This window comes from Seriola aureovittata, chromosome 4, assembly GCF_021018895.1.
Source record: "Seriola aureovittata isolate HTS-2021-v1 ecotype China chromosome 4, ASM2101889v1, whole genome shotgun sequence".
Classification (NCBI taxonomy): Eukaryota; Metazoa; Chordata; class Actinopteri; order Carangiformes; family Carangidae; genus Seriola; species Seriola aureovittata.
Genome location: NC_079367.1, coordinates 31,276,616 through 31,348,704, shown reverse-complemented (window position 1 = coordinate 31,348,704; position 72,089 = coordinate 31,276,616). Strand labels below are relative to the sequence as shown.

The 72,089-nt window shown below is 41.3% G+C and overlaps 2 protein-coding genes across 2 annotated transcripts in view; both read right to left on the bottom strand.

The window, feature by feature from the left end:
- dlc (deltaC) overlaps nt 1-9,504 on the bottom strand; it is an 18,228-nt gene extending 8,724 nt beyond the window's left edge. Inside the window, exons 1-7 of the mRNA XM_056375168.1 lie at nt 9,232-9,504; nt 8,507-8,743; nt 8,143-8,203; nt 7,454-7,711; nt 6,018-6,206; nt 2,970-3,139; nt 2,546-2,762 (exon numbers count right to left, since the gene is read on the bottom strand). Of these exons, the coding sequence (XP_056231143.1) occupies nt 2,546-2,762; nt 2,970-3,139; nt 6,018-6,206; nt 7,454-7,711; nt 8,143-8,203; nt 8,507-8,743; nt 9,232-9,282 (1,183 nt within the window). The 5' untranslated portion in view covers nt 9,283-9,504. The remainder of the gene's footprint in view (nt 1-2,545; nt 2,763-2,969; nt 3,140-6,017; nt 6,207-7,453; nt 7,712-8,142; nt 8,204-8,506; nt 8,744-9,231) is intronic.
- Nucleotides 9,505-19,306: 9,802 nt separating this feature from the next.
- timm50 (translocase of inner mitochondrial membrane 50 homolog (S. cerevisiae)) lies at nt 19,307-64,794 on the bottom strand. The gene is made up of 11 exons (XM_056374500.1): nt 64,539-64,794; nt 59,257-59,413; nt 56,980-57,011; nt 49,124-49,145; nt 37,738-37,796; nt 35,809-35,928; nt 31,031-31,135; nt 30,057-30,155; nt 23,262-23,418; nt 20,867-20,973; nt 19,307-20,777 (listed from the first exon to the last, which is right to left on the bottom strand). The coding sequence occupies exons 1-11, from the start codon at nt 64,755-64,757 to the stop codon at nt 20,679-20,681; spliced, it is 1,176 nt and encodes a 391-aa protein (XP_056230475.1). The 5' UTR covers nt 64,758-64,794; the 3' UTR covers nt 19,307-20,678.
- Nucleotides 64,795-72,089: the final 7,295 nt, after the last annotated feature.

Here is a 72,089-nt window from a genome sequence, read left to right as displayed (position 1 = left end):
TTCCTCACACTGATCCAACACATTAGTCATTGTTATTATCCAATCAATGACCTTTAAACTAAGATAATCATTAATATGCTTTATTTATATGACCACATTATTACTTATTGAATGATCTGGTCACAAAATTTCAACAGGGTAGGTGCTTATTAGTTGTAACAATAAGAAAATCACAGAAAGTGTCCTTAACTTTTAAAAAAACAGCTGAATCTGAGTGGGAGAGAAAAACTCTCAAGAAGTCAATTGGAAATGAATCATTTGTAAATTAGGAAGTCTGGGGCTTCTTTAAGTATTTGTGCTTTCATTGTAACTGTTGGATGTTGGTGTGTGATCATCTCATACTTCCTTTCTTCTGCTAATTGGCTATTAATCTTATTTTAGTTTTGAGCTTTTCATTACAACTCTTGTCCAAACTTTACATGTATTGAGCAGCAATACTAATGCAAACAAAGTTTCTGTCTTGTGTCTTGTTCTTTTAGGTCTGGGTTCTGTGTTTGTATAAAAACCTTTGTACTTACAGACAAAGCAGTCTGTGTAACTGCACCTGCAATATTAGGTATGGTGTTCCACAGGGCTCAATTCTTGGGACACTTATATTTTAACTATTTTAACTTAACTAACACGCCTGTACATATGTGTTTTCCCCAATGACACAAGTTCATTGAATCTGATTGTTAGACTGATATTGATTGATGATAAAATACTGCACATGTTGCAAACTTGAAAACCCAGAGATATAAAATTATGTGTGAGTTTGAGCCAATAGTGACAAATATTCACAAAGAAGTTATTGTAGACTCTTTAGATACAGAAATGCAACACATCATTAGTGTTATATTATTTTAGAAGCAGTAAAAAAGTCATACATGTCTATTTAATCCAACAAGTAGTTAAAGTTTTGATAGGAAACAGATTAGATTTCTGTAATGTGGCAGTTCATCTGGTTGTTGCCTTTCAATCATTTAATCATCATACCTGTTTTTTCTACCTGTTTCCTGTGCTGTATAAATAAATGATAAACTGATCAATAATCCAGCCTTCAGGATACACTGCCTGTCACAACATCAAGACACAGGAGGGTGTGGAGAAAGCCAAATATGTTCACTCATGACAAACTGTGAAAAAATGTGATGCTCCTGAATATTTCGAAACGACCTGTGATATATGGATCCAGTCAGCGAGGCTGAAGATCTACTAACACACAGACGTGCTTGTTTCCGACACCTTGTCCAGTTTGTGCCCCTGCAAACTAGAATTCCTTCAAAGGGCTGAACTGAGTGCTGCTCAACACCGACAAGGACGCTTCCTACCTGAGTTTAAACTGCACAACAAGGCTGTCAGTCTAGTTCAACCAAACTCAGAGTGAATTCATGATTAGATAACCCACAGTCTCTTCTGTTTGTCCCAGTAGGACTAATAGTAGCAGGGCATTCGACCTGCTTGGCAAGTTGTTGTATTTGAGCTGCTGAAAAGATAAGTAATGATCTAAGAGGGTCTCTTCATAATCTATAGCTACATTACAAACTATTTCATAACTCCACAAACACACAGCTATAACAGAAAAGAAAAAATTGACCAAAAGAAGAGCTTCAAGTTTCCATCTGATCAGTCAGATGACCTTCACTTTAATCTCCTGCTGTTACACTTTAACCGACTGTTTGTAACTACAGAGACAAGAACCTCAGCTCGGGCAGGAAACATCTACTAAATCAGATATCAGATTCTGGTGTCATTCCACAGAACATGTGAGCGGAACAATCGTCTATCACACAACTGCAAAGCAAAACAGCCAAGATGCTTAAGATCCGTCAACATCTGGAGCTGTGTCACTGGGATGAAGGAGAAATCGATCGAATGCTAGCTTACTGCAAGTCTGAACTCCTGCAAAGTCACACAATAACTCCAACCTGCCAGAGACTCAGACACATGTCATATGCTCCATGTTTTTAGTCTTTTTTTAACCAGTTTGCAGAATCGGATTCACTCAGCAAGCACAGGACCAGTCACACAAACCAGGTCTGAGGCAAACAGGTACATTTTGGCCTCATTGACAGTGACAGGAAATTATTTCACAGTTGCCCTTTAAGAGTAAACCATACACAAGTCTGGCTGGGACTGATTTCTGCTGCAGTTGGTTAATCTTGCATTGGGTTTTTGTGTTAAGTGATTCACCATCAAATCCAATCCTCTAAAAACAAACTCAGGTGTGCAGTCCACACCAGAAACACCTGACTGACTGTTTTCATATTTTGCATAAACCATCAACTGCCTTGTGTTCTCTTCTATAGCTATTCAGGCTTCCTTAAGTGCTCACTTATCTGTACTTTAACAAAATCAAACTTTGTGTTTCACTGTGTAATAAACTCTGAAGCTAACAATGCTGTTAGAGAGTGCTACACAAGTGTTGAATCCACCTACGAGGCTGCAGCAAACAAATAAAAAAGCTTAATCTAACCTCAGAATCTAAGTATGTGAGTGGTGGTGGTAAAATCGTTGCAGTGTGACATATAAAAAGTAAATGAAGCAAGTTACAGATGTTCCATACCATTAGCACAGGGGTTGCTGCTGCACCTGTCGATCCTCTTCTCGCAGTTGGAGCCTGTGTAGCCGGGCGGGCAGCTGCAGCTGTAGCCGCCAGCAACATTCTCTACACAGGTCCCTCCATTAAAACACGGGCCGTCTGCGCACGTCATGGCACTGATCTCACAGTTCTTCCCGTAGAAGCCCTGAGGGCATGCACACGAATAATCATTCACCAGATCCTGAGGGAAAGACAGGAGGAGACAACAGGGCGTCAGTCCAGGCACAGCTCTAATAATGTGTTTCTGTCTTGGTCTAAATGTTAGAAAGCTCTGAGGTTACTGAATGACTAAAACTTAAAGATGAATGCATTCATCAAAACTTTATTGATCTCAATGAAGATGAGCATGACAGATGACAGCTCGATCAGATCTGGAACGTTGACTTACTTTGCAGCTGCCGCTGTTCTTGCAGGGGTTGCTGTCGCACTCGCTGGTCTCGAGCTCACAGTTTTTGCCAGTGAACCCGGGCCGGCAGGTGCAGGTGTAGCTGCCCTGGCCGGTGTTGGTGCATGAGGCACCATTCTGGCACGGCTTGTGGTTGGTGCAGTAGTTCAGGTCTGGAGTGAGGAAGGAAAATAGTAACAGCTCAGGTTAGGTTAATGAAGCAACTCATGGCAGCATCGGCTACAACAGGAAACAAGAGTCACACATGGAGCTGCCTGTGTTTTCATGGTGTCATTAAGATTTTAATTCCTTGTATTGTAAAAACAAAAATCTGACAAATTTATATGGATGAAAATGAGCAAGGTGTTCTGTCTGTTTTAGTGTTAGATTTCACTTCCCTTTCAAAATCTTTTCAAACTTCTAAATGAACATTTGAAAGCTTTTGTTTGATTAAATGCATCATCAAACAAAAAATAGAGCACCATTGGATGGTGCCAAACTGCTCTCTTTCCTTGATATCTGACCCTCCATAGAAAAATGAATCTTGATTTCAAGTGGCCTAAATTTCAGTTACTAAGAAGTGTTTAAGCAGTTTGCATATTTTCACTTTCCTGCACCATTTTATCGAAATGTTTGTAACAACAATTTTTGAGAAAAAAACAGTATCACAGATCTGACGTTTCTTTGTCTGAAGCAGGAACTGTATCTCTAATGAAAGGAGGGAGTTTGGTGGAACTTCTGTACAACAGATGAAATGATGATGAAAACATTTACACATGTCCTGCTTGGATGCCTCATATTTATGTAAAATGTTTAAACCTCCCTTTGCCTCACAGTGAGTGAAGACAGCGTAAGAAGTCAAGTCAAATGAGATTGTGGGAGATTTGTCCAGATTTAAATTGAACTGAAAGTGATTCGCATTCAACATCCAAAACTGCTATGCAGAGCCAGGAAACAGCACATTCTGCAATGTGTTTTCAAACCTTTGTCCGCTCACTAGGCACTCTGATGATATCTGGACATGAAAAGTCACACAGTTCAGAGGGACAAATGGTTTGGTTTGAAACAGTGAGTCAGTTTTCTGGTCTTGGTTCAAGCTAATTTTTAATGTCCTCCTGGCCAAACCATCCACAAACAAAACTAAGACATCCATTGTAACATCAGTACTATGGCACATTTACACCAACTCAAACCTTCATTGTATGATGTATGTAAACTTCATTTATAAAGAGCTTTGTTAAACAAATTTTCTGTACAATAACAAAAAAGATTTATGTTTAAAGCAGGAATTATGATCATTCGTGTCAAAGGTCAGACGCCTCCAAATCATCCAAGCATCAAGGGACAAAGATTCCAAAAGTTAGTTATACGTTTGTAGCAGCATTTTGGACTCAGCATGGTGAACAGATATTTACAACAATCCAGGTCAAAGGCTGGTTTAACTGAAGCTGCTATGAGACTGATTCCATATTTAAACACAGATCTAACCTGGACCTAAACCTAAAGGTTCTGTTTAATCACAGTGTAGATATACAGGTAAATATGTGCATCATCAGCAAAACTCATCAACCAGATGAAGAGGGGAAAAGTACAATGGAAGAGGATCAAGGATAGAGCCCTGTGGCACATCTGGGCAGATGTGTTCATTAAGGGCTGTATTTAGTCTCATATCTGATAAATAAAGCAGTGAAGGGTGACCCAGTTCTTCCCTCCCAGATCTACGGCCTACCGAGGAGTTTTCTGTAACATCAGGTGACTAAAATCTTTTCAAAAACATCATTATTATTATTATTAAGTCTTTTGTCAGTAATTTAGTCAATGGCTTCACATCTGCTTTTATGCTAAAGGAAGTTTCGACTGGTTCTCAGCTCAGGCATTTACAGATATTGTAATTTCACCTGTTTCGATTCACCACCAACCCAAACACTCTGCTGGTGTAGATAGGCTGGACATTGGCATTAATATTTCACATTTTGGGTTAAAAAGTTTTACATTACATGCTTCTTTAGTGAAATAGATGAGATCGTGTTGATAATGAGAATGTTTTTAATTATTTGTTCATGTGCAGATAATAACTGACACAGAACAGTTATAGGAGTTAGAAATCTGTGTTTTATATTTACACCATAATAACACAAGTTTTTAAAATTTACATGTATACATGAGATGTTTTTACCTACGTTTTCAGTCACTTCTGTGGTTCTGTGGTCCTGCTGTGGTTTAATTTTATCCTGTTTATCTTGCACTTACTGTCCTTCATTTCTATATAACTGTTAATTGATTAATTAATTAATGTCATAACAAACTCACAGTCCGTCCCTACAGGTGAATAGAAAAAATTAGTTAGACCAAGTTTAAACAGACTTTTTTGCCCTGTTTTCACATTAACATCCTAAAACAACGGGGATCCCTATTTACAAATATTATTTGAAAGTGTTTCAAAGACACTGGAAGCAGCCTTCACAATCAACTTAGAGAGATTTGAAACTTGCAATAGTCAATCCACCAAAGTTGATATCATGTCCTCTAAGATTTCTGTTAGAGGCTGAATTATCGCTGTTGAAAGCGGGAAAGGTTCAGGGTTTATCTTATGTGCTGGTGCCAAGCTCCATCTCTCAGACTTGAGCGTCAGCTGTTGAATAATTGTACTCACAAGCAAACAAGACAAACATTAAGCAAACATTTTGACAGTGCTTGTGTAAAGTTTGAGTTTTCTTGGATTAAAAATGTCTGACAAAGTTTTGCGGGGCGCATGAATGCACCACAGCACAAGACTTTTCATCTCAGACCATGAGTTCATCAACATGAACATGCAACAATGACATAATACTGATAACGCAAATGATGATTTGTAAAAATCTCTGAACCTGTTAGTCTTGTTGTAGAGAAGCATTTCTGTCTCTTTTAGTCGCTCTCTTTAGTCATAATTAACATTTTAGTTTGCCATAGTCATCTGCCCCTGTTCTTCTGCTGTAGCCTCAGACTCACATTATCTTGAGTCTGATGTGCTTGTGCAAGTGGGAATATACCACTGACTGAGCTTGAACCAACCTTGGTCACAGTACAGGCCGCCCCACCCTTCCTTGCAGGTGCACTGCCAGGGCTGCTCGCAGGTCCCATGGATGCAGCCAGGGTGTCGGGCGCACTCGTCACAGCGCTCGCCCTGCCACCCACGCCGGCACTCACACTTCCCGGGAGACTTGCAGAAACCTTTCTCACTGCACCCTGCGGGACAGATGGCTGATGGGAGGAGGAGATGGAGAACGCACGGAGAGAAGGAGGGAGGTCAAAGAAAGAGAGGGAAAGGTAGAAAGGGGGAGGATGAAGGAGAGTATATTAATATGAGTGCATGTGCGTCTCATGTTCTTCGTTCAAATCACAAAACAGCTCCCCTCCCCTCACAGGGCCTCTCTCTCTCTCTCTCTCTGACACACACACAGATACACACACCTCCCCTACAAGTGCTTGTTAAGTACTGAATGAAGCAGCTGGCCCACACAACAAAAGCAACACATGCTGTCTCCTTTCACGCAAGGCAGCGCACATTAAGCTCCAGCGCGTGTCCCTGTTAAAGCGGGCGGGCCGGGGGCCGACTGGGGGCCGACCAGGGGCCCATTGTTGAGCTCAAAACAAAGGAGCAGACCTCAGAGCCAACACACATACACTGGAAACGACAGAAGCGCTAAGATCTTTTTTGTCCTCCACAGTCACCATGGCCGACGATAGCGTTGACAACTGCTTGACTTAACAATTTCAAGGCCGCTGGACAAAAAATGAAGCGCCAAGGGTCCTATTATTCAGCCCCCTCGCCTCCCCCCTCCCTCCAAATCTGAAGAAACGTTGGGATAAAAATGGAGGGAGAGGAGAGCAGGAGGAGGAGGGGTCATTCAACTGTACAGAAACCATGTTAACTCCTGTTTTACAGCAAGTTCTGGAGCTTTATTGAAGCGCTGCTGAACTCGTTGTGTATCTGATGTGTAAATGATGCAAAAACTTATTTAAAATTTAACATCAGCTTCAAACAATGGGAAACACTTGGGTCACGTCCGCAAGCTTTATACTGTGCCAATATCACAGGCTCCTACAAGGACACTAAACTGACACAAATAAAAAAAACCATGAAAGCATCCAAGTCCTTACATGAAGATTACAAGAATGAGTTAAAGCCAAACTATAGCAGATTTTCAGTATCATATGGTCACATTGAGTTCACTATTAGTTGGCAAATACAAAGATGAAACCCTTAATATAATATTACAACAACATAATGATGCTTTATAGGACCTGTGCGCTGTTTTTTAGTCCATTTACTTAAAGAGTTTATTTAAATGCATGAGATTTGTATTTGTTGAACTACAGTGTGTGGTCAAACATAAAAACAGCTCTGATTTGGATAAAAATGCACAATCACTAGTTCAGCCCTTGAAAGCACGATTGGGCCTTACAGTTTAGTTACAGGGAGCAGTTGAAGTCCAGTTCAGACTCACCTTTAGTGCAGTACTCGCCGCTCCAGCCCTCCAGGCAGTGGCGGCTCCCCTTGTTGTCGCAGCTGTAGTGGCCGAGGCTGTCGTTGCGGGGTTTGCAGTAGGTGGAGCAGGCCTCGCCGTAGTAGTGCTCGTTGCAAACCACGTGGTAGGAGTAGCGGAGCTCGCTCTGGTTGCCAAAGTGCACGTCTTGGGACCATTCCCCTCCAGCGGTCAGCCTGCGTCGGGTCGCCAGCCGGCTGATGAGGTTGTTCTGGTTCTCTGGATGAACAAGGGAACATCATGGTTGTTAGATAACTAGACTTGTTCTCTAATTAATCTGTAGCACTATAATCTTCCTACAGGGACTGTATGGACAGTTTTCCAGTGACACGATCCTATGTGCTTTCTTTGATCTTTAGCTGTATATCTATAATATGTGTATATGACCTAAAAAGTCTGTAAGTTCAGAGTGACATGGTGTCTGTGTCTATTTAACATGACCACAACTTACTGAAGTATAAAAAAAAACATATAACAGCAGTTACAGCCGCTCTTCACAACTGGACCTCCTATTAAAGTTGTGTTATAGTCAAACACGCACTCTCCTCTCTACATGTGTGTTTTCAGGGGGAAACAGCACCGCTGTCGCCGCCTGGTGGTGAAGCAGCGACACTGCAGCAGCAGCAGCAGCAGCAGCAGCAGCAGTTTACCTGTAGATTCCAGACCTGAGGGCTCCGCGTTCCAGGCTTCGATGATCAGAGAGAAAGTCCCCTGAAATGAATGAGAGGGGGTCGATTAATGACCACATCCAGTCATGTGCATTTGACTAGTGGGGGGTGGGGGTGTTAAGTTCTGCACATGACTCTGAATTTTTTTCTCCATTTAGTCAGTGTAATTTATTTACCCTCCACGCGGTAACAGATCCACAACAAGCGGGAAAAGCTGTGCATGAAATAACTGAATAAGAAGTGAAATAAATGAAAGCTGTCACTGAACTGTATGCTTCATCAGAGTCATGTGAATCACAGATTACGGGAGGAGTGAAGGTGGACTCGTGTGATTTTCGTCACTTACCGGCCACTTGAATTGTAAGGGCACCCTGATGGGCTCGCTCTTGGAAATGGAGTTGGAGTCGGCGCCGAGGATCTCGGTGAGCGCGGTGCCGTATGTGCAAGGCGGCTCTGGGTTGATGACGTCCTGTGAGTGCTTGAGGCACACGCGGAAAAACAGCTGGCAGTCCTGGTAGCGACAGAAGCCGCGGGAGCTGGTGAAGGATTCGATCTTCAGCTCGAAGGCCCCATTGGAGAGTGCCTGAGTGTGTGTGTGTGTGTGTGGGGGGGGTGGGGGGGGGGGGGGCAGATAGATAGAGGGGGTCAAATACTGAGCGTGAAATAGAATATCATGTGAAAATAATGTATAGATGCTGGGAGGAAAAAATGCACAAAACACGCGCTAAAAACCACGAACATGCACACCCACGCAGCCCGTACACGGCGGAAAACGTTATACAATGAAAGGGGCGGTATACGTTTCATTTGATTTCTGCAGACATCGATGATAATTGTGACTTCTGACTCTTTGCAGCGCACCATCAACCAGTTAGATATCCATACATATATAAAATCAAACCTAAGCACTTTTACATCCCGCAGAAATAAAGTAAACACAAGAGATAGCTCGGCACGCTGCGCGTAAAAGCGCACGTCTCCAAACTTCCCCAAGAAAAACCCCAAACCGTCGCGGCTCTAAGGTGAAAAAATAAGCAGAATTCTTCTGAGTTTGCTGTCAGTGCTACTCACCGTCTGCGCTGATACAAACAGCAGGAGACACGACAGTAACAAACGCGCCATGGCGTGTCGGCACGGAGCGTCCAGGGCAGAAGGCTCCAAGGTAAGTTAATAAGTGCGTAAAATCCAAACGGGTGAAGAAACAATTCAAGTGAAGAAACAAAAATAAAAAATAAAACACCCCACAACTGAATAGAAACAGGATTAAAGTCAAGGAGCAGTCAGTGTGTGTCAGCGGTCTGGATGGAGCAAAAGAAAATAACAGAGGAAATATCCGCTCGGCCACTGAACTTTGGACTGTGGCTGCCGCAGATACACCTCAGCCTTTTAACAGGCAGCAACAGAGGAGGAGGAGGAGGAGGAGGAGTGTGTGGGAGGAGGGGAAGGAGGAGAGGGGGGCGCTGCAAAAAATATTCACCTGAACAACGAGTCCTTCTCCGCTGCTGAAACACGTGCTGTGATTGAACTTGGGTCATTCAAACCGAAACTTTCCCTCAGTTCCTGAAAAAAAATCAAACGACTGCAACTTATTGTCAAACAAGCCCAGGACCAGGAATCACTACAGCTGAGATTTCACTGCAGACGAGGCGCAGCGGAGTTCCCTTTATACTGCTGACAGCGAGCCAACGTATTGTATTATTGGAGATGGTTGTTTCGGAGCTTTCCGGACAGCCTTTGGTTTCTGTTTGTTTTACGTGCACAGACTTGAACCGTGAGTGTAAGATGAGCCAAGTTTCTTTGGTTATAAATACAATGTGAACGCATCACGTCTTGCAGCTGCTTTAAGACTCTGCTGCTTTTATGTAAAAGTGTGAAACAAATGTGGAGTCAGTGGGTCTAAGTGGTGAGGGGACATTTCTTACAGTGTGGAGTGCCAATGAGTCTTCCATGGGACCATGCATGATGGGAGGAGGTATTGGTGGTGAGGGGGGGCTTTGATTCGCTTTCACCACCGAGGGGGCAATTATAGCAGAGCAATAGAACAAACTGTCAGGCGACAGCAGCAGTCGTCTAAGCGGCCAAACGCCCCCCCCCCCCCCCCCCGTTGACTGACCCGAGAGTGTACACACACCAACACTCATTCATTTTACTGATTGTGGTGTAGATTAACCCTGTCGGTCATTGACAATTTGAATCGAATTATGATTTAACATATCAATAGACTACATACAGGAATATTATAGGAACAGTAAATCTAGTGGAGGGAAGTGGAAAACTGTTCACGTGTGGAGTGCTGTCCCTGGGAGAGGGGTGGGGGCTGGAAGCACGCATACCTTACACACACACACATACACACACACACACAATTAACGCCCTTCAAGGAGAGACAGGCAGGAGGACTTCGATTTGGAGAAGTCAGATAAATTCTAGTGTGTGTTCATCCTGTCTGTGTGTGTGTGTGTGTATTTTTAGTGTGTGTGTGTGTGTGTGTGTATTTTTAGTGTGTGCGTGTGTTGTGGGGTCCCAGCTGTATGATAATGACCCCTACTTCAGCTGTGTAGCTGCTCTGATGTAATTAACATGAAGCACATTTCATTCAGAAACATAATGAGAACTTTTATTTTTATATCAAAGTCAATTTTGCTGAAAATAAATTTTACATTTACTGAAGTAAAACAGTGAATGAAGCTTTTAACTTCCTGTCTTTAAGTCCTGAGTGAAGTACAAGTAAAGGGTTCTGGTTGATGATGTGGTTGTTGATGTGTAAACAGATGTTATCCAGGTGAAGCTGCATCTCCATGACAATGTAACCTGATGAATCACAGCAGAGCATCATGTGTTTAAAGTCACATCTGAACCTCTCACTGCACCGTTCAGATACATGTGGTGAAGAAGGACACTATAATAACAAACAATGTTGAGACAGGACAGGTTTTAATGATAAGATGAGGAAAAGAGGCTGTGAGATGGATGCCATGTTACCTGACTGAGGATGACACTGAGATCCTATGGTGGCCCTGAGAGCTCAAAGCACTGCAACTTAAGAAAACATCCCCAATCACCTGGTAGAGCGAGTACCATGGAGGCGTAATCGTAGCCACAGTGGTGTTTGAGTCCAACCAATGGCCCTTTGTTGCATATCATCTCCTCTCTCTCTCTCTCTCTCTCGCTCTCTCTATCAGGAGTATAGCGAAAAATAACTTAAAAGAAAAGTGATGAACCGGGACACACATCGTTCAATGCCCAATTATGACTTTTGAAGTTAAAAGCATTGAAGTGCATTCCAGCCTATCATTTTTTAGTGTCCCCTGGAAACAATTCTGTTCTGTTGCGAGTCTTTGCAGCTCATGTGTTGTCAAATTAATGAAGATGTTTTCTAAATTTGTTTTGTGTTTTGTGTATTTGCATGTGTTTTCTTAAGATGCAGTGTGTTGAGCTCTCAGGGCCACCGTAAGATCCAGATTTGGGAGTTTGAGAAATCCAATAACAGTATACAGCTGGTTGTAAACACAACCATAACCATAAACACATAAACACACAAACACACAAACACACAACATGAATAAAATATCTTGATACTACTGGTTGAGATATAACTTGAGTTTAAATAAATAACTTCTACAGTTTGATTTCACTCAGGGACACTGGACACATGAGAATCCCTTTGGCTTTATCTGGACTGGGCAAACTGTCACTGTCACAGAGCAGTTTACCAAACACAAACCTACTTCATCTAAAGATAATTAGAACACACTTGTTTGACTAAATGCAGCTGTGACGTCACTCTGTCAGACTGAGTCATGTGACACATTGTTTCAATGCGTGCAGTGTGGACATGCACAGGTGAGATGGGCTGACAGGTGAGACAGGTGTGTGTGTGTTTGGGGGGGGGGGGGGGGGGGCTGCATGCTCACAAACAGTTGCTTTTTTTTTGCCCACCCCGGACCACCTCGCCCTCTATTGTTATTGTAATGAGGGCAGCGCGTGCCTCCGCTGGCCCTGACCCTCATCCAAACCACACACACGGCAAGAGGCACGCTTCATCTGCCCCCGACACACACACATACACGCCCACACACGTCTGGATACAAACACGGTGACAATTGTGCGCGTGTGTGCCCGTTTGTGTGTTTGTTCAGAAGCGTCACATTGACGAATAATATGATGTAAGCCCGCACACGGCCCGTAAATAATCACCTAAGTCACAGGTTCACGCGAGAACAGAGCCAAACTAAAGTAAACTGGAGCAAACTGTTGGTTTCCCGTGAGTCTGAATGAGACCGCGGTGGTTGTATAAAGTGACCTGCTCATACAGGCAAACGGAAATTTCACCACATCAGCTGACACAACAGAAACATCCAGTGGTTTTCTTCATGGTCACTGACCCTGATATTTTTGTCTTCAGCAGAAACAGCTTCAGTGTACCACTTCACAATAAAACTCCCCTTTGGATGTATGAATGGTTTATAACTAGTTTATTCATTATCTTGTTAACACTTTATAAATTATTTATAAGCTGTTATAAGATATTAGATTAAAAAAATAGTGAGCCCCTCTGTACTGTTAAGCCTCATATCTCATCAGTTACTGAGCTTTGTTTTCTCCATCTAAAGCCTTTGTACCTGCTGCTTCATCACGTTTGTTCAGTTACTAGCAATGAACCACCTTCATCGTCTTAATGTTCAGAAAGTTTCATTTGGCTGATCAAATTATGGCAGATCACATGGTCATATCAAATGAGCAGATTCAGCCTCTAAGGCCTGGGCAGTATTGTTGACCTTGACATGCTCTCAGCAGCTGTCCTCATTCTAATCACAGGTGTTGATCAGATTGTTGCTACAGTTGAGATTACATTTTGAGATTATATTATAAAGGTATATAAGGTGTTGTGATATAGAGCTGAACCGTGCTGAACAGCTACATTATTTCTGCTCTGTTCAGTGTAATAGTGAAAGTAACATAAGATGACAGTTTAGCTAGCTTGCTAATATTGCCAAACAAGCTCCCGGTCAATTTTTATTTATTTTTTTTCAATTTTTACCACTTAACAACTGTACAGCTATACATCTAAGTAGCTAATGTTAGTTGACGAAGTACCCACTGTTTGCTTGTGTTTGTCAGCTCAGACTCTGATCTCAAATTACTTAAACTTAATTCAAGTCCAATGCCCTTTACATTCACTCTCAGTACAGTTCATTTTAGCGAAATAAACCTAAACGCAAAGATAAGCCTAAAGTAGCTTAAAGACTTACATTACAAGTAAAATAACTCGTCTTGTTTAATGGTATTCTACTAGATAATCAATACAACTTGATTGGATATATGATGTATTTTTCCTATGCTAACAAGCAAGGCAAAAGGGCACTCACCTATTCATTTGAAGGATGAAGATGGGTGAAAAAAATCAAACTGCATTGTCCAGTCAAACGTGTCTCACTGTCTGTTTTCCCAAAATGCATCACAAAAAATACTGTAAATGACTGTTTTCTTTCCTCCAAGCAATACTGTAAAATGCTGTTTTAATGGTGTTTCACGAGAAAAACTTACAGTAATATACTGTATTTAAAGATAACAGGATTGTACTGTCGAAATTTCCCCGTACATTTAGAGGAATTTGTTACAGTGTACTTACTTACTTTACACCACTGATCATTAATGCGACCCCCCCAGTGTGTGAATGATACCTGCTCAGCACGAGCAGCGTCCGCTCCCTGGAGAGACAGGAGACGCGTGCACACAGCAGCGAGCAGCATCATCACCATCAGACCACAATATGCACATATTCGATCGGCGCCATCTGCTTATCGATCTGCTCTGACCCCCACCCCCCACTACCACCACCTCAAACACACACACACACACACACACACACACACACACACACACACACACACAAACACACACCTCTCTCTCTCACGTCGTCAGGTTCCACAAAAGAAAGGGACGCCACGCGCTCCTCTGGTTTGCCAACAGCGGACTCATCAGATGAAGCATTTTGTAAATATTTCTTTGAAATAAAGTTAATATTTCTGCTCTTTGTTAACCAGAAACAACCAGAGCTGCAGCTCACTTTTATTTTCATCATTGATTAATGATAAAAAAAATTATAGAATCTTCTAATTAATTTCATTAATTAATTGATGATTCGTTTGGTTTGCCTGTTATAATGTGCCACAGCTCAGAGGTCTGGTTTGGTCTGGTTTAGAGATTCGTGAAGGACAAATAAAGCATCAGCTCCTCATTACTCAAACTAATGATGATTCAATTATCAAACTGAGGAGTTCAACTTATGACTAATCACTGAATTGTTCTATAGGCTTATTTTGCATCGGGTCTGTACCTGTGTTTATAAACCTGCCTATTGGCTATGCACCTTGTAGCTTTTCATTAATTATTCCATATTTTTATTTGCACTGTGTATTTTCTGTTCTACTTATCTATCTATCTATCTATCTATCTATCTATCTATCTATCTATCTATCTATCTATCTATCTATCTATCTATCTATCCGTCCGTCCGTCCGTCCGTCCGTCCGTCCGTCCGTCCATCCGTCTATCTATCGCACATTTTGTTCTCCAACACGTGCCCAAATGGTCTGAAAAGAGGCGGCACGAGCTTTTGTTGAGGTGACGGAACACGTGGCTTGTGTCGCGTGCTGGGAGGAGGGTGAGAGGTTTGACAGAGAGAGCGCGAGAGAGAGACTGAGAAAAGGAGAGACAGACAGACAGACAGACAGACAGACAGACAGGCAGAGACCGTGGGAAAGTCTGCTGAGGTGTGAGCGGAGAGATCCAGCTCCGCGAGGCGTCAGGAGTCACACCTGCACAGACATGCGCAACCGCTGCGAAACAAACCACTATAACAAATACACATCAACATCACAATTCATAACAAACATACTTTCCTACTACATACTTTACCTGTCAATCACGGTTTGCCTTAGTCCCGCCCCCTCTCACCTGAAAAGGCAGAAGGCAGAACATAATTGGCTGTCCCACAGCGCAGCTTCATTCACATAAACTATATCCAACTTTTCTGATTTAGTGATACATATCTACTGCTGTAAAACATCTTCAATAACATCACTCAACTTTACTCTGTTCTTAAGAGCCAGGTTAGCATCTGATATATTTTTCTTTAAATAAGCAGAATAAATAATCTGGATTTCAGATAAATACACACTTACAGACATTTACCAAAGTGACAACATTTATCTTCAATTCAACAAGCTTAGTGTATTCAGACAAACAGTGCACATCCTACTCTAGATAAATGTGAAAAAAGTCTTGTTAAACGGGGGGGGGGGGGGGGGGGGGGGGGGTTCATCCTGAAGGTGCTACTTTTCAAGCCCTGCAGTCTGTTAGCTGGGCTAGCCTGCTGTTAGCAGCAGAGAGCTGCTGGAACGCAAATGGTGGGACTCATAAACCCCCAGAATGCTTCAGTCTTCCCAGGTTCACACCTCAAGAGCTCAGTGCTGTGGGAGGCTGACTGAATACATGGGAACACCCAGTCCTGAGCTCCAGTCGGTGATTTAACATTACAAACACATTATACAGCCATGTGTAACTCACTGTTTTTTCAATTCACATCGATGATTGAATATTTCAAATGAATTAAGACGAAGTGACAAATAGAAAAAAATCTGCAAAAACGTTCAGCTATGTCCATTATCTTCATATGAACTAAACTGCAGCCTGTGGACTCAATGTCCCATGATGTAATAAATGTAAATACACACAAACTTGAATTGAGTCTATATTTTTTGGGTGCGAACGCCTGCTCGGATTCAATCGCACTGTTGGATTTTGGTGACATTGTTTTGAATTCTGGTTATCTCCCAAACTGCCGCCGGCACACACACACACACACACACACACACACACACACAACCCGCGGGCATCATTAAGGGGTTTTTGGCACGTGGTCGTCTGTCCGTTGCGGGGGGTGGGGGGTGGGGGCTTTTTCACCTGAGAAACAATTCGCAGGTAGGTGTGAGCCGCGAGCCCCTCCTCTCGCCACTTGTTCTCTCCTTTCACGAGCTCTTGTCAAACCATGTAATTAACATGACTTAAAGCCACGCGCGTGCACTCACAATCACACACCCACACATACACGCACATAATTCATTACCATCTCTGTGTGCGCGCTTCATTAACGTGTCCATATCAGAGAGATAGTTGGAAGCGTCTTGTTGGGAAATAAAACCCGCTGATATTAATAACACACACACACACCCTCCACAGTGACAGCAGAGTGTCTCATAGAAACAACCACACAAGTGTTGAGGTCTGTTGAGCTCATCACCACCACTCACACTCAGCTCTGTGTGTGTTTCTGACACTGGAGATTAAATGATGATTCACTCTTTAATAAAGTTTCTTTCTCTCTGCTGCTTTATGATTATGAATGTTTCTACTTACAACCTATATTCTACACTACACTACATTCATATGGCATATTTTAGTTACTTAACGTATTTTACATTTTAAAAAAACAAGATTCAAGATTCAGATTAAACTACATTAAACTACATTTAATCAACCGTACTGAAGTAAAGGCTACAGTTTTGAGGTACTATTTAATAGTTTTCATTACTTTTTACTTTAAGATGAATATTTTAACATAACAAACTTTTAAAAGACAACACATCACTAAAGATTTAACCAGAGGTTTCCAATGCCTTTGGTTCCTAACGTCTTAAAGAAAGCAGTGTGTGTAGGCAGATCACAGTTCATACAGATCCACAGCTGAACTTAAACAACTGACATAACTCTTGATGCCGAAGCTAAAATACTGCTAAGTCTTCCACTATCAGATTCACTTATTTGGTCCAGAATGAGTTAGCCTGTGGTCTCCTGACTCTAATCTGTGAAAACAGGATTATTAAGACACTGATACAAATACCGGCTGTTAGTTCCTAATCGTTAATTAGATCTGCCTCCATAAAAACCTCTTAAACCCCTCTTATCGTCCTGGGCTGCTTCACTTCACTTCCTGCAGCGTTTTACACACGGTGGATAAATAAGAGCAGCGGTGAATCTCGCCGATCAGTTCATCCCCTTGAGAAGATTTTAATCTGTTTGCTTTAAACAACAGCAGACTCAGCCTTCTCCAGGACACAGCTCTGACTTACTCAAGTACAGGAATGTTACTAGTTGAATACGTTTAAAGAGAGCAGCCTCCTCTTTGCTCTGTTTCCAAAATAAAGTTTATGAGCTTGTAACAAAGTTTTATTGTGTGTAAAATATTTTCAATAAAAGGTTTGGCAGAACTGGTGAGTGTGTTTTCACTTTATTGAAAGTTTGCGGTGGCGAATATTTGGATCTTTTTTTGTTCCGATTGCTGCAGTGTTGTGTTCTTTTCATTTTTCCACAGCGTCCTAATGAGGCTCTTCTATTTATTTCTCTCATACACCAGAGGGACATTTGAGTGGTCTGTTGTCCTCTTTTACAAGTTCAGAGAAGCCACAGACGCCCAGCCCACAGCTGTCTATGGCAGCTAGTTAACCACCTTACCTCTAAACTTTGTGGGAGGAAGTCGGGGTACCCGAAGGAAACGAGGTTAACATGCAAACTCCACACAGAAAGTCCCACAATCCATGAGACATTATGAAACACAAAGTTGGTGTTCAGGTCAAGTCAAAAACCTAAGATACAAGATACAATGTTAAAAAAATCTGACCTTAATGAAAAATGAGACACATGCACATTGTAAAAAAAAGACTAATGTGACAATGAATTATAGTGACTGTAACAAAAGTTCTTTTTACCTACATTCCATGTAAGTAAAAGTTAACTCCAAATTACGACTCAAGTCAAAATTACAAAATTCTAAACAAAAAATCTTACTTAGGTCAACAATGTGACATTCAAAGTTATAAATCTGATTTATTATTTTAATGTAAATGAATCGAAATGATGGGATAGATAGTAGAGAGGAAAGTAAAAAAGAAAGAAAGTAGGAAGGTAAATCTTGACATATCCAATCAAAATTCCAGCTTTAATTAAATATGAATTAATTCAAAAATCAAAGCTGTGACTTAGTTTATTAAATGCGACACTAAGTGAAAATTGATACATAAAAATTGTAAAATACTAAAAGAATGCTGTAAAACAAAAATAAAACCACACAAACAAAAAAACCTGGTCTGGTAAAGATCCAGAGGAGCTGCTGGAGGTGAGGAAAGCCTCCTGCTGTTTGTGTTCGTATGTATTTGTGCCAACAGAAGATTCAGCCTTTCCCATCGTTCCCTCTGGACACTGACTCATTTCCATGCCACTCTCTTGAAGCCACGACGAGACCTGGGAGTTTCAGAGGTGGTAATTGTCCCAACACCTTCACAGGGTTTGAAGACAGGTGGATGTGAAGCAGGAATCCAGCAGAGAGAAGAAAAGAAAAACAGGTTTATAGGTTCAAGGTACCGCAGGGTTTCTGCTTTAAATCTAAGAATGTGGATGATTCCTGAGGTTTGGTTTCAACTTTGTTTTTCTGTAAATTTTACTCAAAAAACATACAGGACTACACGTTCTCTTCAACCCTCATCATTTTATCTGTAGTTTGGAGGAAAAACAAAAAATTAAATCCTTTTTATCTCTGTCTTTTTTCTATTCCATACACAAGTAGTATTACTAATGTAACTCTTAACTTACACTGTAATATATGTGATTTAAAGTGAGACATGAAGTATACAGTTAAAATTCAAACAACATTCAGCTCTCAATTACACAAAAACAGAGTAAATTGGTTAATCAGTAATTAAAAGTTGTGAGGTATTGAACATTATTTGAGGTTTAGACTTTCTTGTTGAAGTTAGTCAGAGGAAAAGAATACTTTAAAAACTGGTTATTTATGAGAAGGAAAATTCAGTATAAGGAAGGACTGAGGAGAAAGTCACTGCTTGTAAACAGTAAGGGAGAAACTCAACAGCAATAAAAACATCAAAATTATTTATATTATTGGAAACACTGGAAAGGAAAACGCCAATTATCCTGTTGAGGAAAAAATTCCATTGTTTTATATTTGGACAGAAGGAATGAACTCATGTCAAAAAAAAATGTTGTATTTATAAGAACGTGAAGAACAGAGAGGAGAAGCTTTGATCAGCAGCAGCTGTGTGTTCAAAACATGAAATAATAAAACATCACATCAACATGATTTGTTTCCTTTATTGAGGATGTCTATGGCGAATTCACATCAATACGGATTTTCAACAAGCACATGACAGAACAGCAGCTGAGCCTCGAACACCGTCGTCATGGTGTCTCAAAACTTCCTCACTTAATTTGGATGGTGGTGAGAAAAGAATGAGAGTTCAGAGAGTTACACCTGATTTAAGGTTTCACAGTAAGAATAGAAAACATAGGCCTCCTCATTAAATCCTGCATCAATGCAGTTAACATGTATGAGTAACAGTAAGGCATATTTATAGAGAACGTAGGTGTTGTAGTTTATCTGACATGGATCCAATTATCATCAACATATAGTTCATGTTGACCAAAGCCACACACACACACACACACACACACACACACACACACAAACACACATCGTTCTGCTGCCCCAAACATGCAATAGAGAGGAAATGACTGAGACTTTTCTTTTTTAAATTAAATCATAAACTTTACTTGTGAGGACTTTTTAAAATAGTCTTCAGTAAGAACCAGCAGCTCTGAGCTAAGCCACAGACAGACGAAGAGAGTCAGGAAGTGAGGGGGCAAACTGACACCCTTTTTTTTTTTTTTCTTTCAAGAAAAATAATAAGAAAATTTAGAGCGACACTTTTAACTGATGTGAAGAGAAATTATAAGTGAACCTTTACTTCAGTTCTTCTCTTCCACCACTGGCTCAGCTGCCGTTCCAGTCTTCATCATGACGTCCACGCTGCCGCCGCTGGACACTCTGACGGTCTGACATACTGAATGAACTCTTAAGAATACTATGTATTGTTTATTTTTTAGAAACATGTTCATTATTCTAACATCTTCTGCAGCAGCCCGTCAGCACAGTCTGACACAAAGAGAAATACAAAATAAAATAAAATAAAATACACATTCGGAAGGTGTGGTACAGGACAGAGCGCTACTGATCTCAAGTCAGATCCTGCGAGCGGTGGGGCCGACCAGAGCTGGAGTGGAGAATAGCAGTGCTGATCTTAGATCTGCCTCCAACCACCAACAAGAGTTTTAACCGGACCTGGATCCTCTCCAGCTTAGACAGTCAGCAGCCTGATATTCATCAGTGGACACCAAGATGACCAAGGGAGGGGGCCACTGACGGCCTGCCTCCGAAAAACAGGAAGTGCCTCTCTCATTGGTGCAGACGCCGGCCAATGTCTTCACTCCGTTCCAGCGCTGCAGACCTGCCCACTGAGACATGATTGGTTGCTTGTGACAGCGAAGACCGCCCAGCTATGGTACGCAGACCCGCGGCGCCCCTTCTCCCCTCTGGCCTCTCCCCTCACCTTCACGCTGGCAGAGAGCCGGGCTGCGATTGGTGGAAGTGTGAGAAGGGGCGGGGCTCACTGCTGTTTGGAGCGCCAGAACCGCGAGGTGATGGAGCCGAGAGAGAGTCCCTGTTTTTTCTGCTGGGAGAGCTCGGCCAGACGCTGCTCCTCCTCCTGACAGACGGAGGTCAGGGATTCAAATCAGTTACATTAAACAACATCTAGGCAGACAAGTGCAGGGTGCGTTTGATTTCTCCTCCTACCTGTGCCAGCTGAGCCTGTCTGCGTTTGAAGGCCTCGATGGGGTCGTCTTCCAGAGCGTAGTTCTCCAACACTGAGCGAACGTCCTCCACGCCGCTCAGAGCGATGGCTGACAGAAGAGAGAGAGAGAGAGGAGAGAGGGGAGCTCAAACGGGAAGCAGATACTTTTCTGTTTTACAAGTAACAACGTCCTACACTCATCTAGATGAGTTAGACTGAGGTGATATGAAAAACAGTTTATAACTGGATCAGGAAGTGATTATTAGAAGAATAGGCGTTTCATATTTGAAATTATATTTATAAAAAAAATAAACTGGAGGCAGGTTACATGATATGAGACCATCAATGAAATAGTCTCTCAACACTCACAAGGTCATCTTCAAAGTCTAACAACTGTAACAAAGTACAAACAATCTGAATGAATGAAATGCCCTCACCACAACTAACATATGCAACCTGATTCTTTCAGACACTGTCTCTGTTCTCATAGCTCCACTAGCTGCTGTAGTTGTAATGTTATACGGGACCGAATAATCAGAACTTAAACAGCAGATCGTTTAACCTACATCATCTCAAATCAAGGACTACTTTTAGGCACAACTAAGAAGACTCGATGCTCACGACTTGAGGCTCAGGTGGTAGAGTGGTTTGACCACTGATTGGCTGTTCAATCCCCAGCTTCTCCTGTCAGTGTGCTGAAGTGTCCTTGGGCAATACACTGAACCCAAATTTGCTTCACTTGTAAGTCGTTTTGGAGAAAAGTGTCTGCCAAATGTAAATGTGGTCAAGGAGTAGACCTTACTTTGAGCTCGTCCCATTAGAAAAGTTAAGACACTGGCAAAACTTTAACTTTGCTGCAGTGTGAGTGTTGTCTGTCAATGTCGTCCAATCAAATTCACCCAAGCACACATGGAATTAATTCAACACCAACAAATGTCCTTGTGGTTTTTTTCTCTATAAGACTCTTATCACAAGACAAAATATTAAAAATAGTGTGACATGCATGAACAAATGAAAAAGGAAAGGTGGGGACAGCTAGATTCAGGGCCAACATCTTTGACCTGAAGATTCTCACCTCTACAGTCCTTTAGTCAGTGTAACACCAAAAACGCGCTCACAGGTCGGGATCATTCAGTTTGAGAGTCTAACATGAGCAATGTAAGCTCTGCACAAACCTTGTAATAAATGACTTTATATCTCACACATCTGGATAGGGTTGTCACGATACCAAATTTCTGTTTCGATACCGATACCAATATGTATTTCGATACTTTTCGATACTTTTTGTAAAAAATATTTCATTATATTATGTATTGCCTTAATGGGTTATTCAAATATTTAAAGAATGTAATTTAATTTTTAAAAATATATTTTTTAATGTATTTATTAACCATGGACATGTTTTAGCTCTCTGTTTGCAGGCTACTGTAGGTTTACTACTGGGCTGGGAGGGGCTTTGTACTTCTTTCATTGACATTACAGTGCAGTGAACAGGTGAACAACATTATCACCTGTCGTTCTTGACTGAAGTTTCGGAACAAGTCCGCATGGTTGTCCTTTAAATGTTTCGACAGGTTTGAAGTGTTGCCTCCTTTTTCGAGACACACTTTGTAGCACCGCTTGCACTGCGGTGCCTCTGGGTTCAGTGGCTCGCCTTTATCGTTCGGTTTGAACCCGAAATATTTCCACACCGTACTTCGGGCCCCCATTTTGTCCACAAGTACGGGCTTTTCTGCAGCTGCCATCTCTATCTACTGTATTTTCTTCAACCCGCTCCGTCTGTCTAAGACGCGACTTGTCGTTTCTCTCTCCTCCTCAGTCTAAGTGCGCGTGGGAGGCGGCTTACATCCGCTCGGGCAACTACGTCACACTCGCTGGCCTCGCTGTGCTTAAAGAGACAGGCTCCAATTTACAATTCATTTGCATTCAATAAAATGAAATAAAAGTACCGTTTGTTTTTAAATGCTGGTATAGTACCGTTTTCAAAACTCTAGTATCGCCGTACTATACTGGTACCGGTATACCGTGCAACCCTACATCTGGAGGAGTTCTCATTTCCAAATGATACCACTCTGTTTTCTTTCTGAATGCCGACAAAATCTATAATCCTAATAATTCTGTGTAAAACGCCAAAGTTAATGACTGATTTAGACAAATCAGTGTGAGCAGGTTTATTCCAGGCAACAAATCTTCACATGACAGTAGGGTGTTGTCCCTGTGCCATAGCTCAGCAGAGAGTTTTCTACTGAAGAGACAGTAACTTTGGAAGATCCCCACTTGACTTGACTGTAACTTAAACTTGAGCGTTGTATGGCAATGTACATGAAAATGGAAAGAGAGAAATAAACAGGCAGACTGGGAGGGATGGGGCCCTGAATGCCTTGCTCTGTGTCTTACTCTTGAGGAAGTTGGCGAGGTCGTAGAGTGTCCGGTCCTCCGAGTTTCCGTCCCACTTCTTTAGAGCCATGCCGTTGAAGGGCTGCAGGCTGAACGCTTCCCGCTTACAGTCCACCACAATCACCTTACTGGTGTCTCTGTTCAGACACGAAACGTCCTGAAAAAAGACATCATACAGTCCATCATGGAAATGACTCAGAGATCTGAAACACTGAGTAAAGTGGGTAACCAAGGTGATGGAGGATCTACTTTTAGGTATGAAAACCACACTAAAATAAAATAAAGACACTTTGGGTTGGTTAGGTTTGTTTTAATTAGCCTGTCCCCCCTCCAGCCCAACAGAAGCTGTGGGACTCAGTTGACCTTTTTAAGCCCTAATCAAATAAGCAACTATTATTTTAATAATCCTTAATATTCACTCAGATTAAAACCCACAAAACACACACTTTCTCTGGTAGGCCCAGCTGGTGACTATGAGTGTGTGTGTATATTTGTATGTGTGAGACAGATGGAGGGGGACGCTCCGTGTTGTCTCTATCACCAAGCTCATCTGGTGCCCAGCCCCCAGATGAGCTGTGTTTGTGTGCAAACCCCAGTGGACACATTTGTCCATCCTCCTCACAGCCAATGAATAAAAGGCATCTGTCTTCCCTCAGAGTGTGTGTGTGTGTTCTGAAAAGCTAGAACGGAAACTGAAGCATCTGCGCACGCACACACATACACATACGTATGTACAATAATGATATTTAGGTACATTCACCCCCGTTTTCACTTCATATGGTTCAGACCATGGAGGTCATCAGATCAGTCTGAGGTAGTGAGCAGCACAGGGAAGCAGAAAACACATTTATCATCATTTCAATTCTATTTTTTTTCAGTCTTTCCTGTAATTTTTACTGTTTGGCTCCATGTAGACGACATCTACCTCTGAATATGATTCAGAAGAAACAGGACAAGAATCTCTGGCAAATAAAGCAAATAAAGAAATCAAACCTTCTGTTTGGTTTCAACATCACGGGTCAAAAAGGTTGAGAACCACAGGTTTAGATGTTAACTTGGGATTAAAACGTGTAAATATTAACATATGATAGAAATTACCTCTCCTGCATAAAGTGTCATTAATCCACGATTAATTTGTGACATTAAAAAAACACCTCACTGAATGTTACAATAAATATACCAGGGAAATTTCACTGTTGAAATACAGTATTTCTGTGATTTGTTCAAAGCCTGATTTGGTTAAACAGCAGAACACCTTCTTTTTTACATGTAAGATGAACCTTCACTCAGACACTCGCTCTTCAGACGTAGTCAGCAGTAAAAAATGTTCCAGATGACTGACTGTCCATGAAGGTTTAAAGCTTCTAGATTACCTCAAGCCTGGTTCAGGAAGTTCTTTTACTATTTACATGACAAAAGTGGAGCAGCTCTGCACCACAGCCCCCATCTCTAATTTCATGACTACAGACTAGATTCATCTCAGCACACCTGCAGCTCCTTGATACTGAATCTGTTATTTCCTCTGATTCAGACTTCATCTACCTGCCTGATATCAGAGGGTTTTCTCAACATGGCCCATATCTCTAAAACATTCATTTTCAGAGTCTCATCTTGTGCTTTTATGGTGCAAATGTTTACTGAAGAAGCTGGTCAATTTTCTAAAAAGCCGATTAGCAAAGGTATAATACTTTTGAATGATTGTTTTTGTGTTTATTGGTGATACAATCTATGTAGTAAGTCCTTCACTCTCTGGATAATGAATCAGTGTTGCTTTTTTTATTTGTAAAAAGTGGAATTGATCACTGTGGAGTTCAACAAGCATCAAACTCTATCACAATCACTCCCCAGATTGGCACATCCAGGCTACCCTAATTTCACTCCTGTCTGTATGATGTGTGTCTGCCACATGTGCGGCAGCTCAGAACAGAACCTGTGATGTTGAATGTTGTTCTGTTGTGGACATGTCAGTTCAAACTATGATCATGTCATTCTGATATTATTTATAAATGAACAGCTGGAAAACAAGCAAAAACAGAAGTTAGCTTCGGGTCGGTGGTTAACTCACTCTCACACACACACGTTAATGACAGGTCGTAAACATGACAACTTCCACACCTCCACTCTCCTCTGTGTGTCTTTGTATGAAAATGCCACTCATAAAATCTGCAGTGTGATGTCATTCACGCCTCTATTTGGAGACCCGAACCAGAGATGACATCTACTGCTGTGAGGAGCAGACGCTACATCGACACTCAGCAGAGGAGATCACAGTCAGACACGTCACAGTGTTTCACTTTAGCTCTGTTCACACCACAGCGGTGAGTTTATTCTCTCCCTGTGAGACTCACATCTGACATTTTTTTAAAAGTAGGGGAAATTTACCTTTAAAAATGATTCATCTACTGTTGCAGAATTAAACGAGAGCTTATTAAATATTTTGTACGGTCATATCTGATTACCTATTGTGACGTCAGCTCATGGTATGAAGTCTATGCTACACACCTGTCTTTCTTGAGTGCTCCTGCTTTATTTGCCACTTACCAAACTTGTTTTTGACCTTTAGTATTAACTTATAACTTATATAAGTTAACTTATATTAAACTCTTGTTAAAGTGGAATTGGCCAGTAGTCTTGTTTGTGTTGTCTTTAAAATTGTACAAGGATGTGTTTGTTTTCAGGTTTTTATGTGTGTGTATATATATATATATATATATATATATATATATATATATATACATACTGTATATATTAAACATTACATAATACATACACAACATCTTTTTAATCTTGTGCATTTGCTTGTTGTTAATGTCTTTTATTTATCTAATTAGTTAAATTTATTCAAATTCATTTGTATTGTTTTTAAATGGTATTTAAATGTCATTTTAAATGTCTATTTTTAATGTATTTCCATGCCTCTGTAAAGCACTTTGAATTGCCTCGTGTCCGAATGGTGCTGTATAAATAAACTTGCCTCGCCTTGAAAACATACTGAACATTTAACCAATTAACACACTTTATTTTACTTACTGTCGAAGTTTGTTATTTTAACATAGTGTAAAAATGTGAGAATAGGTCTATACTGTTTGACTTATATCCATTCATATGAGTCATATGGACAAATGAACATATTTTACTTAAATGTTTGTTTGTCATTTTTAGCTGAAAACAGTGCCTGTGTTGCTGTTGTGTTGGTGAAGATGAGCGCTGGCTTGTACAGGATGGAAAAACAATCGAAACATAGTTTAAAAACCACTGAAAATGAGTAGTGGTGTAGTAGTGGTGTGATGCAGTTAGATTCATAACTAGGGACATCTTAAGGGCTCATCATTGTGATCCGTATCAAACTGTAGGGTGGTAGTCACCGGCAGGATCAATAACACTGCATTATTTTTATTTATGTTTTATTAACTTTAGCTCATCTTCACACTGCGCTAAATCACAACACTATTTGGTCTTTGAGAATCAACATGTTAGCACAGAAGCTGGGAAATTGGCTGTTAAATTTTACGCTGGACACAAGTGGAATAATATGCAAAAAAGATTACAATTAGATTATTAATTAATCATTAGTTAACCCCTTTTAATGTGTTTAAATCTCTGTTAGCTGACCGCTTTAAACGGAGTCATATTGCTTTTATAAATGGCTTCTTTTTTTTTTATACATTACATTACAATACATTGTATATTGCTTATCTGTTCAAAATAGTTTTTACACTTTTATTATTGTCTCGTATTGTATATTTTTTTTCAGGATGTCCTTGAACAGGAGAGCCTGCTCTCAATGGCCTTCCCTGTATAAATAATGGTTTGAATGAATGAGTGAATTTCATCATTGTCTCCTGAGGTTTAGTATAAAGTAAAATCAGACTGTGAGGGAGAGAAAGCAGAAACACTCCACTAACATCCTGACAATAAACCCTGCTCAGACAGCAGGCCCCAATAAAAACAACTACTTCTGAAGGAAGACAGTTAATCCAACTGTTGTGTTGTTGTGTTTCTTATCCCGGCAACAGCCAACAAACAATAAGACGTCTGATCCATTCCAGGTCTGCAGCCGACGCTCAGATGCAGGGCAGCAAACAATAGCTGGGTGTTGGTCAGGTTTTATAAGAGGGTGAGGAGAAGGGTCCACACTGGAGCTTATGAGGAATTAATGTTATTAAATACACATCGATTCAACATTTCTGGAACAATATCAGGAAATAAAACTACTGGTAGAACAAGCTCAATATGCTGCAGTCTCAACCACCAATTATCAGAAAGAACATTACTTTTCTCACATTTTAAATGAACACTGCCAATGGTTTTCAGATGATTGAAGTTCCCACACCGAGCAGCTGAAGTATGGACAGGTCATTTTTAAGGTAAGACTCCGTAGCCATCCTACTGGTCGACTGAGGCTGTGCTGTTTATCACTGGACATTTAGACCATGCTGTCACATCTATGAATAAACTCTGTCATCATTTAGCTGAACACAGTGCATAGAGTGATGAGCAGCTCGTAATCCACCACAGCAGCTAATACAATTGAATAGACCACATCTAGAGCTGCATAATTAATCCAAATATAATCAAAATCACAATATGGCCAAGTGCAATATCCAACTCACAGGAGCTGCCATTGTTTTGATAAAGGTAAAATGAGTCACATTGTTGTGCATTATTGGCACCATAAGTGTTGTGGTGCTACAGAGACGCGCCAACCTACAAATCATATTCTCCACATGTAAAGGAACATGTTTGTTTGGAATAAGACCAACAAAAATCACATCATCATATTTTTTTTGTGAAAATTAAATGTAAAATGACAAGTCCAACTGAAATCACAATATCTGCCAAAATAATCACAATATAATGTTTTTCGCATATCATGCAGCCCTAGCTCCACATCTGAATGTATATATTCTTCATCCTCTAACCTGCTACACCCCTCACTCAAACGGCCGCTCCTCAGCGGTGTGACACACACAGCTTTCACAAGTCTAAAGGTCACGATGCATCGAAACATCCACACCTGTTGTTTCACATCTCAATGTGCATCATTGTGGGACATGTGTCTAATTGTTGGGATACATCACTTCCCCATTTTCCAACACTAACGCATGAGAATTGCTCAGAAAAGCAGCAATTTCATCATAGTCACTCCTGAAAAGAGAACATCCTGCTCCTGTGTGACATAGGCTTCACACTGTGTGTGGATTACAGCCATAGATGGCAGGAAATGAACATCCACAGACACATGTAAACAACAATTTTAATTTCATGGGACACTTTCTCTTGACATATGTGTCTAACTCTCCTTCAGCATATGGAGCATTAATAACTCTCTCTTAGCATCTGTTGCATTCAGCTCTGTCTTGACGTTATGGAGATGAGATGGTAAGTGTGTCTTCTCTCTGGGAAGTAGGTTAACAATCTCCTTACAACCTCCAGACTGTTCCTCAATAGGACACACAGAGATGACAGTTGGAGGGAGACAGAGGGAAGAGAAGGAGGGGGAGGAAGAAGGGGGGATGGGTGTGTGTGTGTGTGTGTGTGTGTGTGTGTGTGTTGGGGGGGGGCATGGGAGGAAGGAAGAAGCTGAAGAAATGAGAGGGGAGAGGAGGAAGGAAGGCAGAGGTGAAGGAGGGTGTAGGGGAAGCGAGATAAGAGGAAGAGGAGAGAGAGGGAAGGAGGCAGAAGGTTAATGAGGCCTGAGAGGAAGATGGAAGAGGCAAGGGAGGGAGGGAGGACGCATTTCTATTGTGGTGAGGAGGAGAAATCAATGGCAGCAGCAGAAGGCAGCTATGGAGAGTAGACACAGGGGGTAACATGGCTCTGTGGAGGCTCTGTAACAGAGTACAGGTGTTTTATCTAGTTTCTCTCTGTACAACATCAGATTAGCTGTTCTGCACTTCTATAAGCAACAAAACAATAAATAAAAATAAAAAAAATAAAAGAATTGGCAGAAAACTTATTTTCTGATATGTTTTAGTTGTTCTCTGCTCACAGAGATTCAGCTGTCTGAGCACGACCTTTGTTCATTATTAAATAAATAAGGAAATATGAAATAAATAATTAAGTAAAATAAAGTAAAATAAATTCAGATAAAAGATACGGTGTAACCATGAAATTTGAAAATAATACAGTACATTTTGAAACTCACCTGATCATTATTAAATGTTCATTTTAGGGATGCTGATCGTTATTATTAATGATTTTCATTAAAAACACGTAATCGGCATTAATGCTTGTAGTCACCGATCACCTTAAAAGCGATCTCCTGTGGTTAATACTCTGGTGTCTGCGGCTGAGAGAAGCACTGTGTGCTGTGTAGTGTAGTCCCGCCTCCCACCTTGTTCACTGCACCGCTGCACAACAGGCCACCAAAACAAAACATGTCAGCTGAGCTGTGTGGAACTTTTACAAAGTGTGTGAGATGCCATCTGCCATTCATGACAAAGATGATATTGATCGGTATCGGCAGCAAAAAAACATGCTTGTAGCATTACTAATTAATTTAATATGTTTTCACACCAAGAGTTTATTTTAGTCCATTAAAAATTGTTGGAACATTTTCACCATCTCCATGGGAGACCCTGACCTTAACATCACAACTAAATACCTGACCACAACACTTTAACTAACCCTGACCTAAACCTAAACCTCATTCTAACCTGGAGCTTAAAACCAAGTCTTAACCTTCAAACAACCCTTTGAAGTTGTGAGGACATGCCAAAATGTCCCCACTTCATAAGGTGCACCAAACTCCTCACAAAGATAGAAGTTCAAGTACACGTACACACACTGTACCTTTACATGATGTCCTTCCATGTAGCGTGTTGCATCTCTGAAGAGACGATACATGACGAAACCCTGAGGATCGATGCTGTCAATCAGAGGATACGCTGTCTGAACGCACGCACACGCGCGCGCGCACACACACACACACACACACACAAACAAACAAACAAACAAACAAACAAAATAATCAGCACCAGCAGCCATAACAGACTATAAACTTTATTTGTCAGCTGAATCAGATTAACAGTTTGCAAACATTAAATATAAGTCAGGATTTTTTTTTCATTTTCATTTAAGTAAAGATTTTCAAACTTTCTCTGGTGTCACTTTTGCTTCTTTTCTCCGTTTCATGTCCTTTTGAACTGAAGATCAGTCAGATCAATCAGATTAATCAGTAATTAAACTAATCTTGGTTGCAGCCTTAATGACACTCAACAAGTAAAAAGGTGTGAATAGTGAGTGAATAGTTGTTGTTAGTTGGGAAGAAATTGAGGAACACTGAACATGCAGACTTTTGTTTGTTTACGTGTCTGAAATCTGTTTGTGTGTGAAGTGTGTCAAATTGTCTACAGACGACTGAAGACCAAAAATACACAAACAGACCAGAGATCTGACTGACGGCTCTGTTAACATCTCAGAGGATCACCAACCAGTCTGAAAAGCACTGAGTTTTACCTTCAGTGACTTTGTTCTATAACTTTCCAAACTTTGTGAACTGCAGCTAAAACCTGAATGAATGAAAACAGACCACCAATCACATCACAGATGTGTCACTAAAAAGACTCTTAATCTGTGTGTTTCCTCAGGCAGCTGTGGCTCTGACAGTAAACAACAGTGAAGCAGACGCTGATAAAACAACAACACAAACAACAGATCTGATCAGACAGAAAGTCAGCTCACATCAGCATGACAGTGAAGCCTCTGAGGGCGTATTTAGAGGTAAACAGGACTAAATGATCTGCGTGTGTGTGTGTCTCTCTCACCATGCCGGTTTCTGCAGTGAAGATGACGATCTCATAAAGTGGTGCAAGCTGCTGGAACAAGTAGTCAATGCCTGGACGTTTCTTAAACCGCCAACCAGTGGACAACTGGAAACACAGACAGGAAAAACACAAACCAGTCAGCAAGTCCACAGGAGATACACTCTGATGTAACTAGTGCCAAGTCATTTCGTCAGACGTGGGATGACCATCAGCACAGCACATGGATGGGCGACAGTGTTTTTTTCTGAGGCATATTTTGAATTTGAATCCCTCTTTTCTAATATTAAATCACACACCAGCTGAAGGTATGGTTTGGTATCATTTGAATTTGATCAATTCAGATTCTGCTTATTGATTCCCTATCTCAATTCCAAAATGGTTAGAGGTCGGATGTTTAAAAAACAAAAATTCAAAACACACACACACACAAGAAAAAAAATAAAATTAAGCGTTAATCGAACATTCACAAAGTAAATAGTATTTACTACAATAAAAACGTTTGATCCATGGCGTGCATAAAAATATTAGATAATAGATAAAGATCAATCTAGAGGAGTTAATTAAGCGTGAGAAAAAAACTTATTAAAACCTCAATAAAAGCTTAAAAACCTTTAGAGCTGTCAAGTTTTTTTTCAGTGTTACAAATCTTTTTGTATACGTTTGTTTCTCTGTGGCTTGAAAGGTGGCGTGACGTGTAAATGAGTGAGTGTATGTAAATAGGTGTTTGGTGCACAGCCCTGAGGGTTGCAGCTGATTGGCTCTTAAAAGGAACCAAGATGGTGTGGCCGAGCTGCAAGGGGAATAGAAGCACATCTTCCTCCTGTCCAAAACCGACCACACTGTTGTCTACAGCCCTGTTTGTCATGTTTTGAGCCTCGTTATAGTGAGGAGAGAATTGGTAGGGGTGGATTACCTTTTCCTTTAGATCACTTTTCTCCTTTTTTTGTTAATTAGGGAGGTTAGTTGATGTTTTGTTTCTAGATAGATGTTTTGGTTGTTATTTTTTCCTTTGTCCACCTTACAGCTGAAATCCACTCTCCTCCTATTGAACAGCAATTTGTAAATAAATACACCAGTTAGCAATCTAGTAATTTATTCCCGTGGCTACATGGGACTCAGGGAAGATGAGGTATTCAAGTTGTGCAAGACGGGACATAACACTCAGAAAATGTTTGGTGGTAGCGGGTTATTTAAGGTACCAATGAGACAAACACAATCCAGGACTGAGGTTTATCAGACCATATAACTAACACTAGTAACTTTATCTTTCACTGTGACTATGGAGAGTTTAACAGTAGAAACACAGTGTTCATATCCCTGCTGCATCAACAGAGCGTCTACATTCAAACATTCTTTGCCATTTAATTCTTTATCTCAGACACAAGCAGTAGCTTCCAGTCTCTGGCTGACACACAACTGTCTTTAAGTGTTGAGTATGTGGTGTCTACCACATACTCAACACTTAAAGTTTTTAAATGATCAGACCATAGAGCTGAAACGCTCAGGTAACTTGTGATAGGCGTTTCATAGCTCCAGCCATATTCCTATTAGGAAGTAATGGAATGACAGGTGAAAACATATAATGGGTAATTATTAATGTGAAAGCAGCAGGTGAACTTTGCGAGTCTCAGACCTGCAGAGACCTGCAGAGGGAAAGAAAAGACTGGTTCCAGAGAAGAGAACTCATAATGCTCCAGCTCTGAATTTTATTTATACAACAGCGTTCCTCCCACTTCCTGTCAACAGTTTGTGTTTGTCTCTTTCCTGTTTCAACATGTTGAGGCCCACATGCACAAAGTCAGCTCCATGAAGATACACTTTCCCAGTTTGGTGTGGAAGAACCTGAATGACTTGCCCGACTTACGTCCTGACCGAAACCCTCCACCCAACACCTCTGGGATGAATTGGAACACAGACTGTGGGACAGAAGTTAAAGCCCAACATCAGTGTCGGGTCTCACTGATGCTGTTGTGTCTGAATGGGAGCAAATCCCCACAGCAGATTCCACATTAGCACCTCATACCTGTTAATAAATTAGTGTTTACTTTTAAGGCTCTGATTTATTTCTTACCAAGAACCAAAAAAACATCTCAGTGTTGTTTTACATCTCCTCTCTTAGGCTTCTGGAGCTCTAGTGACAACAGTGAGCCAATCAGAAGAGAGGATGCTCTGAGGGTGGTGACTGCTCTGTTGTGACATCACAAAGTTTCAGAAGTCTTTACAACTGGTCTTAAGGCTCGGTGTTGAATACAGGCTGTGTGCATTTCTCTGTATACTTTCACAGTATTATTATAGAACCTAGACCTGCTTTATAATCAAACTACACATGGACATCTACCTTTAGACTATTTAATCTAAGAAATTTGTTCATTTAAATGTATTGCTGTTGACAACAAAGTGATGGCAATTTTACTCTGAAAAACACAGAGCCCACATTTTGTTTATAAAGTGAATAAGAGCTCGAATGAGCAGCTTTTTGACAACAGAAGAAAGTTGGTCAGCTGACATATAAGATCAACACTGCAACCACAGCCTGATGTAAAAGGCGTGTGTCTGTCTGTGTGTGTGTGTGTGTGTGTGTGTGTGTGTGTGTGTGTGTGTGTGTGTGTGTGTGTGTGAGTGTGAGTGTAACTGTAGCAGCTTAACAGCCGTTGTTTTGTTACGGTCAGACCCTCAGAGGTCGCGACCTTCTCTGCTCAGGTCGGCTCCTGTTTGCTGCTGCTCGAGTTAAACACACAACATCTACAGCCTGAGGGCTGTTGAACCGTGTGTGTGTGTGTGTGATTATGTAGTGATAGTCAGACTGATGTTCTCAGATAGAGTTTTCTTTCAGTTACTCTCTGACTCAGGACTCTGATAATCTGCAGCCACAGTTACAGCTATAAAATGCTGGTGACAGTTTGGTGTTTGGATTTTTTGGTGATGTGTGTGTGTGTGTGTGTGTGTGTGTGTGTGTGCGCGTGTGTGTGTGTGCGTGTTTGTGTGTGTGTGTGTGTGTGTGAGAGAGAGGTTGGAGGGTTACAAAAGGACATGAAGTGTGTGTTGAGGACAGGGGATGTACAGTGAAGAAAGAGGGAAGATAGCTGTGTGTGTGTTTGTCTGCTTTAACAGACAGCAGGTGTCGAGTTACGGCTGCAGCACACCTGTCAGGTAAGTTCAGAGTGAGTGTGTTTTTGTATGTGTATATGTACTTGTGTGTGTGTGTGTGTGTATATGAGTATAAAGAGGAGAGTCAGACAACAAGTCGACAGGTGGTGGGATACACCTCCGACACACACCGTATCCTCCACCTGTCCCATAAAACATTATCCCCACCCATTCACCTCAGCCCCTCCCTCCTTCATACCATTAACTGTTACCTGTTTCCTTTCTGCTGCTTCTGATGTGAAGTCTTCCACCACATAATATCCTATATATACAGCTTAACAGATCATCTTATAACGAATGTTTAGCAATAGACAGACAGACAGGGAAAGAGGAAAGAAAGTAGTATGGGAGGTGCAGTGGAGGAATCCAGAGGCAGAATAGAAGAACATGAAACAGAAAACATTTCTGTAACAGGTCACTGGTCAGTCACCTGTGAGGAGCTCCGATTACTTCACTCATGCTCCTGTAACACTGTCAGACGTTACCCACAATGCAACTCAAGTGCAAAACGGTGGGTGGATGACTGTGGTGTCTTATGCTAGAAGTGGCTAATGTATCCTGCAGCCTGTAGCCTGCAGCAGCGATGATGAGTTTTGGTAAGTTACTTCTTTTTAACTCCACACCCCCAAATTTTCTTCAGACTGGGACTGTCCCCTAAAAGTCGATGATGCATCACTCAATGCTCTCAGCTCAGCTGCTGTCAGTCTGGCAGGAAAGTTGCTCATGGTGCATATAGATTTTATTTACCAAGCTATGATCAGAAAACACACTTTCACTTCCTTTGACTGTGTGGAAATCAGATGTTTTCCCGTCACAGATGACCAACATGGACCCTGTTCAGACCTGCATTAACATGCGTCTTCAGTGATCTGATCACAAGTGGTCAGCTCTAAGTTCAGTTCACACCTGGATTTAAAATGTGTCTCCACATGTGTCTCCAGTGATCTCACTTCCTGCTTTATATGCAAATAAACAGGTATGTGTTGTTGTTTTTAGCCAATCACATAGACGGGTCGATTGTCAATGTGCTTGTGTGAGTGTGTGTGAGAGAGTGTGGCATGAAGCGAATCACACCGTGCACAGCTCTACAGTGAAATAAGGTTTTATTTAGTTGATTTATTTAGTTTTTATTATTTGAAATAGTAAAATATTTTGGTTCATTATAAACTGTGTTGGGACTAATCAGACCATGTCAGAGGACGTCAGTAGAGCAGATGGTCCTTCAATTTGGCCAGGACACATTTGCATTCCCACTGCTAAAAGAACTCTGAATGTGGTCTGAGTGATTTGATCTGAAATGTGTCCTCAAATGTGTCTTGGGTGCGTTCACACCTGAACTTAGGGCTGTCAGCTTGTGATTGGATTACCTGAGACAGATGTTTATACCAGGTCTGAACAGCGCCATAGACATGAAAACATCAGACTCATGTAGGCAGATAATGGAGTTTAGTGGAGCAGCAGCACTGCAGGTGAGCTGAACTGAAACAGACTGGACAGGGGAGTAAATAGTCTGTAACCAACAATCTGAGGCATTGTACTTCACTCTCTCGCTCTCTATTTTAGGTCCAACAGCACTAGTTCTGAGAGACCATGAACCAGCTCCTAGTGTGTGTGAGTGTGACGACACATACCGACCACTCCGGGTGCAGCAAGACGTCGGTGAGCTCCAGCACCAGAGTGTAAGGAGGCTGGTAGTACGGCTCTTTCAGAGGGTCGGGCAGCAGCTTCGGGCTCGTCGGCTCAATGATCATCTATAATTATCAACACACACACATACACACACAGCAGGTCACACTGTGCCTTCAGAAATGAATGCATTAACATATTTCACAACACCGTCCGGAGTCAGAGGAGGAAGTTGGCAAGTCTGAGAAAATACTGGAAGTTCTGGCTTCAGAAGGGAAAATCCAGCCTACATACATTTTATACTTGTACTTAACAGTTCTTCTAATAGCTACTAGATAAATGCTAAATCAGCTCATATTACACTCTGAAAAAAACTAAAAAACTAAACAAAAAGGAAGATAGGATATGCCCATATTAAGATATGCTTACATATACTGAAAGTATTGATAAATCACTTTGTACATTCAGAACTGAAAATCTTGACTCCACAACTTTACTGAGGAAAATCCACAGCTATAATCTGAATCTGCATAGAGCCCCTTCTTGCAGGAATATGAAATCAAAATGGGATGTGCAGTGTGGGGTTGGCAGAAGGTTGAGAGACCAGGATAAAAACATTTCCCATCTACTGCCAAGTTCAGCAAAAATACAAAACTGTGGTTTCCACAGTAAAACCTGATTTTAAATATTCTGGTAACCGAGTAAAAACCAAGGAGAGGGCACAGTGAAAGGACTCGGTTGCCTGGCTGAGAAGTTGAGGTGTGCAATCTGTCGCCTGCAGCTCCTCATCTAACAGCTCACTGTGGCTGCTCTTCTTCTTCCATTTCTCCCAACAATATTTCAAACTGATCCACTGTCAAAGAAATAACAGTTGTCTTGTTTAGTGGACACATTTTTGATGAACGATAGCGGTATGTGCTAAGTTTACTGACAAACAAATCGTATTTCCTGTGATTATTGATAATAAAAGTCAACTCGTGTTTCACCAGAGAAATGCTTTAAATGTGAAGCTGCAGTAGTACAAAATGTTTGCTTTGCATTAACAGCAACTTAATACAGCATTTTTTCAGGATGTTGCCACAGACACCCAGTTTGTAATGCTGCAGGTAATACTGCTTAATAATAACCAGTGGGCGATAGGCTCAATCATGATTGTGTTGCCTCATTTGGCAATAGTGACCTAACAGATATTTATTTAAATGAAATTCTCTGAGATTGCCATTTAAACATAGGCCATTGTGATTTTGTATGACGGACCGTTCATGTAAAAGCGTTTCTCCTTGTCTTATAACTGAATTCCAGTCATTTGAACATGTTATGTCACTATAATAAGAAGCAATTAAATTATACTGTGATTTTTTTTTTTTTTTTTTTTACATATTTTTGATATGTTTTTAATAGTTTAATTGCAATTGTTGTTTTGTGTATCCTGGACAACTGTCAAATTGAGTAACATGTAAATGTGGATTTGTGTGAGAGAGTATTGGTGCAAGACACTGTATCTGTATCTTATGTGTTATTGAAATTATTTTGATTGTCAATCTTATGGTACACTACAAATACGTCTGCCTCCCAAATATTGCGCGCACACACACACACACACACACACACACACACACACACACACACACACACACACACAGTCGATTGGTTAAAGCAGGTGTGAACGGATGAACTTAGAGCTGACCACTTGTGATCACTGAAGACACAGGTTAAAAAGGAAAAAGAAAAGGTTGGGAACCACTGCTGCAGACAATGAGAAAAAAAGAAAAAAACCTCCTCTCTTTGGAAAACCCATCATATCCAACTACACGTCCCCAAACTTCCAGGGAAAAAACATAAAAAGCTTTAAACCGAAAGGTTATTTCCTCCTGGTTTTACCTTATGACATGAAAACTTGAAGTTGAAGTTCATGGTGTCTGACTTTAGCTCACCTGTCTGTAGTCTTGGAAGTATTTGAAGGTTCTTTTCAACTGCTGGACGACTGGAGGGTCTGACAGGAAGAACGGAAGAAAGGGTTAGACATTTTCTCAAATACATATTCAGTGTAAATTCTCATGTAGCAGCAGCAGCAGATGACTTTAGGACTTTATGAGAGTATATATCAGCTACAAGGACCAAAGATATTAAAAAGCTCCAGTTTAGTTTACAACAATCTGCCACGTTTTACGATTACTGTTTGTTGTTTGTTGAATAGGTGGTTGGATAAAGTTCTCATTGGTCTTTTACTTTTTATTGCACTTACAGTAAAGTTCAGTCATAGTAACATCAACTTCAGTAATTTTCAGTTATCTTCACTTCAAATGGTTCTATGTGCCGTTTGCTCTGTGTGTGTGTGTGTTGTGTGTGTGTGTGTGTGTGTGTGTGTGTGTGTGTGTATGTGTACCTGCAGCCCCGCCTCTCCCGCAGAGCAGAGAGAGCAGTCCAGGGGACAGAGAGGCAGTGTGACCATAGATGATTTAGTCAATAAATATATGGCGGTTAATAGTGACTGGCCGCCACAAATAAATCAATGTATGGGAAACAATTTGTCGTTAATTATGGCGACTAATCACGGAAGCCCTAGGTCTGAATAAACATCAGCTGAGTCAATTTAAATCACTTATTAATATTTTCTGGACATAATCACTGTGTTAAAGCCTGTGAGACAAAGCCGAAACAGCTGAGAATCATCCACAAATCTAAGCTGAAACGACAGCAACATCATACATTTACAGGTTTATAAAATGACTGAAGATGAGAAAATGTGGTTTCATCCCCTTCAATTACTTCCACCTGGAAAGGAACAGAGCAAAGCTGGATGAGATCTGATTGGTTGGGCTGTCAACATGAAGCTTAGCGGATTAGTTATTATCATTGTGCTGATCAGAGGAGTCACATGGTTCAACCTGCAGCCTCCAAAGTGATCAATGAGGTTGAGGCGCGACCTGCTGATGACGGCGATAAGCCAGCTAGATGAATCCTGCTATGACGACTCCAGCTGTCAACACACTGATGACTAATAATAATAAAGACTTCATTTCCCATGGGGCCATGGGCTCATTACCGCAAACAGGGGCACAATAGCAAGTTACACACACGCGTGCCTCTCTCTATCCCTCCACCTTCATCTTTAAACATGCTCCGTTGAAGCTAGCACGCTCCGGTCCCCGGGGATTCTATCCCCCAGGGTTCAAAGCGGCGTGCTGAAGCAGGAAGCAGAAGCCATCTGCCACAGTCCTGCTGTGATGACGCGCTTTCACACATGTGGGTGTGTATATATACTGTATGTATATGTATAATGTAGATACCAGATGGGGGTGGTGAATAAAAAGAGGGTGGATGTACATGTACATGTAGAATCCGTAAATTAAAAAAATATATGCACCTGAGATTGAAAAAAATAAACTGATTTGATTCAGTTTTACAGCAAATTCAAGCTGTTAGCTAAAAAAAAAAAAAAAAGAAAAAAAAAGAAAAAAAAAACACAAAATAAATCGACACTTTCATTTGTCTTCCAGATGTTCAGAGGTGGCAGGACTGCGAGCAAAGTCAACATAAAGACACGAGTGGATGTGAAGAAACAGAAACTGGTGTCAGAAAAATGCAGACGATGCTGTCGACCAGCATGCTCGTGTTTTTGGTGAACACTAAACTGAACTATGGGTTTTGGGATGTTGGCTACACAAAACAAAAGCGGGGTCATATCACTCTGCTGGGGCTCCCCTGCACGCACACACACATAAACCTGATAAACAAATAAACCTGAAACCTTGTCAGTACAGAGAGAGAGTTAACACTGTGTCAGCCACTTCCAGTTAAAGCTAACAAACAAATAAAAGATGCTAACGGTTCTGATCCATCAGCTAGTCACTGGTTCTGGTCTCAACAGACTCCTCATCTGAGTCTGGGTCTGACTGAGGGTCAAACATGTGGCTCTCTCTGATGTTTCCTCCTCTAACCATCTTGATACTCTCTGCTCTTTCACCTGTCCACCTTGAGCAAGCAGGTGGTGTGCTGGGCTTAAGGCCAGACCCACACTTCTAAACCAGGAAGTAAGAGTAAATGAGCTTCAGACATAGTTTACAGAGGTGGTGGTGATGGGGGCATAGATGAGGTAATGCTTCTGTCAGAGTGGCTGATGGGTGCATGAACAGAGGAGGACAGGAGACGGATGGAGAGGAGGAGGAATATTTGTCATCCTATCAGCTTCCAGCACTGAGAGGAGGATGTCACTGTTCACGTCAAAATTTCCTACTTTCACTAATCCAACAAGTCCAACTCTTTGGTCCTGACGGAAACTTCTAAGCTACTACTTGATGGTTTGCCATGAAATTTGGTTCAGGTATTCATATTGCCCAAAAGATTAATCCTTATGTCTTTCATGATCCCCTGACTCTCAAATTAGCACCACCTGCAGGTCTATCCAAGACATCTGAACATGTCACCCACTAACCCTGGGAGAATCTGATGTTTTTGTTGCACTCCTACAAACCATGTTTCATTCAGCTATTTACAATTGTGTGGTACCATTACAGAGGATGCTTTTAAAGGAGAAGTTTGAAATGTTTTAAAATGATTCAAGACTTGAAAGGTCAAAGTGGATGATGGTTATGGGTTATGTGATAAAGTTTTGTTTGCGTACAGAGCCACCCACGCAGAGGGAAGTGGATCTAACTCTTTTAAGTCAAAATGACCTCATATTTCTCAAAACTAGTCTTGAAAATCCTCCTTCCCAGAGTTAAAGAAAATCCAAACCAGTCAAAATCTACATCTGCACCAAGTTTGTTTGGATGAAAAATAAGCGAAATTCCTGTTGGTCACGTGTTGCTGCCTGTGTGTGTTTCCTCCTGATGATGTTCTGGGATTGAAGAGGCTACCTCCTCCTCTTTCTTCTCTGCTCTCATTACTCTCCTTTCATCGTCTCCCCCTCTCCAACGTTCTTCATTTCATAGTCAATGTCAGCTCTTTGTGTGAGAGGCCTCGCTCTGTCGAGCTGTCAGATCAGGGCCGTTTGTGCTCTGAGTCAGCCTGGGTGGGCCGATGTGGGCCAAACAACTTTCCTCCTGGTACTGATCTGCCAGTGTGATGCTGATGCAAATCAAGCCAAATTTATCCTGGTTGAGGTTACTGCACTATGAGTGCACAGAACTGGCTATCATCATGTCCTGGGCAGGCTGTGTACAGTGGCTTTATAAAGCTTGTTTGACACTGACACCACATCTACACAGGAAGTGCAACATGATCAGCTTGTTAGAGGGCCTCTGCCTGTTAGGAGGTCTATGTTAGCAGGTCTCTGTGCTCAGGTTCAGCACTGAATAAGCGTGTAACAGTACACATATTTGTGCTGTGCCATCCGTTACAGGATGTCCGGTTCAGTTCTCTCGGGGTCCAAATGAATACAATCTATCTTTAACCATGCATGTTAAGTGCAGTATGTTTTGTGTTCTGATGGTCAGTCTATGACACGTTAGAGAATAAAGTCATCCAAGTGAGTGAGATGTTTTTTTTTCAACTGAAGGAGACGTTGTTAGAGCCAGTAGATCTGCTCTTCCTGAGGGCGCCCAGTCGCTCACCTGGTAGAGCTCTTACTATCGAGGCTTAGTCCTAAACACAGCGGCACAGGTTCAAATATGACCTGTGGCCTTTTGTTACATGACACCCCCCCCCCTCTCCCTGACTTTCTCTCATTATGGCAATCGAAATAAAGACTTTTTTTTTTTTTTTTTTTTTAACTGCCCTTTTTGCAGACAATGTGGATACATTAATCTTTCTGGAAAAAAAAACAAAAAAACATGAGAATAGAGTGAATGTATGTGTGTGTGTGTTTTTTGTTTTTGTTTTTTTTTAAGAAATGTGCCTTTATGTGCAAGTCATCCAATTTGACATTATTTCCAGTTTACCACAAGTTTATACAAGCTAACAAACAACATAAACAAATGATAAAATGATGAAAAAGATGCTAACTATGCTATGTTCTGATCTGTCTGCTAGTCTCTGGTTCTGGTCTCAACAGACTCCTCATCTGAGTCTGGGTCTGACTGAGGCTCAAACATGTGGCTGAGTCTCTCTGATGTTTCCTCCTCTAACCATCTTGATACTCTCTGCTCTTTCACCTGTCCACCTGGAGCAAGCAGGTGGTGGGCGTGGCTCAAGGCCTGATCCATTTCTCAATCAGAAAGTAAGAGTAGATGTTTTATGTGAGAAAGCCATATTAAACTAAATATGAATCATAGCAGAGGATTTAGTCTGAAGAGGAACTTTAATACTTTTATTAAAGTCTGACTTAAGTCTGACAAAAGAAAACATTAGGTTTGGGTGTTAGTCCTCCAACATCAAAGAGCGAGGTGTTTACAGCTGCCAATTTGAAACTGATAATCAACAATTGTACAAAGAGGAATCCACTGGAAAAGAGGAGGCCATTCAAATAAGGAAACACACGATTGGTAAATGCAGCAGACGATGGAGGTTGCGGGACACTGGCTTTGCAAATAACACAAAAAAAAAAACCAAATCACACTTCATCTTGAAATAACTCCACATATGTGGAAAATGAAGGAATCGATTTTGACGTGATTTCCCGTTATGAGAAAATATTCCTCTTTAAACAAGTAATCAGCTGTAAATGAGGGATATAAATGATGAATAAACAGAGAAGGAGGACAAGAAAACAAGCTGACCAAATCCAATTAAGAAGAGAGGAAGAGAAAAAATGAAGGAGGGAGGGGCTGAGCTAAATAATGAGAGAAAACATGAAAAGCAAAGAGAATAAAGAAGTGGAAAGATTAGAAAGAGTCAGTTAGGAGGGGGGGTGAAGGAAGAGGGGAGGCAACAAGGAAGGGGAGGGGAGAAAAGGAGAGGAGGACAGGAGAAAAGAAAACGGGGATAAAAGTAGAGGATGTAGGTCAGAGGGATGGATAAAAGAAGACAAGGAGAGGAAGAAAAAGAAGATCAAAGATCAAAGAATGTGAGATGCAAAAAAAGAAAAGGGGGGACAGAAGTAGCAGAACAGCAGAAGTAACATGAATATGGTGGATGAAAAGGAGAGTTAGGAGAAAAGGAAGGATGAAAGGATAGGAAGGAGAGGGGCAAATGAAAGGGGAGGTGAGGAGGAATAAAAGAGGAGGGAGTAAAGGAAGGAGGGAAGGAAAGATAAAATGAAAGAAGGTAGGGAGGAAAGCCAAACATGAAGGAAATTAGTGATTAAATCATAGGAAGGAGGGATGAAGAGAGGGCTAAAGAGGGAGATGTGGAGAGATTGATGGAGGGGCCTCCGTCGCAAACAAAAGCCGTGGTCAGGCCCGGCATCTGCTGCACAACAACGCCTCCTCCCTCCTCTAACAATCATTTGTTTTATCTCTGGGGACAAACGGCAGCGTGACCTGGCCTCTTTAATGTGTGTGTATGAGTGTGTGTCTCTTGAGATCTACTGGTAAGAAAGTGTGTGTGTTCGTGTTAGAGCAGTAGAGGTGAGCAGGCTGGGTGATGTATTTGAAAACTCATGTTGAGTGCAGGAGGACGGTTCGGAGCAGGAGCTCGGAGTCACACACAAGATGTTATTGTACTCAGCTTCAGTAGAGCTGCAGCTAACTTCTATCAAATAATGCCATTATTTATCTGATTAACTAAACACTACCAGAACCCAAGCCGACATATTTAAATTCATTACTTTGTCCAAACATCAGTCCAAAGCCCAGTGATTTTCAGTTAACTGTCACTGAAGACTAGGGCTGCACAATATGCAAAAAAAAAAAAAAAAAAAAATCACATTGTCATTAGTTTGGCAGATATTGCAATTTCAGTTGAAATGATTGTTTTTGCATTTCTGAAATGAATATAAAAATGATGATGTGATTTTTGTTGGTCTTGTACCAAACAAATATGATTTGTAGTGGGGAGTCTCTGTAGCACCACAACACTTATGGTGCTAAAAATGAACAACAATGTGACACATTTTACCTTTATCAATAATATTGCTGGTCCTGTGATTTGGATATTGCACTTGGCCATATTGCGATTTCAATTATATTTCCATTAACTGTGCAGCCTTCCTAAAGAAGAGTGAGAAAAATAATCTTGAAATGAATTTTGCATGTTTTATTTGTGTTCAGTGTTAAGAGTTTTTGACAATCCGAATCCAGTGTAAAGCTGAGAGACAGCTGATAGTTTTTGCTTCCAAGTTTTACTCTGACTATTGAGTGTTTACGAACCATTTCAAAATGCTAGGAAACACAAAGTTCTTGTTCATCTACTCTATGTTTGGGTGTGTGTGTGTTTTTTCAAGGAACACACACACACAGGGTTATTATAGATGTCATGAAATCCAAGGGGGGTTGATTTGTGCGTCTTTGTGTGCATGAGCATGTTCATGTGCATGTGTGTATGAGGTGGCACATTCCCTGGTTACCATGGTATCCGACGCTCCTCTGCATTGCATACACGAATGCCGCCACTTGGCGCACAAACAGAGTCTGTAGCTAAACATGTCCCACAAGACCTATTTATACATCCATTCATCCATTCATCCATCCATCCATCCTTCCATCCATCGTCCAGCCCTCCACTCACCTTCTGCTGCTCCCTTAGGAGGAGGAGGAGGAGGAGGAGGAGGAGGAGGAGGAGGAGGAGGAGGAGCAGGAAAAAGAAAGTAAGTAGGATACTGGACGAAGAGCGAGAGAGAGGAGAAAAAAGGAGGAGAATGGAGGCGGTCAGGGAGGAACAAGAAAAGATAAGGAGGAGGAGGATCGGACTGAGAGGTATGGAAGAAAAGGAGGAGAGGACGAAGGAGATGAAAGAGCACAGCTTATCTATCTCTCCTCCCTGAGGGATCATGAACTTTTACCCTGATCCCTAAGCTCATCAGGGATGATATGGCCCTGGTCCCTAAGGTCCCTAAGAGGTCCCTGAGGTCATGATTGGCCCTCATTACTCTGAAAAGGACTGATGGGAAATGTGCAGGGAAGCATTTAGATCAAAACGATGTATAAGTCAGTAGTTAATAACTCAATATCATTTATCACCTCTCAGTAAAATCAATGTGATGTGATGACAATATGATGATGTCATGATCATGTGAGGTCTTCATCCACTGACCGCTGCATCCAACAAGCTTAGTTTCACTATCAATGACTCAACAACCTGAGGATCCTGCTTTAACGTCAGTGATCCATGTAAACGTAACATTGTGTGTTCAAATCCAGCCTCTCAACTAGGGCTGCAGCTATTGATAAATTTAGTAATTGAGTATTCTACCCATTATTCCATCGATTAATCGAGTAATCGGATAAGAAATACTTTTGTCTCATTAAAGAGCAACAGAAAATATAAAAAAGAGAAAAGAAAATGGTAACTAAATGATGTCATTTTAAGAAAAATTTACATTTTTATTGCTTAAATTTCATCGAATATCATACGTCATCTTCGAAAAGCCTTCATCCTCCACCATGGACAGCGAGCGCATGTCTGTCACAATCATGTATAAAATGCTGTCTTGTCTGGGAACTGAGCTGAAGCTAAACTGAACATGGTGCAGCTGTCCATAAAAAAACCTGTCGTTATGATGCTGTGATTTATTGAAAAATGTGAATTAATAATTATTGATATTTATTACTAGGCCTTAAATATCATACTGTAATTTCATAAAATTGGCTAATGTACTTTTATCAACTATGTTGAATGATTGCCCAACACCTGCTGACACTACTTACTGCAGTCAAATAAACTGAAGATTTTATTTTGCTGATATATTGCTTTCTAAAGTGTTACTGTTTAGACCATTTCTGTCGTTTTCTCTGGCCTGCTAGCCCATCAAATCATGTTTGCAACCCATATCTCAACAGTGTAAGAACTTCATATGGATTAAATGAAGCTTCGATGCAAAGAATTTGCCTCGATTATTTGTTTTATCGTTTTGTGATACATCACACCAATTCTCTCGCTCTCTCTGGCAAAAGTCTGAAAATATAACTCATAAATAAGAAAGATATTGTGTCTCTTCCTACTTTCTCTCGGAGTTATCATTTTACAGTTAATGCAGACGAAATCACAGCTCAGTCTTTGTCTTTCATTTGTGTTTGGCGATTTTGTCAGACAACGTCACAGTTGTAAAATCAGGATTTGACCATAGGCGGTCCAGACATAAATAAATAAGTCCTGAATCTTCTTTATTTAGCTTAAACATCTGAAAAAATAAAATGCATCCGTTTTGAAGTTTGACATTAATTTATATTTTTCTTATTGGTAACAGGACAATGAGCTGACTTTCACAAATTATCCAAACCTTTACCACAACAATCCCCATAACTTCACCTAACACTGACCTAAAAGAACCAGTCTGATGTTATTCTGTGTTTCTGAAAACATTTCATGTGCATTAGTCCTTCTCTCTCCTCTGTCTGTGGCTCTCAGCTCTGAGTCCACTGGTTCCTCCTGAAGATGTAAATCGGCCACTGTAGTTTTCAGTAAACATTACTCAAACATAGACTATTTTAAGTGGCAGATTAAAACATAGTTATTGCTCTAATTGGTATTTGGGGCAGAGAGACAGTGGGTGGGGAACTGAGTTAAAATAAATGACTGTGTGTTCACAGGGATGAAGGAACATCTGCAACAGAGAGGCTCCAATGGATTTTAAAAAGGCTTTTGAGAACAGTGGAGCTCTTGGAGTCTTGGAGAAAATATGTGTCATGGTTCCTTATGACATTTGGACTCAAATCTGTCAAATCTGTCATCCTGTCTTTTAGTGGGCACTTGGCCTCAGGGCTGGGTTGTCTGACCATCTCTCAAAACAAAAGCATGGGGTTGTGACATCATTGAAATATTGGTATAACATAACACATTTTCAGACTCTCTCCACTAGAGTGTCACAGTGTTGCACTTTGTTGTTCACATGAAGAAGTGACAGAAATCATTGTCTAAAGAAGAATAGAGCTTCACAGAGAAATTAAAAGCCAAATGTAATGTTGTAACATCTGTAATGTTTTACCATTAGCATTATCAGCCCAACAAACAAAGTAGTTTGATCATTTTTATATTTCACTAAAAACACATGAAACATCATGTCAGCCCTTCTTAATTAGTCGTTCAAAACTCAAAGGTTTGTTGCCTAATGTTTGGCCAACGTGCCGGCCGACCCAATCTGTCGTTGGGCTTGGTTGGGTATACTACCAACTTAAAATATCTATAGTGCGTGTGAGTGTGTGTGTGTGTGTGAGTGTGTGAGTGTGTGAGTGTGTGAGAGTGTGTGTGTGTGTGGTGTGTGTGTGTGTGTGTGTGTGTGTGTGTGTGTGAGGGACAGCTGTGAGCCGTACATGGGGACAGAACTCTCTGGTTAAATGAATTCTGATTGCCTGCTGATACTAGTAATCCCTTCGTCAATACCTCTGCGTCCCTGAGGCCCAGTCCTGCCTGCGCACACATCCCTCCTTCTGTTCATCAATCAATCTATCCATCGATCTGTCCACCAGTCTGTCCATCTACACAGCCAACCATCAATTCCATTCTCTGGTCTGTCTGCATGTCTGCATCAGACTTCACTTCACTCTTTGTTCCGTTTTAGTTCAGCTAACGAGCCTCCGGCTGTAAACAACACATTAGCTTTATGAGCTGCAGACCTCATAGAGTCAGAGAGCAGGACGGAGATAAAGACAGATGGACAGACAGATATAGACAGAGATGAAGATGAACAGACATGAAGAGAGGAGAGGCGGTAATAAAGTTACAGACAGAGGGAGGGATGAAGAAGTGCAGTTTTGGAGTCAGATAAGGAAAAAGTGGACCCTGGGGAGTATTTTATGATGGACGGAGTGGCGGAGGAATGGAATCAGCTGGAGGGATATGAGCAGGCAGGAAACACAGACTGGACCTCAGGGAGAGAGAGTTATTGATGAAGTGATTATTAGCAGCAGGAGATCAGAACTCGTTTGGAGGGGGAATCTAATCGCAGCGGATCAATGTGAAGATCTGAAAGCCCAGAAGCAATAGTTAACCAGTGTCAGCTGCACTGGATCAGTGCAGTGCATTTAAAATTGGCCACAACATGAAAGACTATCATTAAAGTTCCTCCAGACACATTTAAAACTCTTTAAAAATCATCTGCTATGATTAATATTGTGTTTAACACACAAAAAGTGAAAAACAAAAATCAAAAACTGGGTCTGAAGGTCATCTGCTCACTCTCTACCCTGATTAAGAAATCTGGATCAGGCCTTGTGCCCCGCCCACCACCTGCTTGGTCCAGGTTGACAGGTGGAAGAGCAGAGAGCAGTGTGAGCGCAAATGTGTCCTGGGCCACAGTGAAGGACCAAATACTCTACTGATGTCCTCTGTCAGTGTGATTAGTCCCAACACAGTTTCATAAAGAATGGATTTTTTTTACTATTTTAAATGGATAGAACTTTATTTCATTATAAGACCTGCGCGCAGCAACATTACTTTGCTCAACCCCTCCGTGCCCTGCTCACTCTCTCCATCTCTCGCTCGCTCACTCTCTGTCACTCTCACTCACACACGATTGGCTAAAAACAACAACACATACCTGTGTATTTACATATAAAGCAGGAAGTGAGATCCGATCACAATTGGTAAATCGAGACTCATGTGGAAACGCAGGTGTAAACGGATGAATTTAGAGCTGACTATCTGTGATCGGATAACTGAAGAGGCATGTTAATGCAGGTCTGGACAGGGCCAGAGAGACTCAGCCACATGTTTGAGCCTCAGTCAGACCCAGACTCACATGAAGAGTCCATTGAGACCAGAATCACAGACAAGCAGACCTATCAGAATGATTAGCTTAGTTAGCATCTTTTATTATATTAAATTATGTTGTTTGTTAGCTTGTAACTGGCAGGGGCTGACACAGTGTTAGTGTAAAACTTTGCAGCTGTGACTGAAAACGCTTCTTTTCATTTGATGACTCGCTGTTTGTTGTTTACTGTGACTTTTCCAGGAGTTTCCAGGAGCAAGTATTTCTCAATACAGATGAAATTACTTATAATTATCTTATATTATTATATTATATATTATCATACATCCAAGAGGTTGTTGTGACCTCTGACCTCTGCTGTTGGTCTGAAGCTCAGTCTGCTGCCAAATGTCTTTCTCTGGATAATTCACCAGAATGTAAATGTGTGTGTATTTTGGGTGGTGAGTTTGGGTGGTACGGGGTGAATGATGGGACAGGGGCATATAGGTGGTTGTTACACACACACAAACAGTGAGAGAAGTTGGCAGTGCCACCGAGGCTCTGTGAAGTGATCCGTCATTCAAACAAAAATTGACACATTGACACACACACACACACACACACACACACACACACGAAAGTGTGGTCACACTCACCTCTGTCGAACTCATCTGGAATCTGTCAGAGAGAGAAAAGGAGAGAGAAATTATTCAAATCTGACTGACGATCAATCACATACATCAATCAATCAATCAATCAATCAATCAATGCATCGTGTTGACAGTAAACGTGTCTGCATCACATCAGGACTAATCAGTGAATCCAATACAACAACTCAGGGTTTATGTTTGATGTGACGATACAATGCAGCATATCGGTTAAACAGACACGTTTCCCAAAGTGTTAAAAACTGACATCAGCTTGAAGAAGAGGAGAAAAAAATAAGAACAGGGAAAGAAAGAAAAAAAGAGTGCTAATGAAAAGCAGAAAAAACAGAAACGTTAGGTCATGAGAAATAATATATGACGAGGAATATAAGACAGAAATGGTCAGTGTGAGGGAGGAGGAAAAGAACTAGAAGGAGAGGGAAGAACAGAAAGCAGGAGGTTGAAGTAAGGAGGAGTTTAGCAGGGAGGATGTGGTAGAGGAGGAAGATGAGGAGGAGACAGAGCTGTGCAGGGTTAATCAGGACTATGAAACAAAGGTGGGAGCAGAGGTGAATGACTCCACCTGGTGGCCAAACTGTAAACCTCACTGACTTGCTGTGAGGTCAACTCCATTATTTCTACAGTACGAACCACAGAAAGACAGCTGTGACATCTGACCCTTCGCCTCTCTATTGGTCACGTAATTAGTTCAATGTCTAAAATCCTAAACTTATTTTGGCAGATATTGCAATTTCAGTTGAAATGATAGTTTTTTCGTTTCATTTTCATTGAAAAAAATACAAAAATGTTGTTTTTTGTTGGTCTTGTACCAAACAAACATGTTCCTTTACATCTGAAGAATATGATTTGTAGGTCGGGACGTCTCTATAGCACCACAACACTTTTGGTGCCAATAATGCACAACAATGTGACTAGTTCTACCCTTCAATTTGGATATTGCACTTATTATATTGCACGGCCATATTGTGATTTCAATTACCGTATATTTTTTTATAATTGTGCAGCCCTAACTTCAGACAGTTTTAGTTAAAGTTTGTCCCTACAGAAATATCAACCACTGTATCAGAGTCAACCCAAACAAAGGGTTAACATTTAATATCCAAACACTGAAGTGCAAAACATGAAGGGCCTAGCCTCACAGAAAAAATAAAAATGTGAACAGTGTTGTGGCGGTTGCTTGCCGTCCCCTGCAGTTGGCTTGTCTATAGTACAGGGTTGTAGTATTGCAGCCCAGACCATTCCTGCTTTCAGAATTTCATTCATCTTTTCTACATTTTTATTCAGAAAACTTGACTTAATTTTAAAAACCATTGACTAAATCACCACTGAGTCCAAGTACTGCTACAGACCACAATCAGGACTCCCCTGGTGTCAAAGTAAACCCTGTGCACACGTTTCCAGTCTTAAGGTACTCTCAACTCAATTTTGTTTGTATTCTAAAGGCACTTTACCCTTCAAACACATTTGATTCTTAGCTCAGATTTTTCAGATCCCTGTACTCCCCACTGTGATTAACTAATTCAATACATCAACTATCAGTGACTCCACCTCTGACACAGGAGGATGAACTTGTTAAAGTGCTGTATGAGACTTTCTCTCATGAAAATACGTCATCTGAGGAGACCAGATGCTAACACACAATGGTGAATCGATGTCGGGGCAGAGCACAGCTGCTGCTTGTTGTGGTGTGTGTGTGTGTGTGTGTGTGTGTGTGTGTGTGAGGGGGGTGGGTGGGGTGGTGAATCAGGCCGTTAAAACCCCATCGACACCTCAGTATGACCGCAGGCCTGCAGCCTGGGAGAGCAGGTAGGGAACAGGTTCCCACACACCAAACACAGTGTGTACAACACAGGGCATTCTGCCATATGAAGAGAATCACAACTTTATCTGTTGGAGACATAGACCTTCAAAATGAAATATTTTTAGAAGCAGGAAAGACTCAGAGACTGTATTACTTGATAAATGGAAAGTAAGTGAAGTAAAACAGCCATTAACTGACATCCGACAGAAAGGAGATCAGTCTGTGGTGAAGGACGGACACTACTCTGCTACAGAGACAAAATATTGTATTCAATATAATACTCACAACCAGAATGTATCAATAAACAATGACTGAACCCACCCCAGTCTCAGCTGTTCCTCTGTTTCTGCAGGTTAGTAAAATCTGTCTAATCAGTGGCACCTGAAGGAGTCAGGAGGTAATGCCTTTTTGTCACATGGAAAACAAGTTGAAGACAACTACAATACCACCATTAAAGGAAAATCCCAGTTTGTTACATCATTGCTCTTCTTTTGATACTTTCATCCATTGTTTCCTTCCAGTAATAACAACGTTGTTTTCACTGACAGACCTGGAGACACTTTTTTCCTGAATGGATCATCTTCAGTGTATAAAACACTCCTGAAGACACAGTGCCATCGATAGCATCATAGTCAAATATCAGAACTGGTTGCCACAGCTGGAGAACATGTGTGCCCTATTTGAAGGTGTAATATCAGAAGCATGGAGCAAAGTGAAAAGTGTGTGCAGATGTTCTCCATCTTTTAGTTTATGCCACATCATAAAAACACATTCTTTCAAACTTTGCTCTTTTCCTCTGAACCTTTAGATCATATTCTCCACAAAGTCACATGTACTGATATTCCTCTTGGTTTTAATCAGCATCTGCAGACATGTGCACTGTCTTACCGTGAGATGTATCTCAACATGTTGCTGCTGGAGCAGCAGCAGCAGCAGCTTGGTGGACAGCGGACTTCGTCACACCTTGCTGACACAAGTGTCCACTTCTGACACACGTCAAGTCCAATGAAGGAAACAGTTAGAGACAGGAAGGTGAGATAAGTGTGCAGTGTGAACAGCACCTCCCACAGTGAGCCAAATGCTGTTTGAGACATCGTCCTGCCTGGAGACTGAAGACATGAGCAACATGTTTGACTCGTGCCATATACTATATATCATACACCATCATGCCACAATATCAAATTCAGTTCTTTAATGAATTTCGAAGAACATGTTTGACTTTCTCATTATGGGCAGTTGAGAGGAGATTTATCAGAAATTTAAATCTACAAACAATAATGTCTGACAGGATGTCAGACACCATCAGTTCTACTTACAAACAACCCACAACTGAAACGATCAGTCGATTAGTCGAGCAACAAAAAAGTAATTGGCATGTACATAATTAATAATTAATTAATCATTTAATTTCAAACAACTTATATTTCTGTGTCTTAAAAAACAGTAAATTACATAACTGTTGCCTGCATACAAAAAGACATTTGATGATGTCACCTTGAGCACTACATTTTATTTTCTCTTTTGATTGATCAATTAATCAAGAAAATAATTGGCAATTATTCATTGATAATAATAATTATTTGCAGGTTTTTGGAAAAGGAATTTCAAGTCGCAGAATGTTTAATGAAATAAGTGATTTAGAACGTGATTTCTTAATTTTTGAAAAGTGATTGTGGCTATAATGCAAGATGAGAGAAGTGTGTCCTGATTTCCCGCACTTTCACCTCACAGCCTTCTGAAAAAGGTTGAAGCACAATAAGATGTAAAGTTTATGAGAAGTGTGTCCTTTGAAGAATTTCTTCTCAGAGTTTCACCTCTGACACCTGTACCCTATGTATGTATGTATGTGTGTGTGTGTGTGTGTGTGTGTGTGTGTGTGTGTGTGTGTGTGTGTGTGGGGAGAAGTGTGCCTCAGCTTTGAAGTGACTCAGTCTGCCTAGACAGGATACAGCCAAGGAGTTTATAATGCGTGACAGCGGGAAGGAAAGGACGGCTCCTCGTTCCCGCATCATCACTCTACAATTAACACATAGTTTAACATACTGATCTCACAGCAATGACAGCTGCTCATTTTCATCATGTTGAGTCCAGACGTTTCACACAGCTCTCAGCAGCTCCAGTGATAGACACTATCTCTACATGCAAAACACTGTGGCTGAAATGCAGACCACAAGTCAACGTGTTCAACTGTCACTGAACTCCACTTGAAATTCTTTACGACAGCTTTACGACTTTATTGCAGACTTCAATGTAAATGTCTGTGCAGTTCCTGCTACAAGCTCACTGTTATGCAGCTAAATGAGCCCTCTGACCTCTGACTATAGATTGAGAAGAAATGAAAGATTTCTGACTGATTAATCTCTTGTTGATTGTGCAGACTCACTAATCAATACAGTCATGCAGGGATGATGTATTTTTGTAGCCCAACCCTGAAGTTATCATCACCCTGGTTCCCTCCACAAAAGGTCAATTTGATTTTCCATATGTCTTCATATCAACATAATTTTCTGATCCTGACAGGTTTAGTTCAGCAGAATTATCTTATCTAATGAACATCACTTTATGATGTTTGAAATACAAATCAGCAGAAGTAAAAAGCTAATGTCAGGCTATAAAACCAACTACACCAAAGTCACATGACTTCACTGTCACCACCAAAAAACTTCAGCTTGTAGTTTGATTTAACTCTGACCTCTTCTACAAAAACCTTTCCTCTGACAGAGTTAGAGGTAGTTTATATAAAAACAACGAAGCTGTGAAGGTGGACTGGTGAGAAGATCAATTTTCATGTTTAACGTCCCCGACAACCTCTGTAGTCTCATTTAGACACCAGCAAATGGTTCATTCATTATTAAAAACTGTCATCAATTTAATTTCACAAAGATCAGGCTAAGACATTCACAACACACTAAAGATCATCACCTCACAATGTTCATTATCATCACTTCTGTTCTGAAGTCATCAAAAAATCAAAATAATATTTCTCATGAAGAACAGTTTTTGAATTGAATATTTGTTTTTTCTGGAGAACATAACTGGAGATGTCTACGTGTCGTGTGGAAACTGTGATTGGCAAAGAAGAAATAATCGGCTCATTAACTGATGATGAAAATAATCATTGGTTGCAAGCCTGTGATCAACTCATCAATTGATCAAACGGTTCTAAACTGCAGAGAGCTCCTCAGCTTCACTGAAGCAGCTAAGAGTAGGTGTAGTAACTTTATTACCAAAGCAGAAGCTGGACAACGTGCCTGAGACCACCCACCCACACCAACACTCCTGCCACCGAAGAGTGTTTTCTTTGAAGTATTGTACATTTCCCACACAGCTCCGGCACATGCCAAATGTCACAGTCCTGTTCAGCAAATGTCCTGTGAAGACGAGAGAGAGTTAAGGGACGAGGAGGTGAGAGAAGTGTGTCCTCTGAAGGCTCTGACGAACAGCACAGGACGACCTAACATGGACATGAGGAGTGTGTCATCTGTTGGAGCTGAACGCTCCTGGCAGGATGTGCAGGTGAGATAAGTGTGCTCTTTGAAGGAAGCAGTCCTGCCCAGCTGTAAGGAAGTGAACCGAGCCGAGACCAAAGACGCCATCACTCCCACATGCTCACATCCTCACATATCACAGCTGCTTTAATTTAGCCACATTAAGGCCAGAAAAGACCTGGTCAGCAAAACAAGAGAACTGAGACTCATTTTCAGCTGTCAGGGTCTGAAAGACATTGATTTAATCTGGATAATCAAACTGTAAGAAAGCAACATCCTCATCTTGATAGAGTACTTTAAAGAAAAAAGCTGACCATGAAGTTACTGGAGGCTTCAGTCAGAGGAACATGTGATTCTTCTGCCTTTTGCTGAAGGAGGTTGAATGAAGACAATAAATATAATTTTCCTGTGGATGACTCCACGTTCCCACACCAGCAGCTTCAAAGTCACAGAGACAAAGGCCATTGTGCAGGAAGCCGTCCTGACACGTTTGGCTCTCTGGTCCCAACAAAAGGATCCTAATGTGAGAGAAGTGTGCCCTTTGAAGTGCCTTGTCTTCCCACACCAACACCTCTGGCAGCAGATCCTGTCTGAGCTGAGACATGGCCTCAGTGTTTCCCACCTCAATATCAACACTGACCACCATATATCGATTTTATCAATTATTTATTTTTACCATTTTATTGTAGAGCTGTTTCACCAGTATGAACTCGTTCCAACAATCTGGAATCCTACACGTCTTTATCTATAGATTATATATCAGTTATCAATATTTCAGATGCAGGTTGAAACTAGATTTTGGATGCATTTTGTGAGATTAGTGACAACAGGCCTGTCTTTTAAATTTATGATCAATATTTTCCTTCCTGCTGCCATCAGACTGTACAAAAAACATTGCACTCAGTAGACCACACACAAACCAAAGACTGACAGCTCACCATGTGCAATAATTTAACTCACCATCTGTGAAATATCACCTATCTGCGGCTATTTTTTTGTTATATTTATATATTCAATTATCTCATTTGTACATGTTATATTATTTATCTTTTTTAAGTACTTGATATTGTCATTTTGCAGTTTTTCTTTCTTTGTACCGTCACTTTGCTGCTGTAACACTGCAAATTTCCCCATTGTCGGACTAATACAGGAATATCTTATTTTATCTTAATTACAAAATACACAAAGCAAATGTAAGCTCAAAGGTCCACTTACTAGCTTTTCAGAGCCTTCGTTGATATCTGTCAACAAGCATGAGGAAGAACACCTCAAGATGCTGCTAAAAGCTCCAAAAGTAGCCTTTTAATTTAGATTGTTTTGTTATGTAAACTGAAACTTAAACACAAAGGGTACATTTTTAAAATCAAACTGTTCTATCATGAATACAGGAAAATTTTACTTTCATATTGGCAAAAAGTTACTGATTGAGGCTTCGAAATCTGAAGTTAAATACAGTAGAAACCACTTATACTGATCACAGTAGCTTGAATAATTCAAATCTTCTGTCTTTTCATTCACTGTAGTAGCCCACTACTGCAGCTGTCATATGCTGAGGCATTATTTGCACAAGGTTTTTGAAGCTACAGTGTGTAACTACTGCTCTCCCAGCAAAAGTTCACTTTGTGTTAATGTGTGTGTGTGTGTGTGTGTGTGTGTGTGTGTGTGTGTGTGTGTGTGTGTGTGCTATGTGTGCATGTTTGCTGTACACACTTGTGCACCATGTGATATCTCCACTCCCATGGAAGGAGACCACCATAGTACAGTTTATGTTAGTTTTTTTTTTTTTTTAGCAATACATACACAAATGTAAATTAGATGGTGAGCTGCATGAGAAATAAAGAGTAAGAAAATCATTATTGTACATTTAGTGATCACAAGTGGTTTCCACTTAACAAGTGGTCAGTCATGTGGAGACTCATGTTAACACCAGGTGTGAACAGGTCTTCTGATGTTCCTGACTTTCCCAAACTCACCGCTCCACCATGTCACAGCTACCTGTCGAGTGTGCCGCCCAGCCACACCAGCCCTTATATTACAGTATGACAGAGAACAAAAGGGGGATGCTGAAGGTGACATAAGTGTGCTCTACTCCTTCCTTTCCCACACTGATGCCTCCTGCAGCTCCTTCAGTCGTCTGCATGACGGCCTGCCAGTCCTTATTTATACCTCTGTCAGACAGACACACATCACACACACCTGTGAAGTGTGCCCATTAGCAATTTACAGAACAGGAAGAGGATCTCCACCCGCACACATCAAAAGGAAGCAAATCAAAGAAAAAACAGCAGTGTGCTAAAGTGTGCCGACACAAATCAACGCATCAGTGCAGCACTGGTCGACACACGTGTGAATATCTCATTTGAGCCTGAATAGATGGGTAAATGTGTCTTCATTGTGTGGACACAAGCTTTCCAACCACAATCACCTGAAAGCACAGGTAATGACAGGTACTGCTGGTAATGTGTGCAGGATCACCGCTGCAGGAATTGTGTGTGTGTGTGTGTGTGTGTGTGTGTGTGTTTGTGTGTGTGTGAGAGAGTGACAGTTAAACTTACCGTGTTTCCTTGCTCGTCCACTGAATTGGTGCCTGAAAAGGAAATAAACACAACAGTTAATTACCTGTGTGGAGAAAGTATCTCACCACTGTGAGCCCTTTGTGCATGATACAAAAAGAAAATCCTCAATTATCAACACGAGTTCCAGCTTTGACATTTGTTTAGAGAACAATTATTTGAGTCATGTAACTCTATAGTTTTGAAGATGATTAATAGCTGAGAATTCACTGCTTCTTTGTTGTCAACCAGAATGTTTATAGCAAAAGTGTGGAAGCTGCCATCAAATGTTTAACTGTGTGTTCACCTTCTCTGATTGGATAGTCACCCAGTTAAAACTCATACAGTCCAATCCTGCAGTAAATCCTCTTTAATGAATGCTGTAATGTTCAGTTAGAGAACAAAGTGTGTTAAAGATTTGTTGATTCAACTCTATGATCATTCTGCAGACTGCAGTATAAGGTGCTGTTGAGTTGTAATGCATTATCAAAGAGGGTTGTTCAGCCCATCCTCATTGGTTGGACAAAATAACAGGAACACCTGTCAACATAATGCAATGCAGAATGATCATACAGTAAAACTGCCACCTCTCTAACACACTTTCATCAAAAATTGAAACCTGTATGAAGGAGCACTTACTGCAGCACTGTTGGATTAGACTGACTCAGTTTTAGCTCCGTGTTCCTAATAAACTGACAACTGAATGTATAACAGCTGATGTAATTCAAAGTTTTACCAGCCCAAGTCAAGACTAGACCTAAACCAAAACCAATTAGTTCATGGATCAGTTAGTCAAATAACATGACTGATGATAACAGGTCAGGCTCTGAGAACTTTGATGGACATTCTTTTATTTTTCAAAAAATATATAGACTAGATATAGATTCATTCATCAAATATAGCCAATAGATAGACAAATGAAAATACACACTTGAAAAAGACTAGTAACTATTCTTCTATGTTTTCTGTAAAAAATAAGACATGCAAAGCACCAAAACATCTTTCCAGCCCTTTTATATAAAAGCTTCATTAGTATTTCTACAGTTTGATCACAGTATTCATTAAAGATTCATTCAAATAGGTTGGACTGAAGAGATTCAATTCCCAAGCTTAACACACTTTGTCATGTGTTATTTAGCCAGATCTGGCTTTTGCAGTTTTTTATCACCTGCAAATAATATCTCCACATCACTCAGGTCTGGTGACAACTGCACAAGAGTGAACAGTAGTTCACAAACCTATTAGCAGGGAAACCAGACAAAAGATGTTAACATGCATATTTTCCCTGAGCAAGATATCTTCAGAGGTTACACCACATGGCAGAGACGTGATCAAATCCAAAATTATCAAGCACAAATTCCCATTCACTACTCCACATGTGCAGCACAAATATTCCATGACAGAACAAAAGTTAAAAGAATCTCCAGCAGACATTTGTGGACACTTTTGCTTCCAAACATCCAAAGTAGTTCTGAAATTATGAAAAATGAAGATGTATATCCATCTTCTGTCTGCACTGTCCATCACGCCACCGCCCACTCCCCTGCAGACTGTGTAGATGAAAATCAAACAGTTCCAAGTGCATCATAATTTTCTGGTGATACTTCTTGTTCCTCCAATAACTTCAGAAATCATATTGAGAAAGAGCAAACAAATGAAGACAAAAGAAGGAAATCCAAAAGTGGCTTTGTCCCAGAGTAAAAATGAAAACTTCAGGGTCACTTAAAGCCTGAAGACCAAAAAATAAAAGCAACAATGTCTTCATGAGACCACTCAGTCCCTGCTGGGTTTAACAGTGTCCTGGTGTGCCAACTATAATTGACTGTCTGCTGCTGAAAACCAACACACCCTCTAAACTTCTACGAGAAGCTGATGACTTACTGACTGTTTTTAGCTGTAAAAGGTTTGTCTGACTCCAAAAATGTCAGACACTGTCGGCTCTGCCTCACAACAGCTGATCTACATTTCTATGAGCCCCCCCCCCCGACTCTTTCTGTCATGTCGGCTTGTTGTTCTGCTACCGACTGAAAACTGAGCCGGCTACTTCAAACTTCACTTGCTCACAGCTCACACATGTATTTTCTACCTAACACACTGATGAAATAAGCCTCTTTAGGCTTCAGCCTCAGTGTCACTCTTCTCACCTCTGACTGACAGCTTCTAGCTCAGCCCATCTGTGGGCTGCCCCTCTAAACAGGAAGCTGAGGGAAGTTTGGAAGCCAAATCCAATGTTCCAAAATACTGAGGATTGTTTTCAGTAGGAACATAGAATATACTCACCAAATATGTAGACGATGCCAACCGCCCCGCCCAGTCCCATGAGTCCTGCCAACCGTAGCACTATCTTCTTAGCGTAGGCAGTGTTCTCCTTCTGTTTCTTGTCCTCTGCCTGTTCTCCCTCCCTCTCACCCTCCTTTCCCTCAGGAGGAGGCTGGCCCTGGACAAACAACATGACCATCATTAATGTTATTGAAAACAGGGCAGACTGTCACATGATCATTGATTTAACGTCTGAACTGATGGGTGAGTGTGGACTTGTTAGTAGGGTTGTCACGATACCAAATTTCTGTTTCGATACCGATACCAATATGTATTTCGATACTTTTCGATACTTTTTGTAAAAAGTATTTCATTATATTATTTATTGCCTTAATGGGTTATTTAAATATTTAAAGAATGTAATTACATTTTTAAAAATATATTTTTTAATGTATTTATTAACCATGGACATGTTTTAGCTCTCTGTATGCAGGCTACTGTAGGTTTACTACTGGGCTGGGAGGGGCTTTGTACTTCTTTCATTGACATTACAGTGCAGTGAACTGGTGAACAACATTATCACCTGTCGTTCTTGACTGAAGTTTCGGAACAAGTCCGCATGGTTGTCCTTTAAATGTTTCGACAGGTTTGAAGTGTTGGCTCCTTTTTCGAGACACACTTTGTAGCACCGCTTGCACTGCGGTGCCTCTGGGTTCAGTGGCTCGCCTTTATCGTTCGGTTTGAACCCGAAATATTTCCACACCGTACTTCGGGCCCCCATTTTGTCCACAAGTATGGGCTTTTCTGCAGCTGCCATCTCTATCTACTGTATTTTCTTCAACCCGCTCCGTCTGTCCAAGACGCGACTTGTCGTTTCTCTCTCCTCCTCAGTCTAAGTGCGTGTGGGAGGCGGCTTACATCCGCTCGGGCAACTACGTCACACTCGCTGTGCTTAAAGAGACAGGCTCCAATTTACCAATTCATTTGAATTCAATAAAATGAAATAAAAGTACCGTTTGTTTTTAAATGCTGGTATAGTACCGTTTTCAAAACTCTAGTATCGCGGTACTATACTGGTACCGGTATACCGTGCAACCCTACTTGTTAGTGTGATGTCGTGTTCAGTCAGTCAGACAAATATACAAGAGTACTGCCCTAATTCCCCCACTAAAAATATCATACTATCATTTGCTAATAGAGATGTGACAAAGGATGATAATTACAAATTAAAAATTAATTAATTTACCCTTTCATTGATCAAATCTAAAAACAGATGATATATTCAAGTTCCTAAAGCTCAAAGTGATGCTTGACTATACCAACAGCCAAAAACACCAAAGTTATAAAAGCAAACATTTCCTTGTACCAGAAAATATTTGCTATAATTACAGCAGGGACTCACACAATAATCAAAAATTACACTTCATATTTTTCTCTTTCATACTTTGAGACCACACACACATAGTGAGGTGCACAGCAGTGCCAGTGTAAAAGTTAATCAAACTTATAACATGCAGTACAACTCTTCTCTAGTACATAATGGTTTATTCAGCAAATGTTTTCAGCTACTTTAACTTCATCACAGTGAGGCTGTTTCAACTTTCTTCATAACAGTCCAACAATCAGTTACCTTAAATCAGCCCATATAGCAGGTTTTTTAAACGTCAGTAAACCTGCTTAAAAAAACGGCGATTAACTCCTTTTACACAGCCAGATGAGTTTGTCTCTCTGTTCAGACTAAGGACACAGACAGACAACTGCAGGGAGCAACGCCATCACATGCAGTTACAGAGTCAAACAGTGAGCTGCCAGCTGCCATGGAGACTTACAAAAATGGATCAGTTGCTCGTGTTGGTGCTCCTGTCAGGGCCTCTGTGTGAGATGCTTCAGTCGGTTATTGTGTGTTTTTAAAACCTATTGAGCACTGCTCGCTTTCAGTGGAAGGTGTAGCTGTGGTGTTTCTGGTGTAACAGCAATGTGCTGGACAGGTGACAGGTGTGTTTACAGAGTGTGCTCTGAAAGAAGTCACAGCTTGGAAAAATTGTGAAAATTAGTGTGTTCACCCGGACGTCATTTTTACATCACTGTAAATACCTGTGACTGCTGCTGAGTCATTGGACCCGGGAGTGAATGTTGATTGTGCCTTTTCATATCGAGTGTGTTTGATGTCCCCTTTCTAGCCATTCAACACTGGTCAAAAAACCTGCTAAGATCCACCAACATCTGGCTTTTGTTGGCAATGGAAAAGGGTCCCTGAGCACCAACCTAGGGATGTGACGTGACTAGGGCTGTCCCAAACGATTATTTTTTAAACGATTAATCTAGCGATTATTTTTTCAATTATTCGACTAATCTAACAATTATTTTTTTTATTAACCTAACAGTAATTTTATTGCAATTATTTTCAAGTTAGTCATTTAATATAACAATTTGCCCCGTCCAACATCTTGACTCGCTGCACCATGGTGTTTCCTCTTTATGTGCTCGTGCATGACTGTCGTGCTAGAGTGATATGCCAGATGCACTTTGCAGAGTCTGCAGACTACCGCACTGTTGGTGTCAACATTAAAGTATTCCCAAACTTTGGAGGACCGTGTGCGAGCCTTTTTTGCCGCGTGTTGCTCCACACGCTCCGTCGTACTGCTGGTAGACACCGCCGTGTTGTTCAAATAGATTACACAGACGCAAATCATTCACGTGGTCAATGACTTGTATCCGGGTAAACCAAAGACGATGGATATAAACGGTCCCATTATAAAGTTCCGGTTTTGTTCTATGAACATTTACCCTGTGTGGTTTTACACGACGCGTCGACACTAAAATTCCACGTCGAATAATTTTTATAATCGACAACGTCGATTACGTCGGATAATCGTCCCAGCCCTAGACGTGATGCATCCATTTTATCAGTCTGCACAGCAGCTAGTAAGTCACTGTTTCAATCTGCATATGTGTGTGCTCTGTGCACTGCATATAACGTTTCTCTCTGTAGTTGTGTGTGTATCCTCTTAAACAGAAAAACAAACTCGGCCAGCAGTGTAAAAGGAGTCGGTTTAAAAAACCTGCTTAAATGCACTAATTTTGGTGTAAAAAGGGTATAAACAACATTATCATTATCTTTTTCAGGTACAGAATACTAAATGTATAGCTAAAGTGATACACTTACAAGAGGATTATCAGTTAATAAAAATAAATACTAAACATACAATATTACAACCAACTATTCAAAATACTCTCATCTAGAGCCTGACCGATATTAGATTTTTGGGGCAGATGCCAATATCGATATTAGGGAGTAAAAAAAATTCTGATATCAATATATTGGCCGATATATTTATATATAAACACTTGTGAAAAAAATATGTAATGAAAGCAGGATATGTTACAGTTTTTACAATAAATTTTATTGTCCAAAATTACATCAGTGCACTGAAACGGTAAATTTCACTAGGAATTGGATAAAATAACCATAAAAATAAAGAACTATAAATAAAAAACATAAGAACACATATATATATTTAACTTGAAACAACTTGAAAACAAAGGATCAAATACACATTAAATACTGTCTATATAACTTGACCCGAGAATTTCCACTGAATTATTGCTTCTTAATAAAAGTATTAATATCAGTGCATATCGGAGAATATATACGCTGATAAAATTTGCTCTACATCTTAATCTGTCAGTGGGTAAAACTTTGAATCGCCATTTTTCCCAATTCAAAGGAGCAAAAATTTGTGCTCTTCATCTTTCAACCTCATTTTTCAAAAAGCAGGATATGAAATAATTTCTTCATATTTATGGATAATCCTAAATTCAAAGTTAATCTGCCGTTGAATTTAACAAATCCATCCTTTAACTACATTTCCTTTTGTACATAGAAAAAGTCCCGGTCTGTGAGAACAAACATAAAGCAGGGACCACTTAATTTAAGCCTCTTCCGAGGTTGAAAAATAAACCCGGCCCATATTTGGGCCAGTATTCGCCTGGTTTCATGGCCCGCATCTTGCCCATATACAACATGTTTGTCAAATGCTACTTCCACATCTGGACCAATTCTGGCGCACACACAAAAAATCTTACAGCTGCTCGACAATACAGGATAATCACAGCCGGAATCTGCACAAATGTGGAAGTGCATGGGCCAGACTCAGGCAGAGGACCCAGGCACCCCAGAGTTGGGTGAGTAAGGCGGACAACACTGTAACACACTGTATATTTGTATGAAGTGTTTGAGCCATAAAATACTAAGTATTTTCAAGCTAGTTCACTAGTCATCAGTTGCTTCACAACTAATGGCTCCAGAGAATTATTTCCAAATTGGGCTCCCTCAAGTTAAAAATGACATGCCTGCGATATCATTTTTATTATAATAATAGTGGAATATATAGACAGTAATAATGTCAGTGTCACAGCAACATGTCAGTCACGTGTGTGTGTGTGTGTGTGTGTGTGTGTGGTGTGTGTGTGTGTGTGTGTGTGTGGTATACTGCAGATTTGGGTTTCGGGAGAAGGTTGAACTGAACGCGGAGAGGAGAGGGAGGGGACTGGTGTCTGTTCTGACCTTCAAACCAAACAAACCTTGGATGTCAACATTATTTATCTAACAGCTCCTAAAGATAAAACGACCACACACAATTATTTCAATGTGTGTGTGTGTGTTTGTGTGTGTGTGAAGAGCTGATATATGAAAGATCCGCAACATTATAGCGATGCTTGAGCTGAGGCGGATGATGCTAACTCCATGCTTAATGTCATAGCTAGCCAGAGTATGAAATATCACAGTAATTAATGGAACAATTTGATGTAAATTTAAGCGACTGTGTACAGGAAATGGCTGTCAAGCCAGTGTGTCTCCTAGAGGCGCTACAGAAAGAGACGCACTGCGAATCCCACTAAAAACGTATGCTAACCATAGCCAGCTAACCTGCTAGCTAGCTAGCTAAGTTTCGGTCCATTCATTAAGCGGACTGCAGGGACAAGCGGGGCGGTGCATCGGAAATCGGACACTTATCCAGTTGACATTTATCCAAACAAAACAAAAAAAACACAAAATAAACATCTAATTCAGTCTGGTCCATCACTCTCTGTCTACCAGCTAAATACTTAGATGTAAGCTAGCTTTCACCATAACCATAGGTTGGAAATGTCAGAGAACTGGCTCCGATTTGTTTTACACTGGTAGCTTGGGTGGGCGGGGTTTCACTTACGAACCTATATGCTGAACGACTCGCTCTCCCCGTCAATATTGCTGTCTGCTGATTTAAAATCGAGCGCACCTAAGCAGGCTGCTGCCTCACCTGACTCTCCTGCTGCTGCTGCTGCTGGAGTCTCTCCTGTAGGATAGCCTGAGCCAGTCCGCCCGTCGCACCGGCCACTCCGGCTGGCGGTTTGTCCGTGGACAGTGTCCGAACGATGTCCACCACGGCCAAGGAGGGGGCACCCACTGAACCGCTCCTGAGCCTCAGGAGGCCCCGGCTCGCTCGCACACACATGGGGAGCACGGACGTAGCCGACATCTTGGACAGTGACACTAACTGCCGGTGAACGTATGTGACGCGAGTCTAAAGGACAAAAGCATGCAATTGGCTGGTGTTGATTTGAGTGGCAGACAGGACGCACAGTCAGATGAGAGGAAGGCCATGCGTAGCAAGAGGGAGGCGGGCCATAGAGTTTTTGGTCCAATCAGAAGCCCGAGTGAGTCTGACCTTCGATTGCAACACAAACTGCCATGGTGGTTGATGGCAAAATTCCCCAAGTCTGCTTAGTTACATCACCTGTATTAAAGAACTGTTAAAACAAAACCATCCTCAGACATAATCATAACAATTTAAAATATTAATGCAGGAAATACGTGTAAAACACTGTATTTCCTGTAAGTGTAAAATAACGAATTACAAATACAATAGAAGGTGTTTAATATAAGCATCTTCGATATTGACCAAGTACATTAGAGGGAATTTGACTCTTGGTGTACTCAAACAGCTAAGACAAGGTTTGCAGCCTTACAATTACTTCAAAGGTATGTGGGAGCGCAAAATAAATACTGTGTGGATTATGTAATACTATTAGTTTTACCCATACTTTTATATATGTTTATAAAGAATATATATTTTGGCACATAAATCAGCACTGTATTGTGTCATCTCACCATCTCCACCAGAACAGATTTATTTTTCATCCCTTTCACAGATAAAATGCTATCAGTCTGATTTTTGATATGCCATATTATTTCCCTATAAATCTTCCAAATTTGGCATATATTGCAAGGATGCTTGAATGCATTGTGCAGTTGCAGCCACATTCAGATGATCTGGGAACACATCATCTCCAAACCATTCTGCAAAATGATATGGAATGATGATATGCATATGCTGCACACCACTTCACATGTGAGAAAACAATTACATGACAAATGGACAATATTTTTGACTACAAAGGTGGAAAATTGCCTTTGGTCCATCCGGCAGTTCATTCACACACTACACAACAACAAATGCAGATATGTGTATATATATATATATATACTGCAAGTAAGGTGCAATACAAACAATAAAAAAAAAACAATAGAAAAGAAAAACTTAAAGTCTCTGTACCTATGGATGTGCAGCTTTGACGTGCTTTCTGGACAAGAACAGGTATGTGGTCAAGTGTTTTGGTTGCAGGTAACTGTGTCTTTAGTCAACACATTGCACACTGGTCTCTTTGATTGATTAATAAGACAGAAGATTAAAACAAAGTTAAGCTTTAATTTGTGGTCAGACAGGTTATTCAACTGAAAACATAAAAAACACAAAAAAAGAGATTCTCCCTTCTTCATCAGGAACCAGCAGTAGAGATCGGACTCCCCTGACCTCAGCTGTGTGTCCAAGAGGAGTGACCGGTCAAAGTCTGAACCTCTTACATTCAAAGACGGACATCCTCCTTCTGAAGAGAAGTAAGCTGTTACTGACTCTATACTAATAAAAAGTAAGAATTTGGAACTGATGATAAACACACGAGTTGTGTACTGAAAGACAGAGCTTCCAGTAGCTGCGGCTCCATCAAGACTAGAAGTGACTGCAACAAGTCCTGGCACCTAAACAAAAAAATAGTATAAATAGTTGTCATTAGCATCCAAAATAACCCATAGGAGCATTTTCTGATCTGTGTCTTATCAGCAGGACTCAGCTCTAACAACTTAAGACTCAATTTGGTATGTATTTGGACACAGAATGAGTACTATGGGTTTGTCCCCATCACTTACATAGAAGTATGAGGGGATCTCCTAATGGCCAGTATGAACAGGAGGGATTAGTACAGCAAGTAGCTTCAGTGTATGTGCATCTGACTGTTGCTTAAAGACAGACCTGAAAAAATATTAACCTATCCTTTAATGTTAGCTTAAGTTTCAGAAACAAACCACTGGGTTAAAGTTGGAAAACAGACAAAAAAAGAATTCCTGTCTCTGGTGCCAAGCTCAGACACCATGCATGCATAAAAGTCCACCCTTCCCTCCTCCCTAAGAGGTTTTACTGCTTTACAACAACAATATACTACTTTTGCCTTGCTTCTGACAGACTAAAGTCATAATTCTAGTCCTCCACCACCACCACCAGACACAAACCTCTCAGATGATATCTTTGCCTCGATCCTTCTTCACTGTTAAGGTAGTGGCCATCAGTTGCCATTTCTCTGACCCTCCTAGAGACAACTAGCCTTGCTGATTAAGGGCACACCACTTTTTTCCTTCTCTGCCTCCTCTGATCAATACGTTACCACTTCCCTCATACAGCCCTCTAACTGTGTGCAAGGCTCCAAAAAGTGTAACATGTAGTAGTCCAACCACATGTCCATCCAATTCTGCTCAGGCCAAGGACACATCTTTTCTTTCATTCACCCCTCTCTCTAAGAACTGTGTGTGAAAACTTATGACCAGTGGCCGTCCTACTACATGTGCACTGGACTCCATTCCCACAAACCTCCTCCAAGTCTTATCTCCCACCATTGACCCACCAGTCACACGTGTGATAAATGCTTCACTGGCTTTGGGTCCATTTCCAACTGCATTCAAACTGGCTCAGGTAACTCCTCTGCTAAAAAAAACCCTCACTTGACCCTACTCAAGTGGAAAACTATAGACCTGTTTCACTGCTTCCATTCCTATCTAAGCATATAGAAAGGATGGTTTTTAAGCAGGTCTCAGAATTCCTCTCACAGAATGACTTCCTTAATCCAGATCAGTCAGGCTTTAAGAACAACCACTCTACTAAAACAGTTCATGTTGTCTGTGACAGAAGCCCTAAGGGCAGCTAGAGCTGCAGCCCAGTCCTCAGTTCTTATCTTGATGGACCTCTCAGCAGCCTTTGATAGAGTGAACCACCGCATCCTGCACGGGCATTTTGGCCAAAACATTTGCTTGGTTTGAATCCTATCTCATTGTGCGCTCCTTCAGTGTGTAGCATTAACGCCATAATTTAGAATTTACTCTCATTGAAATGGGGCACCAGTCCTCTGGGAGGAGCACAATGAATTATTTCCTTGATAAATTTATTAGATTAGATTAGAGATTAGATTAACTTTATTAATCCCACAACTGGGAAATTCATTTAGGGTTAGGGTTATTCTAACCCTATACTTCTCATAAAAGAAGCTATGACTTCTCGATTCAATGGAACTCCAGTCTCTACGTCAAAAGAAGGACAACAACTGGGTAATAAATAAAGGAATTTATTAACTAAAATACTATCTACAGTGTAAATGCAAGGTGTAATAGACATAAAGATGAAAATAATAATGAAATTAGCAGTGTGATGAGTCGGCAATGGTGGGAGAGAATATGTTATTTCTATACACTATGGCTAGACAGCTAATGATACTATGTCTGCAAATGAGGTTTGATGATTAAATATTACTATATTTCGACATCAACCCAGTCATGAGCAGAGTGTTAAGACCTGCCTACTGTGAGTTGTGCTGTAGCTGAGGACCCTTGGCTGGAACCCAGGTGGCTTTGGTTGCCGTGGTAACCTTGAAGTGGGATCTAGGTGGATTCTCCTGGAGGCCATGCCCCATTATCACGGTGACGGATTCTGCCGGTGTCCCAGCAATTCAGCTCTGGTGGAGTTTTGCCAGGAGACTTTCTGTCTCGGGCACTCTTGATTTCCGGTCGGCTTCTCTGCAGGCGGTCGTGCAGATGTGTTATCTGCTGGTGTCTCTTGCTGGTTGATGTGAAATAAACTCTAATGCTCTTCACTTTGGCTGGATAACTTTAGATGAGACTGGCGTTGACCAGATGACTCTAAAGTTGTCAAAAAGCTTCAAAAAGGAAGACTTGATAATAATTAAAAGTTACAAAATTACTCTGAGGCACTTCTGTTGTCTTGGTTCAGCTGGTCTTTACTTGGCTTATAAAAATAAAATAGTCCACATGTAGACCAAATAATGTTACTTGGAGCACGTGGCAAAGAAATAATAAAGGACACGGACAAAACGATCAAGTGCAAAAATGACTAGGAGCCATGGTTGTGGCTAGCAGCTTAGAGCTAAGTGTCACACGGTGAGGTCAAGTTTGGGTTTGTCCTGTCTCCATGTCTTGTCATTTCCTGTTTTATTTTGAAAGGTTAACTCTCCTCTCGTTTCAGGTCTCTTGCCCTTCCTCATGTGTCACCTGTCTGAGTGTCTTCCCTGATTCCTGATTGTGTCCACCTGTTCCCCATTTGCCCTAATGTGTCTTATAGTCTGCGTCTCCCTTTGTCTTGTGCCAGAGTGTCTCGTTCCAGTCGTGCACCCCAGCTTCCTATCACAGTCCATGCCTTGCCTTGTCTTTGCCTTATACTTCGTCTTTACCTCCTTGTGAGTGATTTTTTGTTTGTAATTTCATAGAATATAGAGTTTTCTGTTTGTCAAGTTTATAGTAGTTTTTGTAACCTCCTTGTGAGTGATTTTTTGTTTGTAATTTCATAGAATAGAGTTTTTTGTTTGTCAAGTTTATAGTAGTTTTTGTAACCTCCTTGTGAGTGATTTTTTGTTTGTAATTTCATAGAATAGAGTTTTTTGTTTGTCAAGTTTAGAGTAGTTTTAGTAACCTCCATGTGAGTGATTTTTTGTTTGTATTCTCATAGTGTAGAGTTTTGTTTGTCAAGTTCATAGCAGTTTTGTAGCCTCCTTGTGGAGTGATTTTCTGTTGGTTTATTCCTTTTTTGTTTCAGCAGTTTTGTCCCTCCAGTTGGAGTGGTTTTTGTTTATTAGATTCTTCCTGAATAGCATAATTTTTCATAGTTGGTTTTATTTGTCACTCCCTCTCGAGGTAGGAGTATTTAAATAAAGACTGCCTTATTGACACTCTGCATTTGAGTCCTCATTCTAGTCCAGGCCTGACAGTACACTCTGGCCAGTATGGACTCAGCAGAGGATCAACAGCTGGCAGAGTACCTGCGTGCCCAAGAGGCCCGTCTCTCCCGTCAGGAGGAGTTTCAGACGGCTTTGGCTCATCAGTTGAGTCTCCTTACAGCTCAAATTCAGGGCCTGCAGGATTGTCCTGCTCAGACCACCACAGCCTCCGAGTCTCCGGCAGCTGTTGCTGCTTCCGCCCCGGCTGTGCCCAGCATCGTGGCTGGCAGTAGGTTAGCGCAACCAGAGAAATTCTCTGGGGAACCGGGACTATGTAAGACTTTTATCATTGACTGTTCATTACATTATGAGCTATCTCCCCAGGCTTTCCCCACTGACCGGTCCAAGATAGCCTTCATGATGTCCCATCTGACCGGACGAGCCAAGGCTTGGGCCTCAGCAGAGTGGGCTCGGGACTCTCCACTTTGCAGCTCCTTCACAGACTTTCAAGCAGCTTTGCAAAAGACTTTTGATCCAGTTTCGACTGACCGGGAAAGGGCGCAGGAACTGAGCAGACTCAAGCAAGGCAGTGACTCTGTTTGTGACTACGCTATCCACTTCCGCACCTTGGCTGCGGAGAGTGGGTGGAACTCTACCGCCCTGTATGATGTGTTCCTGAAGGGGCTGTCAGCCTCCATTCAAGATCTTCTCGTGCCTTTGGATCTACCCCCAGATTTAGACTCCCTCATCGCGCTTGCCATCCGGACGGACAATAGGGTCCGCCAACTCAGACAGCAACGTGGCGGCCGATCTTCAGAGAGACCCACGCGCACCCAAGCACCGGACTGGCCAGCTCCCCGCCGTCCACCGCTGGAGCAGCGTCGTCATTTACCCGCGGAGGGAGAGGAGGAGCCCATGCAGCTGGGAAGGGCTCGGCTGACTCCTGAGGAGCGACGGAGACGACAGCAGGAGGGCCGGTGCTTTTATTGCGGTGAATTAGGTCATCTTGTTGCCGTCTGCTCAGCCAAGAGATCCACAGTGGTGAGTCAGTTCAATGCTTCAAGCTCCGTTTTACGTACCCTCACCACAGTCAAGGTAATGCACCACACCGCCACAGATCTTGATGCGCTTATTGACTCAGGGGCTGATGAGAGTTTGATGGACTGGGGTTTAGCTGAGAAACTGGGACTCAAATCCGAACTCTTAGTTAAGCCAATCAAGGCCAAAGCTCTTAACGGTAAAGAACTGTTCGCCATCACACACATCTCTGAACCCATCAAATTACACATAAACCAGCATAGAGAACACATACGTTTTTATTTATTCAAGTCACCCTCTCATACACTGATCTTGGGACTGCCATGGCTGTTTCGCCACAACCCTCATGTAAACTGGAGAACGGGAGAAATTATGGGGTGGGGGAAGGATTGTGTTAGAGACTGCCTTGACACCTTGTCTCAGGGAGAAGAGGTAATGGTGGCTAACCTCGCCTCTGCTAATTCCAACACAGACTCCGAGTACCCAGACCTGAGCTCCGTGCCTTCCTGCTACCACAGCCTTCGGGAGGTTTTTAGTAAAAGTAAAGCCATGTCACTCCCTCCTCATCGGCTATATGACTGTGCCATTGAACTGATTCCAGGCTCCACCATACCCAAGGGCCGTCTGTACTCGGTCTCTGGGCCAGAGAGGGAGGCCATGCAGGAGTACATCCAGACCTCACTGAAGGCAGGGTTAATCTGCCCGTCATCATCACCAGCAGGTGCCGGTTTCTTCTTTGTGGGCAAGAAGGACGGTTCTCTAAGACCTTGCATAGACTACAGTCCTCTTAATGACATTACAATTAAGAACCGTTACCCACTTCCTCTCATGTCTTCTGTGTTTGACCAGCTCCAGCAGGCCAAGGTGTTCACTAAGCTAGACCTTCGCAATGCTTACCATTTGGTCAGAATAAGAGAGGGTGACGAGTGGAAAACAGGGTTTAACACACCAAGCGGTCATTACGAGTACCTGGTCATGCCATTCGGGTTAACCAATGCGCCTGCGGTGTTCCAGGCTATGATTAATGAGGTACTCAGGGATTTTCTTGACCAGTTTGTTTACGTTTACCTCGATGACATTCTCATTTACTCCCCTGACCTTGACTCACACCAGGACCATGTAACCAGAGTGCTAAAAAGATTATTGGAAAATAATCTCTACGTTAAAGCAGAAAAGAGTGAGTTCCATGCCGACACCGTCTCCTTCCTGGGCTTCATTGTAGCCCCTGGAAGAGTGCAGATGGACCCGGCTAAAATTAGCGCTGTAGCCGAGTGGCCCACACCTGATAGCCGCAAGAAGGTTCAGCAGTTTCTCGGTTTCGCTAACTTTTACAGGCGGTTTATCAAGGGCTTTAGTGCAATAGCTGCCCCTCTCCATGCTCTTACTTCCTCACAGGTACGCTTCCACTGGTCTCCAGAAGCGGAGACAGCCTTCCAGACCCTCAAGCGTCGCTTTACCTCGGCTCCCATCCTCACCATGCCAGACTCCCAGCGACAATTTGT

What these genes read in the sequence shown, in the direction of transcription:
- timm50 (XM_056374500.1), bottom strand. Translation starts at nt 64,757, where the DNA reads ATGTCGGCTACGTCCGTGCTCCCCATGTGTGTGCGAGCGAGCCGGGGC. An exon ending in TGGCATCGTCTACATATTTG is followed by an intron (nt 57,012 to 59,256) that starts GTGAGTATATTC and finishes TTTCCTTTTCAG; the next exon opens with GCACCAATTCAGTGGACGAG. An exon ending in TGCTGCACCCGGAGTGGTCG is followed by an intron (nt 31,136 to 35,808) that starts GTATGTGTCGTC and finishes CTGTGTTTCCAG; the next exon opens with TTGTCCACTGGTTGGCGGTT.